The sequence below is a fragment of the Chelonia mydas genome, chromosome 1, assembly GCF_015237465.2.
Source record: "Chelonia mydas isolate rCheMyd1 chromosome 1, rCheMyd1.pri.v2, whole genome shotgun sequence".
Lineage (NCBI taxonomy): Eukaryota > Metazoa > Chordata > Testudines > Cheloniidae > Chelonia > Chelonia mydas.
The window spans coordinates 261,293,656-261,356,523 of NC_057849.1; the positions used below are offsets into that span (position 1 = coordinate 261,293,656).

Consider the following 62,868-nt stretch of genomic DNA (forward strand, 5'->3'; position numbering starts at 1 on the left):
CAGTGTCTGACTCTGAAAGAAGTCTGGGGAGAGTTTTTTTGAGTTAGGGGTACAAGCTGAAAAGGATGTTGTAGGTGCTCTGAGCAAAAGAAGCTGTTTTCCTGCTTGATTCCTTCTGTGTTCTGAGATGCAGCCATTTGTACATTCATTGTAAATAAACAAAACTGCATCTTCTGAGTGTCTAGTAGTTAAGAACTTGGTACAGATTGAGGAGACAAGATGGGAAGGGCTGTTGAGGTCACCCGGCAAGGAGTAACTAGTCCGGTGGAAGCCAGGCTGAGACCTTTATGCTTGTAGGCTAGCTACTGGTGTCAAGGCTGAGCCCATAGCTACACAGCGACAGGCATTCAAAGTTACAAGTCAGGTGGTGACAGAACCCCTTACTGGTCTGGGTGATTGCTGAAATGTCACAACAACTTCTCTCCCTTTAACCTGGGATTGGATGACATACACCTACTATTACTTTACTTACAGCCCTATCCACAGCATAACCCGTGTGTCTGTTGGAGGGGGGTGGGAGGGAGAGGGGAAGGGGAGAGAGGAAAGACCTCTTATATTTCCTAAATAACCAGTGGAGTTTCAGAATAGTAAATATTTGCTCATTACTTGTTGCAGACTGGTCAGATATTATGTTTTGCATTTTTATTAATTATTTTTAAATATTATTATTGTACTATATTACATTCAATCTAAAATTGAGTGTCTTCACCATTGTTTAGTAGCTGATTGTGGCCTAGTTTTCACCCAATATAATCACAAGTAAGAGCTAATTACCATTGCAGAATTGAAAGAAAAGCGATTTCCTCAATTTTTTGCAACTCTAAGGTAAATTATGAATAAATTAGCCTCCTCCCCCATCCCTGTCCGGAATTTTACATTTTATTAAAATATATATATATATATATATATATATTGGGTTTGAAACTGTTTGAATGCCCCTATCACTTTTAAAAAAACAAAACAGTGAATCATCTTGTAGTAATGTTGCAGAACAGATTAAAAATCTCATTCAGTTCTTGATGCAATACAGATATGACTAAATCACACAGTTAACATTGATTTTTCCTCACTACAGAAGCCATTTTCATATAATATATTAAAGCTAAAGAATAAAAAAAGCACTGATTGATTAGATTTTGATCTTTAATTCTCCATATGGTTTAGATTTTTATTGAAACATTGCTTCTGACTTTCTATGAGTTTTAACAGACTATAATGGAACAAACACCCTAATAGTTCTTCTATTTTAAATTAAAGTTGAGAACACTATCATTTAAAAAATGGCCACTGCTTTTAATGAACAGAAGTGACTTTCTTGGAATAAAATTAAGTTAAAGAGCAGTACAGTAAAATGAATTTGAACTTTACAAAATAATAATGACATCTTGTTTATCTTCTATTGAAATACCAAAAAAGGTACGTCACAACTACTTTTATATACAATTCCTGGAACATAAACATCCTTCCTGAGGTATTTGATCAGCTCTCTGTTGTTTTCTATAATGGATTTTTTCAACAGAATTAAGTGTTTTAGGGGGTAGAATATTTGGTTAAGAGAGCCAATTCTTAATCCTATTCAAAGCACAAGGATGAGCTTGTGTTACTTTCTTCTTTTTGAAATCATTTTACACTGACAACATTACTTCAAATAACTGGCTTTGTACCTTGATTTGGAGAAAACCTTCTAAAGAATGAGATATAATTGTACATGTGATTTTATTGACAGTGATATGGTTTAAATTTACAAGGAAAAACTAAAGTTTCTCTCTTCAGAGGTCTCTCCAACCCCAGGTCTCAGGATTTATTGGCATTTTTTTTAGCTCATCTTTAGTCTCTCCTACTGGAAACTCTACTGAATGAAAATGCCCTGTCTCCCCTTCACCCAGCTAAGAAATAGGGTGATTTGGTGATAGATATTTAGCAAAAAATACCCCTTTTTAACTCCGAAGAAACACAGAAAGAGGAGAAGAGACCTTTTTGCTTTCAGTTGGGCGGGCTCTTTAATGCGCCAATCACAGAGCAGCTCCTCTCTATAAATACCAGCCGTCTGCCTTTCTCTAGTCTTAGTTTTTTTTTTTCCCTTCTGATTTTAGAAAACACGAATCACTATGTCGGAAACGGCGCCTGTTGCAGCTCCTGCTGTCTCCGGATCTGGGGCAAAAACTTCTACTAAAAAACCGAAGAAGGCGGCAGGAGGCTCTAAAACCCGCAAGCCTCCAGGTCCCAGCGTGACCGAGCTGATCACCAAGGCGGTGTCCGCTTCCAAGGAGCGCAAAGGGGTCTCGTTGGCCGCTCTTAAGAAGGCTCTGGCCGCCGGAGGGTACGATGTGGAAAAAAGCAACAGCCGCATCAAGCTGGGGCTCAAGAGCCTGGTGAGCAAGGGCACCTTGGTGCAGACCAAGGGCACCGGCGCATCCGGCTCTTTTAAACTCAACAAGAATCCGGATGAGACTAAGGAAAAGGCGCCCAAGAAAAAGGCAGCGGCAAAGCCTAAGAAACCAGCTGCCAAGAAACCCAAAAAGGCTGCGGCCGTGAAAAAGAGCCCGAAAAAAGTCAAGAAGCCAGCAGCTGCCGCGGCCAAGAAATCAGCCAAGAGCCCGAAAAAGGTGAAAGCTGCCGCCAAGCCTAAGAAGGCAGCCAAAAGCCCGGCTAAGGCCAAAGCGGTGAAGCCCAAGGCGGCCAAGCCCAAGCCGACGAAGCCAAAAGCAACGAAGGCTAAGAAGGCAACGCTCAAGAAGAAATAAAAGGGTTAGAAAGAAATTTGTCATACAGAGAAATCCAACGGCTCTTTTAAGAGCCACCCACCCTTTCCCAGAGGAGCTGAAACACCAGGTTCACCTCAGTAACCTCGTGCTGCTTTTCATGAGGCGCACAACTTTAAGAAACGAAAGTAATACAAAAGAGGGAGACGTAAAATGATCGGTTTCGTACATTTTCCTTCTTTGCCCGCGACAAGAAACAACATGGTATCCATTCTTTAAAATGCGGGACGCTGGTCCATTTATATTTTAGAGGGGTGTATTAAAATCGATCTAGAGGATCGGCCCAAATTCATGATTACTAGCAGCCAAACAGGTTTTCGCCCCTACCCAGTCAGGAAAAAAAAAAAACCAACCCTGAGGGGAACGAGCTTTAACAATCATGCTTATTGTGTAAAAGGTGGGGGAGGGGAGGCATGTGGCCATTCCTCGCACATCAGCTTCGGTTCGGACAGGATTTATTGTCTAAGAGGAGGGGAGAGTGAGGACAGTGTGTGAGGGATCTAGACACTCACTCACTCACTCACTCACTCCTTCCCAGCTGACAGTGATGGGATCAGGATCAGGATCAATTCCTTTGGTGGGTTTGAAAAGCCCGCGCTCTGCAAGGATTGGCCTGTGGCAACTCGTCCCCGCTTCTTTTATTGGGGGTGGGGGAATCACTAGTTTCCCACGTAAATTGATACCTCCTCACACGGGGATTTTTGTTTATCTTCAAATGAGATTCGTCTGGTACTTACTTGGAAACCTTTATTCTCTGAAATCAGAGCACTACTAAGGAGGCGGGGGGGGGGGGGGAGGAGGCATTTTTGAGTTTGTTCTCGTTCCTTGATTAATACCCGTTCTGTTCATACTCTCCTCCATCGCCACGTCCGCTTTCTATCTTTGTTTCTCTCCCGGGCTGGGCTTTCAGTCTTTTAACCAATTCTCTAGAAATCACATCCTTACTAATGCTTCTCAGAATGACCTTCACCGGGATACATTAGGAATTCCCTAAGGGTTGGGAGGGACATTTATATCTAGTGTAAACCTCTGTCAGTTGGTCCAACTGATAACAACGGGTTGAGATTGATATCCAGTATGTGGACCTGCCGTTGGAGAAAAAGGAAACACATTTGTTCCAGAGGGTTTTACAGATATTTTCTTACAACACAAGAATGTTGAGATTCAGGAATCCTAGGCTTTATTCCAGACTCTAGAGGGGAGCGTTTTCTATAGTTACAGACACTTCTTCCCCTTTCCATCTTTAATGTGACCCCCTTCTATACAGACCCTTCTAACTTGTCCATGTTCTAGTCCTCCCCCTTCACCATCTCCTGTCTCCTGCTCCCTCACCAAGCTCCTCACCCCTCTGTATTCCAGGTAGAAGAGTGGTTCTCACACTTTTGTACTGGTGACCCCTTTCACATAGCAAGCCTCTGAGTGCGACCCCCCCCCCCTTATAAATTAAAAACACATTTAAATATATTTAACACCATTATAAATGCTGGAGGAAAAGCGGGGTTTGGGGTGGAGGCTGACAGCTCAAGGCCCCACAGGTAATAAGCTCACGACTCCCTGAAGGGTCCCAGCCCCCAGTTTGAGAACCCCTGAGTTAGAATATATACTCCTTCATCGTGCCTGCGTGCCAAAAATGGGGGCATGGAAACTACAGAAAAGACAGTCTCCCTGCTTTAATTTCCAGTGCCTGAAACCACAGTGATCCTTGGTAGATGCCAGGAGTTTTTGCAGGGGAAGTTCTGCTCAACGGTCTGAGCAGGGACAATAGTAAGGGAAGCCAAACTTCAGACAATTTAGTTGCCAAACGAAAAATGCTCTGCTGAACATGTAGGGACTGAGAGTTTTCAGAGGCTAACAACTTGGCCACACTGGGGTAGATGTTCATGGGGATAACAAAAAGGATATCCCTGACACTTTTGTGGCCAATCTGCTTAATGTTAAGTATGTACCTTAAAGCATGGAGGAGCTTGAGCATCTCAAGACAACAATTGTGAGAACATTTTAATGTGGGCAATACAATGTATTTTCCTCCAACCTTGATCAATGGCTGAACTTTTTCTTTGTGGCAATTATATTGATGTCAATGAGATTGCATTGGTGTAGACTATGAATGTGGTGATGTGCAATTGATGCACTCTGCCAGAATTAAACAAGGTTGGGGTTGACAAGCCCATTATTATACATCCTTTTAACTTTTTTTATTAAAGATATAGAATAGGAAAAAGCAGTTCAAACATAGAAATGTAAAGTATTAAACAAGGCTTTAATTTTAACAATATCCTTTGTTCCCTTTCCCTTTAGCTGGAGAGAGTTTTAGAAGGAAAACCCCTGTGATGGTATCAAAGATGGTAATAAATGTCCTTTTGGGGAGAAGAGAAGAAGCTTGTTGACATGGGCTGGAGCTGTTGTTGTTAAAGTGCAAATCCATTTCATCCAAGGTGGTGTATACAATTCAGCTGGAGCTGGTAGATGTCAATGTTATCTGTGTTCGTCTCTCTGGCCAGGTCTGGTAGACATCACAGTCTCAGGATGAGGATGATGAAGGGCAAGGGTCACAGGTGATGGTGGGGATGACAGCCATGATGCTGAAATTTGCTTCAGAAGCCTCTGTCTATTCCACACACAGCCAAATCTTTTTCTTTCAGGACCCAAAAAAGAGAATGATGAGTAGAATAGCCAATCCCCTCATAATTTTGCCCACCATTTAGGCCTAATATCTGACACACCAATTTTGGTTCATTAATTTATGGATCCACATTCTCTTCTTTACCAAGCAAGATCTTAAAACAGATCTTGAAATATACCAGTAGACCTTTTAATGTAAACTAATTCAGTCTTTCTGCCTCCTTTTCAGACCTTATGCCTTCAAAATTTGTTGTTATAGGTTATTGAGGCAACTTATTAACATTTACATACATTTTACAGAGAGCTCACAATTAGGTCAATTTCTTGGCCTAATTCTCAAAATACCCCCATCCTATTTTTAAAGGGGCAGCTCACCTTTCTACCATTACAAAGTTGATATATATACTTTTTTAAAAAAACAACAACAAGGAGTCTGGTGGCACCTTAAAGACTAACAGATTTATTTGGGCATAAGCTTTCGTGGGTAAAAAACCACTTCTTCTTGGATCGAAGAAGTGGTTTTTTACCCACAAAAGCTGATGCCCAAATAAATCAGTTAGTCTTTAAGGTGCCACCGACTCCTTGTTGTTTTTGTGGATACAGAATAACCTGGCTACCCCCGATATTTTTTTTAAAGGCAAACAATACAAATAAAATAAAAACATATTAAAACTGTATTCAGAATGACTAAATATAAATAATACAAACCCATTTGTGGAAGTAGCTATTCAATGGTCCTCACAATGCTCAGCCCCACAAGAAGATCTCCTTCTAATCTCTAATAATTAGAGAACAATTTAAGACCTGAAGTACAATGTTTTTATATCCTTTTCCCCCTACTCCGACTAAATATTATACCTCTGAAAATTCTTCTTATTAGTATAAATGTTCAATCTCTAACTTTTCCTTAATTCCTGACCATGTTTACATCGCATTTGAATACTTTCCATAGTCTGACCACCTGTTGAGTTGGACTATATATCTTTATATTCTTTGCTCTGTTCTGAATTTGAAACCTTTCAGTTTAATCAAAAGTCCAGTTATGTCTGTTTCATGAGACAGGGACAACAGAAGCTCCTGATCTGCCTTCTTTATCCAATTCATTATGTTTCTGTTCCTTAGCCTTGTGAAGTCTTATCCAGAGCTTCAAATGTACCAGATTTTGGTTTGAAGACCTGCCTCTTCTGCTATGCTGCTGAGTCTGGTGAAATGTCCCTGATCTCAGAGGCACTCCCATCCAAATACCCTGTAGTGCAGCCTGAGAGAAAGTGCACTGAACTGAGAGTCAGTTGTTCTGAATTCACTTCTACTGAATGCTGTTTATACTTCTGGGAGTCTTTATTTTCCTCATACCTACAAAATCTCTGATCTTTTTATGTAATGATTGCATACTATTTTTTTGCCACAGGACCTCTGCCTTACTCAGTGAAAAAAGTGGACAGAATTCAACTAATGAGTCAGGGTCGTGCAGTGCATGAGGCTGATCCATGTAGGACCTCAGTGTCATTTTTTGCAGAAGTTGAAATGTATATAGTGAATGAAAAAGTGGCTTGCAGGAAGAGAAAGGATGGTCTCAGGGTTAAGGTTTTTGACTGCGTCCCTGGGGAATTAGTGTCTATCCCTGTCTCTGGCAGATAACCTAAGTGTGTCTGGGCAAGTCACTTGATGTAACATTTTCCGCAGGTAGCCACTGATATTGTGCTTCTCCTTTGAATTAGTGCCTTACAGGAGACACCTGGGGCTTGACTTGCAGAAGGTCTGAGCATTCACAGCTGTAAACGAAGCCAATGGGAGCTCTGCTCTGAATATACCCAGTGTTTTATAAAATACTAAGGGTTAGAAAAAAGCAGCTTCCTGGAGACTGAGTCCTTCCATACTAAAGCTATTTGGTGAACTCCCAAAACAGGAGTACACATTGCTCAAAGGTCCTTAAAAGGTTTGTACTTCTGTGAACCCTAGAACGCCTATTTTCCTCATATCTGATCCTGGAAGACAGACAAGCATCATTCCCACCTTTCAGGTTGCAAAAGGCCCAGCAAGGCAAAGATGAGAATGGAAACCAGGTCTTAATTATCACAAAAGCAGTGTTTACCTTTTCTGCCACAAGTAGGGTGCATGTGTTAAGTTCATGGCCCAGGCTATGGTTCCTGCTAGCCTTGCCTGCTCTTTAACCGCTAAAGAATATTCCTCTCCCAAAGCTAGCAATGCAACCCAGGATTCTCTTTGGGGTTACCACAAGATGTGAATGGTGAAAAACAATAATAATAACTAATGACAATTGTGACTAATAAATACATGTTTCCCATTTGTTAGAACTCCTACTTTGCAAACATATCTATGTACAACTGAAGTTGGGCCGGCTTCTTGTAGCGTTCTCTCTTTGTTCAGGGAGAAATAACCTGGTATTCAGAGTACTAGTAATCCTCCTGTGAGACTGAGAGACATGAACAAAAGGTATCTATTTAAAAATAATCATCAGTAGTAAATAGGAAAAGTAACCAGAATGTTGTATCGTTTAAAACTCCTGCGGCTTAAAAAAAGAGAGGCCAACGTCCATCAGAGGACAGTAGAGGATAAGGAATGAGAAAGGGCAACAAGTTTTTCAACGGCTTTTGAGAACCCCCTTCAGACAGTGTTCACCCATGCTTTCCTAAGATATGAAGGTTCGTACTAAACTGGTACAGTGTAGCCTGTGCGTTGCCACGCGTGCAGGTATAAACGCCTTTTCTAAGTATTGCCCCCGAGCCCCCCTTTGCATATAAGCAATTCAGAAGCTGACCGCTTCCCAACATGAAACAATGATTTCTGCCTCTGAGGTAGAGGAATGAGTTCCTTTCTCTGGAATGGGAAAGCAGGCTGGTTTTGTGAGCGATTATTTCTGCAGTCGTTTTTACGCATTAGTCACACTGTGACTGTGTCACATGTACTGTGAAAGAAACAGTAAGAATGAGCATACCACCAAACGAACAAATTTAACGAATGGAAGAAAAAAATGCGGTGTCCCCCGCTTTATCTTCTGATGAAATAAATGTGCACGTTTCGTTCACATTAACCCTCCCTGTACAGACTTTGGAAAACACAGGGGAGAGACGATGCGTCCGGAAACCTGATTGGTCAGATTTTGATGCAGTCTGTAAATGTTTGAAAATCAGGGGATGGTTTAAAAAAAAAAAGAAAAAAAAAAGCCACAAATATGAAGATCTCTGGATGGAAGACCCTCCGGAAAGGAAGATCATAAGCTAAGGGCAAATACAAAGTTCAGCTGGGAAGTGGCTCTTATTTTGCACAATTCACAGAGACGGGCGACATTGCCAGAAACCGCGGGGTTGCATTACAATCCTAATTGCTGCAAGCAGGACTTTTTCATGGATTCTAAGGCCAGAAGGGATCATTGTGACCATCTAGTTTTGACAGTGTGTCTCGGTATTACAAACGAAGGACTTATCCTCGATCGGATCGAATCTATCTATTTTAGCTTCCTTCTTAAATTCAAATCTAGAGCAGCGTACCCCTGCCACCAACGGCGAGTGGGCTGGGAAGGAAGAGAAGAGGAGAGGAGGGACGGACAGCAAACTCAATAACCCGCCTCTTTTCCTCCGAAGCACGCCTCATGCAGGCATCGGCAACCGGAGGAGGGGGAGTTCGGTGGAAAACAGGGCCAAGGTTCCACCCCTTTTCTTGAGAGTTCTCAAACAGGTCGGCTCCCAGACCATATACGGAGAGTACAACGAGCCAAAGCAACTTGCTTGTTCTGGTTTTCTGAGAGCGGTGGTTCCACGGCGGTGGCATTATGTCTGGTCGCGGCAAAGGTGGTAAGGGCTTGGGAAAGGGGGGCGCTAAGCGCCATCGCAAGGTGCTCCGTGATAACATTCAAGGTATTACGAAGCCGGCTATTCGTCGTTTGGCGCGCCGTGGTGGCGTAAAGCGTATTTCTGGCTTGATCTATGAAGAAACCCGAGGAGTGCTGAAAGTGTTTTTAGAGAACGTGATCCGCGATGCTGTCACTTACACTGAACATGCCAAGCGAAAGACTGTGACTGCTATGGACGTAGTTTATGCTCTGAAACGCCAGGGTCGCACTCTCTACGGCTTCGGGGGCTAAGTTTCCATCCGGCTTTAAAGTTGAAACATCCTCAAAACCACAAAGGCTCTTTTAAGAGCCACCCACACTTTCACAACGAGAGCTTAATTACTAGTCTGGTTTTGAAATTGCAGAGTGTGTGTGTGTGTGTGCGCGCGCGCGATAAATTATGTGTATTTTGTTAAGTTTTCGGAGTGTTTTATTTTCTCACTTGATCTAAATCATAGATCACGTGGAAAGAGAAGGATTAATGCTCTTTCGCTGCAGAGGGGAGGGGGCTGACTAAACCCCGTGGTCAAAAGCTTTATGGCCGACCTTTATTCTCGGACAAAAGCTGTTTCGTCAGCTCTCCGGATAACGAGAGGCAGACCAGCGTGGGGTTCGCGGGAAGACCTTTCTGCTGCCTTACCCGCGTCGTGATAGTTCGAAAAACGTCACGAGAAACAATTGATGGGTATAGTGCAATAACGTCCACTCTGACTAAAAACACTAGTGTCCGTTTTGGTTCCTCCCGCGTTTGGGGAGGACAAAAGAGATTTCCCGCTTTGTTCCACAGGGCCCCCTATTTCATACACACTTTTTCATTTTGGTGGAGAAGATATGGGGGGCATGAGAAGATGTCAATCGAGAACATATTTAAGAAATACAATTGATAAGTGACCTTTGGTGTCCTCTGAAGCTTAAGGCAGGACTGAAGGAGAGTAAAGAGGTCCTTCCTTCATAAGGAGTCAAGCGCTTCTTAGCCCCAGAGGAAGAATCGTAGGATAGTACTGTCACCTTCTAAAAGCCGATAAATTAGCACACGAAGAGACTTTTCTATGTAGTCAACACATCCTGGGGTTTCAGTGTTACCTTCCGGGGATTCGTGCTCGTGCAAGTTGTTCATATGTGAGATACCGAACATCATTCCCGCTTCTTCGCAGTACTGTATCAGAGATTTGGCCCGTTTGGAAGTGAAATATAACGAGACGACGAGCCACGTCTTTAAAGTAGAGAGAGAGGTAGAAGGTGAGGGAGGGAGCGGCGGAGTTTCAGAGAGAGGGGGGAACCGCAAGAATCGGACTATGGGGACATCCAGAGAGCGCGAGTTTCGTGACCTGACCGTTAAAATCCAGTTTGGGCGAGACTTGTCCCGCCGACGCTGGGGGGTGGGGAAGGGCGGGTCGGATGTTTCGCTGCACAAGCGCGGGCTTTTCAAATGTTCAAATTGTCCAATGATAGCTGGCTCCATGTCAACAACGAATCAGAAAGGAGCACTGGGCTATATATACCGCCGGAGCCGGGGGGCTCTACCTTACTTTGTTCTTTTGCGCTGTTTGTTTCAGAGTTGTGATTGAGAGTTGCTGAGAATGGCCCGGACCAAGCAAACCGCCCGTAAATCCACCGGTGGCAAAGCCCCCCGTAAGCAGTTGGCCACTAAAGCTGCCCGGAAGAGCGCTCCTGCTACTGGGGGAGTGAAGAAACCCCATCGCTATCGACCCGGCACCGTGGCCCTGCGAGAGATCCGCCGCTACCAGAAATCTACCGAGCTGCTCATCCGCAAGCTGCCCTTCCAGCGCCTGGTTCGTGAAATCGCCCAGGACTTCAAGACCGACTTGCGCTTCCAGAGCTCGGCCGTTATGGCCCTGCAGGAGGCCAGCGAAGCCTACTTGGTGGGGCTCTTTGAGGACACCAATCTGTGTGCTATTCACGCCAAGAGAGTCACCATCATGCCCAAAGACATCCAGTTAGCCCGGCGTATCCGAGGCGAGAGAGCTTAAAAGTTTACATCCTCCACCTTTTGGCAACTAGGAAACCATTACGAAAGATCCAAAGGCTCTTTTAAGAGCCACCACATTCACATTCAAAAGGAGCTGCAACACACTCGTCATTTGTGCACCCTCAATCGTCATACATGCATAATCAGGTTTATGTAAAAAACAACAACAAAAAAAACGCTGAGAAAACCACATAACATTGTAGCCCTATCCCTGACGAAATTGCTGTTTCCCCGAAATACATCCTCCTGCACTTAACTCTTCCCGTGAGTTTGGTTTCTGCTATTTGTGTCTCACATCGTGCCGTCTGTTGCGTGAGCTCGTCTAAGGATGGTGCTTAGAATGCTTAGACTTTCCATATCCAGCCCTAGGCCTGAGACAGGTGTGCCTCTGCCTGTCTTCCACTGGTTTGCGTACATTGCACTGTGGTTTAGGCAGGAGATGACAGGATGCCTACCGTGAGGCAGTAGTGCGCATAACTAGAGGTAGAAATGTAGGTGCCTATGGGATTTTTCTCCTAACAGATTAAAGAACATAAAAGAATACAAACCTCGTGCGTAGGTCAGTGGCAGTGACATGTTCAAACAAACTTCGTTAAAACACTCACCGCCCCCAAACCGGAACAAATGCAAAAAACTCTTGTACATTTGATTAGTAATTTGAAATTTAAAGTGACATTTTCTCATTACAGGCAATACAGTTAGAATCGTAAGATTTCAAAGGATATTGATACACAAATTTCTGACTGTCAAAGGTGTTTTTTACATAAACCTGATTATGTATGTATGACGATTGAGGGTGCACAAATGACGAGTGTTGCAGCTCCTTTTGAATGTGAATGTGGTGGCTCTTAAAAGAGCCTTTGGATCTTTCGTAATGGTTTCCTAGTTGCCAAAAGGTGGAGGATGTAAACTTTTAAGCTCTCTCGCCTCGGATACGCCGGGCTAACTGGATGTCTTTGGGCATGATGGTGACTCTCTTGGCGTGAATAGCACACAGATTGGTGTCCTCAAAGAGCCCCACCAAGTAGGCTTCGCTGGCCTCCTGCAGGGCCATAACGGCCGAGCTCTGGAAGCGCAAGTCGGTCTTGAAGTCCTGGGCGATTTCACGAACCAGGCGCTGGAAGGGCAGCTTGCGGATGAGCAGCTCGGTAGATTTCTGGTAGCGGCGGATCTCTCGCAGGGCCACGGTGCCGGGTCGATAGCGATGGGGTTTCTTCACTCCCCCAGTAGCAGGAGCGCTCTTCCGGGCAGCTTTAGTGGCCAACTGCTTACGGGGGGCTTTGCCACCGGTGGATTTACGGGCGGTTTGCTTGGTCCGGGCCATTCTCAGCAACTCTCAATCACAACTCTGAAACAAACAGCGCAAAAGAACAAAGTAAGGTAGAGCCCCCCGGCTCCGGCGGTATATATAGCCCAGTGCTCCTTTCTGATTCGTTGTTGACATGGAGCCAGCTATCATTGGACAATTTGAACATTTGAAAAGCCCGCGCTTGTGCAGCGAAACATCCGACCCGCCCTTCCCCACCCCCCAGCGTCGGCGGGACAAGTCTCGCCCAAACTGGATTTTAACGGTCAGGTCACGAAACTCGCGCTCTCTGGATGTCCCCATAGTCCGATTCTTGCGGTTCCCCCCTCTCTCTGAAACTCCGCCGCTCCCTCCCTCACCTTCTACCTCTCTCTCTACTTTAAAGACGTGGCTCGTCGTCTCGTTATATTTCACTTCCAAACGGGCCAAATCTCTGATACAGTACTGCGAAGAAGCGGGAATGATGTTCGGTATCTCACATATGAACAACTTGCACGAGCACGAATCCCCGGAAGGTAACACTGAAACCCCAGGATGTGTTGACTACATAGAAAAGTCTCTTCGTGTGCTAATTTATCGGCTTTTAGAAGGTGACAGTACTATCCTACGATTCTTCCTCTGGGGCTAAGAAGCGCTTGACTCCTTATGAAGGAAGGACCTCTTTACTCTCCTTCAGTCCTGCCTTAAGCTTCAGAGGACACCAAAGGTCACTTATCAATTGTATTTCTTAAATATGTTCTCGATTGACATCTTCTCATGCCCCCCATATCTTCTCCACCAAAATGAAAAAGTGTGTATGAAATAGGGGGCCCTGTGGAACAAAGCGGGAAATCTCTTTTGTCCTCCCCAAACGCGGGAGGAACCAAAACGGACACTAGTGTTTTTAGTCAGAGTGGACGTTATTGCACTATACCCATCAATTGTTTCTCGTGACGTTTTTCGAACTATCACGACGCGGGTAAGGCAGCAGAAAGGTCTTCCCGCGAACCCCACGCTGGTCTGCCTCTCGTTATCCGGAGAGCTGACGAAACAGCTTTTGTCCGAGAATAAAGGTCGGCCATAAAGCTTTTGACCACGGGGTTTAGTCAGCCCCCTCCCCTCTGCAGCGAAAGAGCATTAATCCTTCTCTTTCCACGTGATCTATGATTTAGATCAAGTGAGAAAATAAAACACTCCGAAAACTTAACAAAATACACATAATTTATCGCGCGCGCGCACACACACACACACACTCTGCAATTTCAAAACCAGACTAGTAATTAAGCTCTCGTTGTGAAAGTGTGGGTGGCTCTTAAAAGAGCCTTTGTGGTTTTGAGGATGTTTCAACTTTAAAGCCGGATGGAAACTTAGCCCCCGAAGCCGTAGAGAGTGCGACCCTGGCGTTTCAGAGCATAAACTACGTCCATAGCAGTCACAGTCTTTCGCTTGGCATGTTCAGTGTAAGTGACAGCATCGCGGATCACGTTCTCTAAAAACACTTTCAGCACTCCTCGGGTTTCTTCATAGATCAAGCCAGAAATACGCTTTACGCCACCACGGCGCGCCAAACGACGAATAGCCGGCTTCGTAATACCTTGAATGTTATCACGGAGCACCTTGCGATGGCGCTTAGCGCCCCCCTTTCCCAAGCCCTTACCACCTTTGCCGCGACCAGACATAATGCCACCGCCGTGGAACCACCGCTCTCAGAAAACCAGAACAAGCAAGTTGCTTTGGCTCGTTGTACTCTCCGTATATGGTCTGGGAGCCGACCTGTTTGAGAACTCTCAAGAAAAGGGGTGGAACCTTGGCCCTGTTTTCCACCGAACTCCCCCTCCTCCGGTTGCCGATGCCTGCATGAGGCGTGCTTCGGAGGAAAAGAGGCGGGTTATTGAGTTTGCTGTCCGTCCCTCCTCTCCTCTTCTCTTCCTTCCCAGCCCACTCGCCGTTGGTGGCAGGGGTACGCTGCTCTAGATTTGAATTTAAGAAGGAAGCTAAAATAGATAGATTCGATCCGATCGAGGATAAGTCCTTCGTTTGTAATACCGAGACACACTGTCAAAACTAGATGGTCACAATGATCCCTTCTGGCCTTAGAATCCATGAAAAAGTCCTGCTTGCAGCAATTAGGATTGTAATGCAACCCCGCGGTTTCTGGCAATGTCGCCCGTCTCTGTGAATTGTGCAAAATAAGAGCCACTTCCCAGCTGAACTTTGTATTTGCCCTTAGCTTATGATCTTCCTTTCCGGAGGGTCTTCCATCCAGAGATCTTCATATTTGTGGCTTTTTTTTTTCTTTTTTTTTTTAAACCATCCCCTGATTTTCAAACATTTACAGACTGCATCAAAATCTGACCAATCAGGTTTCCGGACGCATCGTCTCTCCCCTGTGTTTTCCAAAGTCTGTACAGGGAGGGTTAATGTGAACGAAACGTGCACATTTATTTCATCAGAAGATAAAGCGGGGGACACCGCATTTTTTTCTTCCATTCGTTAAATTTGTTCGTTTGGTGGTATGCTCATTCTTACTGTTTCTTTCACAGTACATGTGACACAGTCACAGTGTGACTAATGCGTAAAAACGACTGCAGAAATAATCGCTCACAAAACCAGCCTGCTTTCCCATTCCAGAGAAAGGAACTCATTCCTCTACCTCAGAGGCAGAAATCATTGTTTCATGTTGGGAAGCGGTCAGCTTCTGAATTGCTTATATGCAAAGGGGGGCTCGGGGGCAATACTTAGAAAAGGCGTTTATACCTGCACGCGTGGCAACGCACAGGCTACACTGTACCAGTTTAGTACGAACCTTCATATCTTAGGAAAGCATGGGTGAACACTGTCTGAAGGGGGTTCTCAAAAGCCGTTGAAAAACTTGTTGCCCTTTCTCATTCCTTATCCTCTACTGTCCTCTGATGGACGTTGGCCTCTCTTTTTTTAAGCCGCAGGAGTTTTAAACGATACAACATTCTGGTTACTTTTCCTATTTACTACTGATGATTATTTTTAAATAGATACCTTTTGTTCATGTCTCTCAGTCTCACAGGAGGATTACTAGTACTCTGAATACCAGGTTATTTCTCCCTGAACAAAGAGAGAACGCTACAAGAAGCCGGCCCAACTTCAGTTGTACATAGATATGTTTGCAAAGTAGGAGTTCTAACAAATGGGAAACATGGAGGGTTCCCTTATTAATTATTTCAAATAATCCCAACACTGACCAGGACTGCATATTGTGCAACTGAAAGTCTGTGACTTGAAATAGGCAGCTAAATGTCATACCCTAAAAAACTTGATGCTAGTACCAGTTTGCCAGGTCTCAGAGTGGCAGGTAAGACCATGTGGTCTTCCTGTGGTTTTCCTAAAGTGAGGTTGTAAGTGAAAGTCAATACCAAAGACAGAAGATACATTTTCTATCTTTGCTCTTATTTTCTTTCCCTTTTGTGCACATTTTTCTTGTTTTGTCTTTGTCATAACCATACATCCAAGGGTAGCCTAGAATTCCTTCTTACCTGTAAGGGGTTAAGAAGCTCAAATAACCTGGTTGGCACCTGACCAAAAGGACCAATGGGGAGAGAAGATACTTTCAAATCTTGGGGGAGGGGCTTTGTTCGTGTGTGTTCTCTTGGGAAGCAGAGAAGCATCAGGTCAGAAAACTCCTTCTCCTATAAACCACCCTAAAATGAGTCTCAATATTGCAAAAAGAGTAAGTAAGGCAAGGCGCATTAGATTATCTTTTGTTTTAGCTTGTGCATTTTCCCTTTGCTAGAGGGAGGTGTATTCCTGTATTTTGTAACTTTGAAACTAAGCCTAGAGGGAGTTCTGCTGTGTTTTTGAATCTTTTGTTACCCTGTAAAGTTATCTTCCATCCTGATTTTACAGAGGTGATTCTTTTACCTTTTTAAAAAACCTGATTGATTTTTTTTCAAAGTCCTAAGACCCAGGGGGGTTGATTTGTGCTCACTTTGTAAACATTTGGTTAGCATGTTAACATGTTGTTAACATGTTGTTAAAATGAAAGCCTTACTTATTAATATTTTACTTTTCAAATACTTTAACTTTTTCTTCCTTTTCTGTGTCTTTAATAAAAGGATTTTTAATGGTGTTTGCCATGGTGCTAAGCATTTCTGAGTACCAAACCTGGTTTGAAACTGTTTAATGTTGGACAGTGACTGGGTCTTTGTAGCAGTGTATGCATGCACTCCCTGTCCCCTGTTGCAGCAGGCGATGGGGGTGCTGACACCGGGTAACCGTCTACCCGACTGTTTCAGACCTCGCCATGATAAGGCACAGTGGTCAGATTCAACACAGCTACCCTTGGAGTCAAGGCTGTGTGACCTAGTAGCCAGAGTCAAAGAAGCGGACCACCACCAAAGGGTGGGTAGCAGCAGGGGTGATAGGGGGACCCGGTCCCTCCCTCTCCACTGGGTCCAGGCCCAAAGTCCTGTCAGCGGTGAGTGTGATCACCACCCAGTGAGCGGGGATCCTACTGCAAAACGCTGATTCTCTTAAGGTGTGAGGCACCACTCACTACACCCCTCTAGGCCACTTCCTACAGTAAATCTCGAAGCCAGGGTCTGTTCATCATTGGGATCTCTGAGCTCCTTGGTACAGGTAGCTGGTTGGGACTCCGACTCCTGTCGACTGGCTGGAGGCAACCAGTCTCCAGTCTGGGCCTCAGGCTCTCTGATTCCTGCAATCAAGGGCTGAAGTGGCTCCTGGGCTGGAGCCTCCACCAAGTGGCCTCCACCAAGTGTCCTTCCACCCTGGTGAGCTGGGCTTCTCTCCTTTATACTAGTGCAGCATTTGGAGCATGCCCCATCTGGTCTAAGGGGCGGCACTTCTGTGTGGGATTAGTGTGGGATTAACCCTTTACTGCCTAGTGCGGGGTATGCACGCCCCATCACAGTCTTGTTAAGACATTGGACTCTTTGGGTCCATATATTCCATCTAAATTAATACAACAGGGCATCCTCTGCGTATAACATCAACATGGAACCAAGTTATATGCCTGGGGTATCTGGATGAGACTGTATAGATATTGCCAGGGCCTCAAGAGCCAAATCAAAAAGTAATAGAGACAACAGTCACACTTGCCTGGTTCCTCTGAAAAGGCTGAAAATATTCAAGATCACTTTGCTGGTTGTGAGGTGAGAGGTTGGGGAAGAATATAACAGTTGGATGTAGGAACTAAACATACCTCCAGCTTACCCTCTCAAAAGCATTTTCTGCAACTAAGGCTAAAACAGCTTGTGGTTCAGTGTCACCATATTTTACTGCTATCGTATGATACGATTAACTTTGTCAAAGGTTATCAGAGCCAAGAAGGTCTCTGACAAACCCAATTGATTTGGATTTATGATAGAGCCCAAAACCTTCTCCAGTCTCGTTCCCAGAACTTTTGCCACTACAGTATTCTGATACCACTATTAACAAGGGATATTGGCCTGCAGTTGGAACATAGTGTGACATCTCACCATCTCTTCCTGGTTTAGGAATAACTAATATTAGGGCTTCCCTCAGCATATGAAGGAAGGATGCCTTCTAGAAGTGACTCATTAAACATTTCAATTATCTTGCCAGACAGAAGTTCAAAGAAATGTCTATAGAACTCAGTGGGGAAGCTATCTGGGGCTGAGATTTTCCCCACTTTCATATTCTTAATCACCTCACTTAAGTCATCCTCAGTTAGGGGAGCATCAGGTTTTCCACACTGGCCTGCAGTAATTTGTGATAATGTAATATTTTTTAAAAAATCGATCCAAATAATCTGCGGAGGGGTTTGTACAGATCTTTGTAGAAATTAAAGAACTATTTATTATTCTCATTGGGTGATGTACGTAATTTACCATGTTTGTCACAAAAGACCATGATTCTACACACAGAGGCCTTTTGTCTTAGTTGATATGCCAGCAACTTGCTTGCTTTTTCATTCCATTTCCAGAAATATTACTCAGTCAAAATAGGGTGAGTTCAGCCTGTGCCAAGTGCAGCTCATTGAGTTCATATCTATAATTGATCAGGAATCACAACAAATTTGGAGATGGGGCTATGGCATAAGATGAATCAAGCTCTTTTACTTTTTTTTCTTCAGGGCAATCAAATTTTCTTCATATTTCCTCTTCTTGGCAGTCATGAAACTAATAATTCTATCTCTCAAATAGGCCTTGAGAGTCTCCTACAACATCCTGCTAGAAGATGTTGAGGGTTTGTTTGTCTCCAGGAAAAGGCCAATTCCTTTTTCAATGTATATATTTTTAATGGTGATCTAATAAAAGAGAAGAATTAAATCTCCATCTACATGTCTGTTTCTTATGCAGTTCTGTTCCTATTTGAAGAGGGGCACAATCAGAGACAGCAACTGTATCAATGGAGGAATCAATTATATAACTAAGCAAGTCCCTGGAGAGCAAAAAGAAATCTATGTGGGAATAGAATACTTGTACTGGAGAAAAGTATGAATAGCCCCTACCCTTTCAATGTATGTGCTGTCAGATATCAAATAGTCCCAGATCTTTAATATGTGTAAGGGGACTTTACTAAAATTAAGTGGTTTTTTTTTTTTGGTTGACTAGCTCCCAGTACCAAATGGAAGGGGAAGGATGGATTGAGAAATCAGGTCCCTGAGACTAACAGTCCCCAGGAGCAATGGGGAGAGGCCAATGCTCCAGGTCAGCCTGATTGACAAGGCGGGCAGGTTAATGAGGGAGTCAGGAGACCGGGGTGGGGGGGAGGCTGTCCCATCCTCCCTGTGAGCTGGAATTGCGGGGAACAGAGTGGGGCCAAGCTAAGGAGAGAGCAGGGGCCCGAGCTGAGCTGGGGAGCAGGGCCATGCCAGCCAGAGAGAACCAGAGCAGCACGCAGGGAGCAGATCCGTCCTGGGAGCAGGGCCACAGCAACAAAAGCCAGAGAAGCAGCCCAGGGAGCAGGTCAGTGCTAGGAGGAGAGCTGCAGTAATCAGAGCCAGAGGGGCCAGAGAAGCAGCCCAGGGAGCTGCACTGAGGCAGAGTGGAGTTGGGGCTGGAGCAGTCTGAGCCGGGTGCGGTGAGCAGCTGGGGAGAGTGGGAAGGACCTTGGCAGTGGGCCCAGCACAGGAAGACACCCCCAGCCAAGAGGCCTTGCAGGCCAGACTTGGAGGGGGATCGTAACCCCAACAGGGGGCTGACACTGGGAAGAAGAGTCCTGCCACCTAGAGCCTGAAGGCGTGTGGTCACCACCAGAGTGAGTGTCCGACCCGCAGCATCCCTGCAGCACAGCCAGGGCCTGAGAAGGGGGCCTGGTACATGTGAGGAATAGACTGTGAACTTCCCTTACATTCCAGAGACACTGTTTGTGATGTCCCCATGCCACAGAGCGGGGTTATGTGTTTTACTTTAACCTTTCCCATTTTTCCTTATTTTTTAAATTGATTGCTGTTTAATAAATTGTATCTGCTTTGAATTGTATTAAATGATCAGTGGGTCAGGGAAGCATCTGGTGCGGAGAGAGAACCCTGGAGTGGGGACACCCTAGCCCCGTCCTAAGTGTCTACTACAAGGCTGGGGGTCGAGCCCTCCCAGGAATCCTGGGCCCAGCCTTGTTGGAGTTACAAGGACTCTGCCACACAGGAGAGTGGAAGGGGATCCCTCGAGGTCAGGCAGGCCTCTGGGTAAAGGGAGTGAGAGCGAAGACTCAGATCCTTTCGCTAGCCCATTTCGCTGGGGTAATTTATAAGCCAGAAAAGTTCCCCATAATAGCAGGACCATTTTCCCCGCTTACATATGCAATTCCAGGGCCATTCTACTTTTGGTTGGTTTATGACCCTATAGGCAGATGTATCCACTTAAAGCACTTAATTAAAATCCCCAACAATTACAGTAGTAGGGAGATGGGGTGCTCCATATAAAGAAGTTAAAAAAGTATATTAGCAATGACTAGCTCAGATCTGTTTCTGGCGACTTTAAGGATTAAAGATCTGCACTGATCATCTGAAATTGACTCAGACACTGTTATTGCCAGTACTTTATGGAAGAAGATTGCTACCTCTCTGGATCTGCATGAGTAGTAACAAAACATTGCTTTTCCTACCCAGTCACGTTCTAATTTAGCAGCCTCATCTGTGATCAAGTGTGTCTTCTGCAAAAGAACTATATTGATCTTTGCTCTCTTTAATAATGAGAATGCTTTTATCCCCCTTATCCTTTGGATTTGCATGGTGAATCCCTTTACATTCCAGGAAATAAAATTGAAATTCAGGATCATTTGGCTGGTTAAGAGATATTTTCATTATTATTATTTTAATGTGTGATCTTATGAGGGTGACGGAAAGTTTGCATCATTTTCTCTATTGAATTCCATCCTACTCCCCACACAGAATTCCAATGGGTGGCGAGGAGGGGGACAATATGGATGAAATGCTTCATACATATATTTCACAGTTGTTGGATTACCTTGTCTGATGCTTGCCACTGTTGTAGGAGCACCAGTGATCTGTATGCTCTGTATGACTATGCTACATATAATTTGTATGCTCAAAAGATCTGTTACATTCCCCCGCCCCCCGCTATTGTCTCCTCTCCCTCTTTGAATACCTGTGAAGTGACTTTCCCCCTCCCCCTCCCTCCTGGAATGCTTGTGGGATGAATGGGCTGGTTGAACAGCTGGAAGATCAGAAGAGCTCCCCAAGTAGACAAGGTGTCTGGAACTCTAATTAGGCAGCACTCACACACCCAGTGCATGCACACTGCATGGACATTGCCCAAGGTGCAGTGTGACCAATCGGACGCGGCCAAGTCATCTCTAGTTGCAGGCCATGAGGAGCAGGTCCTTAAAAGGGGAAGGGGCCATGTGCTCAGGAGTGCACTCACAAGCTTGTACCTCCTCTGAAGGCCCTTCACCCGGACCGCCTGGCCAGTGGTTCGTCGCGTTGCATTCCATCGTGCCTCGGGAAGACTTACCTTCATCGCACCATCCATCGCTGCGCAGTGGGACACTTAACTTGAAGGATTCTGACATCTCCAGTGCTGTGCCTGTCCTGGGAGTGTGAGCATGCGAGTGTGAAAGTGACTCCCCTCCCACACACACACTTCTTTTGAGCTTAGCTATCAGTATAATAAATGTGCTTCTTTCTGCCAAACTCTCATGGGTCATTTGTCCTCCCCCTAAGCTCACTAGCTGGCCCAATTTCAGGTAACAGCCACTTGCCAGACTTCCAGGGAATAAAGTAGGTGCAGGAGAATTATGGGGAGGCATGAGCATAAGGTGCCATCAACTGCAGAAGCTTGATGTAAATCACAATCGTCTAGGGTATAATTTTCCTGAGTGTTGCTTGTCCAAAGGGCACTGGGAAGGGGTAAAAAGAATGGGTATCATAAGGAGCTATAAAAGAGGGAACCAGAGAGGGAGAGGGAAGAGCACAAAAATAGAGGTTAAAACAAAAACATAAAATGCATAACATATACGTAACAACTTGACTTGTTGCCAAGTACCACTGGCTGTCCAACTCTATCCCAAGTGGTGTCCCCCCATTCCCCACTTAAAAAGCAAAACACAATGAAAAATCAGGAATTATCAAACACTATATATGGAAAGGTAGTAAAAAATAGGGGTGACATCATAATAGGGATTTATTATAGACCACTAAATCAGGAACAGGAGGTAGATGAGGCATTTCTAGAACAAATAACAGAAATATCCAAAACACAAGACCTGGCAGTAATGTGGAAATTTAACTATCCAGACATTTGGTGGGAAAGTAATACAACAAAATGTCCAACAAGTTCTTGGAAAATAATGGGTGTGATGTTAAGCCCCCTTATTCTTCATAGAAAAATTGTTATGAATATGGCATAACTGAGATGTATTTTATGTAAGAGGGGTCATATGAAGTATCGTTGGAGAGATTATGATTTACTGAATATGATTATCCTATATGTATGCATGTATCATTGCTGTATCTGAAGTTAGGAATATAAGCTCTGAGACAAATCAGCCTGTAAAAGGAATCCCTGGAGATTTAAGCTGCAAGCAGTGCAGTTTATCTTCAAGAAACTCTTCAACCAGCTTGAAAGAACATTTAGGGTGAGAAATTATTATCTGTAGCCAGTATTCTTTAGTGTATTAAGCTTAGTTTCTGTGTTTTGTTTTATTTGCTCCGTAACCTGCTTTGTTCTGTTTGCAATCTCTTATAGTCACTTAACATTTACCTTTTGTAGTTAATAAACTTGTTCTTTGTTTATTCCAAAACCCAGTTTGTGCAATTCATAACTTGGGGGTGGGGGTGGGAGAAGAGAGAAAGCTGCACATTTCTTCCTTCACATTGAGAGAGGAGATGAATATTATGAGCTTATGCTGTATACATTTTTATACAGCGCAAGACAATATCATTTGGGGTTTACACACCAGAGGGGGTTGCATCAAAGAGCTGGGCAATTCCCCAGTTGAGTCCTCCTACACAGAGCTGATTGCAGATGCTGTGTGATTCTACAGCTGGACATGTCCCTCCCTGTGTTGTGCTGGAAGGGGACTGGAGAGCCGGACACAGCAGCACAGTGTGGGGGGAGGGGACCCAGGTTGGTGGACAGGTGGGCTCAGTGGGACCCCAGCACATCAGGTGGCACCCCAGAAGGGGGGTCCACCTGTCACACTGGGGACAAAAAACGGTTACCCACTTCTCATAACTATTGTTCTTCGAGATGTGTTGTTCATGTCCATTCCAATCAGGTATATGTGCGCACACGTGCACGTTGTCTGGAAGATTTTTCCACTAGCAGCATCCATCGGGTTGGTCTGTGCGCCCCCTGGAGTCGCGCCCTCATGGCGCCTAATATATAGCCCTGCCGACCCCCCCCCCCCCCCACCCCCTCAGTTCCTTCTTGCTGGCTACTCCGACAGAGGGGTAGGAAGGTCGGTATTGGAATAGACATGAACAAGACATCTCAAAGAACAGTTACAAGAAGTGAGTAACCGTTTTTTCTTCTTCGCATGCTTGCTCATGTCCATTCCAATCAGGTGTCTCTCAAGCCAAATTCAGGAGGTGGGGTCAGAGCTGTCCACTGATTGGAGTACTGTTCTTCCTAAGGCCGCATCGTCTCTGGCCTGTCGGGTGATTGCATAGTTCACGGCGAAAGTGTGTATGGATGACCACGTCGCCGCCCTGCAGATTTCCTGGGTGGGAACTTGAGCCAGGAATGCCGTCTATGAATCCTGTGCTCTGGTAGAGTGCGCTGTGATCGGAGGCGCAGGAACTCCTGCTAGATTGTAGCACTCACTGATACAGGCCACGATCCATGATGAAATGTGCTGGGCTGAAACCAGCTGTGCTTGGCAGTAGATGGCAAGGATGCCGGCGTCTGCCACAGGGTCCTGGTGGTGTCCACAATGGTCTTTATAAGAGACAAGGCTATATGTGAAGGTTCCAAGGGTGCCAGGATGCGTCTCCTCTACCATCTCCTCAGCCTTGATGCCCAGACCCTGGGCGGCCCTGCACAGCAACTGCTGCAGGAGTCTGTTGTCCTCTAACGCAGGGGCTATGGCTGTCCCCGCCAATGCTTCGTCCGGTAACGAGGAGGAAGACGTGTGTGCTCGTAGTGGAAGCTCTCTACCATCTACCCCCGAGGGGGTCAGATGACTCCTGGGGCAGCATCGGAGGAAGTGGTGCCGCTGACGGCGCCGGGGCTATGGATGTCAGAACGGACGGTGGCGACAGCGTCAGTCCTACAGGAGGGAGCTGTGTCAGCACGCTCACAGGAGCCACCAGAAGCAGGGGGCCTGGTGCTGACATTGACACTGGGGCCGCAGGTGCCTGCATCGAGGTTGATGTCGACAACGTTGCAGGTGTGGTAGATGGGTGTGTTGACGTCGTGAAAAAAGGTGCCAAGATCGGAGTTAAGCACGGTGCTGGAGGCAGAGGCATTGGGACCGTAGCCGCCGAGGGCAGATGCGCAGCAGAAAGTGGCATGATGGTGGCAAAAGCCATGGAAGATGTTGCTGAGCGTGGACCCTGGGTTCCTGCCTGACCCTGGTGAAAAGCCCAGGGGGTCTAGAAGAGCCACTGAGGTGGGTTCTGCCACTGCGGAGGCCACACCTGGGACTCTCTTCTGTCTCTACCGGACCTCAATGTGCGACTTCTGCTCCTACCAGAGCGATAGGAGTCGGACTCTGACTCCAAGGTCTCACACACTGAAGACCACGGAGGAGTCAGTCCTCGGTGCCTCAAACGTTGAGAGCTCGGGGAGCAGGTAGGCTCTTTGTCGGAGCGGGTAGGCGCCAAGGGGCATGACGAGGGGGAGCGTCTCAACATCATAGCTGGCTTCCCCTTCGAATGCATCAGAGGACGCAAGTCTGCAGGCACTGAGGGTTCCTCCCTGGCAGGCGACAATGGTGCTGTCAGGTGGAGGAGGTCCCGAGCAGCCTGGTACGCTTCCAGCATGGATGGGAGCTGCAGCTGCTGTGTAGGTGTCGGTGTTCGAGGCAGGGCCGGACTCAACTGCCGCACCCGGGCAGTAGTCGATACGGCCCCGGAAGGAGATCCCAAGGAGTGGCCCACCTGGGGTAGCACATCTCGTGGCTCAGCCAGAGGAGAACAGTTGTCCGGCTTTTTCTTCTTCTGAGGCATCAGTGAGTGGGAACGATGCCTACTGTCAGACGGGCCCCTTGAAGAGCCGTGACAGTGCCGGGCGTCTCGGGAAGAGTCCTTTCTTGGTGCCGAGGCTCTTCGTGTAGAGGACGACGCAGTAGAGGGTCGGGTCTCCCAAGCCCGGGTTGAAGTGGGGGCGTAGTGCTGCCTCCATGAGTATCACCTTGAGCTGCTCTTCCCTTTCCTTAAGAGGTCTCGGATGGAACTCGCGGCAGATCTTACAGAGATCTTTCTGATGGGTCTGCCCCAGGCACCATAGACATGACGAGTGCGGGTCACACTTGGGCATGCGCTTGGCGCAGGCCACACAGTTTTTGAAACCCGGGGAGCGTGACATACACGGTTCCAGGAACCGGAGTGGGCGGGGAGGGGGGGAAACACCCCCCAACAAACACTATACTAAAGTCTAATCACTCTGTCAACACTAACAACTAACTACATACAATTGGACAGAGAGTGAACTTGCTGTGAAAGAGCTAAGGGAAGTTCCAGCCACCGTCACTGGCGGTAAGAAGGAACTGAAGGGGTGGCAGGTCGGCAGGTGTGACTCCAGGGGGTGCCCAGACTGACCCGATGGATGCTGCTAGGAGAACAATCTTTCGGCCAACGTGCACATGCATGCGCACACACCTGATTGGAATGGACATGAACATGAACAAGCACTCAAAGAAAAACTTTTTGTTTTAGAAAGTGGAGGAAGTAACCAGAGAGACAGCCCTTTTAGCAGCAGAATAAGGCCAAAGGACTTCAAAAAAGTAGACTCTAACAAACACAGAGAACTGGTAGGCAAGCTACCATGGGAAGTAAATCTAGGGGAAAAGGGAGTTCAGGAGAGCTGGCAGTTTCTCAAGGAGACAATATAAAAGATCCAACTGTGAACTATCCCAATGTGAAGTAAAGATAGACAAAATAGTAAGGAGCCAATATGGCTCCATCAGGAGCTCTTTAATAACCTGAAAATCAGAAAGGAATCCTTGCAAAAGTGGACACATGGACAAATTACTCAGGAGGAATACAAAAGAATAACACAAGCAGGTAGGAAAAAAACTCAAAACTGCTCAGGCACAAATTGAATTAGACCTAGCCAGGGACATAAAAGGCAACAAGAAGAGGTTCTTTAAATACATCAGCAGCAAGAGAAAGATGTCGGACAGTGTAGTCCTTTACTCAGCAGGACAGGAAAGCTAATAAGTGGTTACATCAAGAAAGCTGAGATGTTTAATACCCCTTTTCCTTCAGGTTTCAGAGTAGCAGCCATGTTAGTCTGTATTCGCAAAAAGAAAAGGAGTACTTGTGGCACCTTAGAGACTAACCCATTTATTTGAGCATAAGCTTTCGTGAAGCTCACTTCATCGGATGCATAAAGTGGAAAATACAGTGAGGAGATTTATATACACACAGACCATGCAAAAATGGATGTTTACCATACACACTGTAAGGAGAGTGATCACTTAAGATGAGCTATTACCAGCAGGAGAGTGGGGTGGGGGGAGAGAAAACCTTTTGATGTGATAATCAAGGTGGGCCATTTCCAGCACATTTCCAAGAGTTAACAAGAACGTCTAAGGAACGGGGGGGGGGGGGGGGGGGGACCGCGGGTTGGGGGGCTGTCTGTAGGCAAGGACTGGCCTGTCTCCCAAGATTTGTGAGAGTGTTGGGTCATCCTTCAGGATAGGTTGTAGATCCTTGATAATGCTTGGAGGGGTTTTAGCTGGGGGCTGAAGGTGACGGCTAGTGGCATTCTGTTATTTTCTTTGTTGGGCCTGTCCTGTAGTAGGTGACTTCTGGGTACTCTTCTGGCTCTGTTAATCTGTTTTTTCACTTCAGCACGTGGGTATTGTAGTTGTAAGAATGCTTGATAGAGATCTTGTAGGTGTTTGTCTCTGTCTGAGGGGTTGGAGCAAATGCGGTTGTATCGTAGAGCTTGGCTGTAGACAATGGATCATGTGGTGTGGTCTGGGTGAAAGCTGGAGGCATGTAGGTAGGAATAGCGGTCAGTAGGTTTCCGGTATAGGGTGGTCTTCCCTAAAACAGTTAATGCTGACCAGATATTCAACACAATTAATAGTCACAACAAGGGAGAAGGAATATAAGCCAAAATAGAGAAAAAACAGGTTAAAGAACATTTAGATAAGTTAAATGTATTCAAGTCATTAGGGCCTCATGAAATTCATCCTAGAGTACTTCATCAACTAGCTGAAGAAATCTCAGAACCTTCAGTAATTATATTCAAAAGCTCATGGAGGATGGGTGTGGTTTCAGAAGACCATAGAAGGGCAAACTTAGTACAGTAAAAGCTGTGTTATCTGGCACGTTACCAACTGGAAAGCTCTAGAAACCAGCATTTCTGATATCCATTAAAAGTCTCGTTGGCGTGGGTCCACGTGGTTCCTGAGAAGCAGCAACATGTCCCTTCTGCTCCTAGGTGGAGAAACAACCATGGGAGCTCTGTGCACTGCTCCCACCCCGCCCTGAGCACTGGCTCCACAGCTCCCATTGGCCAGGAACTGTGGCCAGTGGGAGCTGCGGGGACGGTGCCTGCAGGCAGAGGCAGCGTGTGGAGACTTCTGGCCATGCCTCCACTGCGGAGCAGCAGAGACACGTCGCCACTTCTGGGGAGCTCCCGAGTTGAGCACCGCCTGGATACAGTACCCCAAAACCCCTCCCATGCCCCAACCCCCTGCCCCAAGCCCCCTCCCATACCCAAACTCCCTCCAAGAGCCTGAGCCCTGCACCCCCTCCTGCGTCCCAACCCCCATCCCTGAGCCCCTTCCCACATCCAAACTCTGTCCCTCCATATAACTCTTAGTTAACCAGAATTTTTGACTAACCGGCACCCCCTATTCTCCCAACATGCCGGCTAACAAAACTTTTACTGTACCTGTCTTTAAAAAGGGGAACAAAGAATACCCACGGAATTATAGCTGAGTCATCCTAACTTTGATACCAGGAAAGATAGTGGAACACATTATTAAACGACCAGTTTGTAAGCACCTGGTGGAGAATAGTCTTATAAGGAATAGCTAGTGTGGATTTGTCAAGAACAAATCATGCCAAACCAACTCAGTTTCCTTGTTTGACAGGAATGATGGCCTAATGGATAGAGGGCAAGCGGTAGATGTGATCTATCTTGATGTTAGTAAGGCTTTTGACACAGTTCCACATGACATTCTCATAAGCAAACTAGGCAAATGTGGGGTGGATGAATTTACTATAAGGTGAATACACAACTGGTTGAAAGACCGTAATCAAAGAGAAGTTATCAATGGTTCTGTGTTAAACTGTGAGGGTGTATCTAGCGGGGTCCCACAGGGGTTAATACTTGGTTTGTTACTATTCAGTGTTTGACTTGAATGACTTGGATAATAGAATGGAGAATATGTGCATACAATTTGCAGATGACACCAAGCTTGAAGGGCTTGCAAGCACTTTGGAGAACAGGATTAGAATTCAAAATCACCTTGAGAAACTGGAGACTTGGTCTGAAGTCAACAAGATGAAATGCAATAAAGTTAATTGCAAAATACTATACTTAGTAAGGAAAAATCAAATGCACCACTATAAAATGGAGAATAACTGGCTAGGTGGTAGTCCTGCTGAAAATGATCTGGGGGCTACAGTGGATCACAAATTGAATATGAGTCAACAATGTGATGTAGTTGATACAAAGGCTAATATCCTTCTAGGTGGTATTAAGAGGAGTGTTTTATATAAGACATGGGAGATAATAGTCCTGCTCCTCTTTGCAAAGGCGAGGCCTCATCTGAAGTTGCATTCTGGGCACCACGCATTAGGACAGATGGGAACAAATTGGAGAGATTCCAGAGGGGAGGAGGGGGGGCGAGAAAAAAGGGTTTAGAAGTCCTGACCTATGAGGAAAGGTTAAAAACAAACAAACAAAAAAAGCTGGCATGTTTCTCCTTGCGAAAAGGAGACTGATAGGTGATCTGATCACAGTCTTCAAATATATTAAGGGCTGTTATACAGAGAACTGTGATCAATTGTTATCCAGTTCCACTGGACATAGAACAAGAAGTAATGGGCTTAATCTGCAGCAAGGGAAATTTAGACTAGATATTAGGGAAAACTTTACAATTATAAGGGTAATTAAACCCTGGAATAGGTTTCCAAGGATGGTTAAGGGCATCAGTGCCAACTGGCAAATAGTTCACTGTCATGTAACAGCAACTTCTATCAGGACTGACAAAGTCACTACACTTAACGCATTGCTAATGTTGTGTAATATATAAAATAAAAAACTTATAATCACTGAGAGATGTATGTGCAGACATCTGTCAAGAAGTTTTATGCATGTACTGAAAATATGTTTATCCTATGTAACCAAGCAAGGTTGATAAACAATTTTCCCCCAGTCAAAGGAATATTGATTTCACTGTCTGCCTAGATCTATGATGCAGAGTAAACAGGATAAGACAAACACAATGGGAGTTCATTTGTACCTGAAGTCAATGGGGAAAGCAAATTAATAAGTGGATGAGAAAAGCAACATGGTACCAGCATGCTGGAGAACAAACAGCAGGAACACAATTTAAAGGTTCGCTTGACCATAAGAAGGAGGCAAAATATATTTTCAGTATCCATTACTGTGGGGGGAAAAAGGAGAGTGCTTTCTGCATCCATTAAAGCTGGATCCTGGGGCTGGGGACTGGTGATACTGAGAGGTTGCTTTTGGTGAGAAGCTTAACTTAGACAAAGATTTTAGCCAGCAAAAGTTATATTTCCACTATCCTTATTCAGTAACAATTCTTTATCTTTGTTAATGAACTTATTTTTGTTTTATTATAAGTAGATCTCTTTGATGTAATATTAAGCAAGGTATGAATTCTTAGTTTAGTCAGACAAACTGGTGTGTATACGGTCTTTTTGGAGATAGCAAACTTAATTACTTCTGTGAGTGTCCAGTGACATGGGGTGGATACTCCAGGGGAACCCTCTTCCAGGGGGCTCTGGAACTGAGGTATGCCAAGTGTTGCCTGCAAGACAAAATAAAGGCTAACAGAGCTTTGGAGGAGATTGTTTGGGTGGCTAAGTGATTGTGAGTGTTAGAGAATAGCTACACAGTTTAACCCCAGCAAGTCTAGGTAACAAGGTGACCCATAGTTCTGGACATGCCAAGAAAGTATCACACATCACTGGAAGTTTTTAAGAAGTAGGTTGGACAAACACCTGTCAAGGATGGTTTAGGTTTACTTGGTCCTGCCTCATTAGCAGGGGCTGGACTTGATGACTTCTTGAGGTCCCTTCCTATGATTCTGTAAACAAAACTATAATTCTATAGACAAAAATAAACCAACTGTAAATTGCAGAGGAGATGGATCCGGAAGACCCACCATCCAGGCTGGAAGCTTCATCAATGACCATTATTTAAATTACATTTTTTAACAAGTGTCCTATAATTCCCAGACCACAAAGAAGCAACAACATCATAAGGAGGTGAAAGGTAGTACACACTCCACAAACATGATATTTTTAACCAGGTCTGACAAGGGTATGCCTTTGTGTTTTCCTCAACAACCTTGACATGGGACTGAGCTGGAAACTTCAAAAAACATTTCAGCCCTCGCATCTTGGCAAGTTCCCAAACTCTTCTAAAGGCTAATCTCTATTCAACCACATCTCTAAAAAAAACTTGAAAAAAATATTATCTTATTTTGTGGCCTCCCGCAAAACTGTTTTCCCCACATATGCTAGCTGCATTTTTTTTCTTTAACAGTAAATCAAAGTAATTTGACAATCAAAGCATGAGGTTTGACATTTGAGACCATCATAGGAGCCAGGGACCTATGTGCTCTTTCTAAATCAAATTTAAAATCATCTGGCAGGCTGAGCACTTCTGTAAGGAGCCAGGAAACAAATTCTAGGGGGTTGCCTTTCTAGACAAATTCTAGGGGGCTACTACAGGTACTTCTATAATTCTCAAATAATTGTGGAGAGAGCTCCTCTCCAGGTCTGCCCACTTTAAATTTCAGAAAAGGTAAATATGTTAGGCTTCTCTGCACCTAGGCAGAAAGGTTTTTTATCTGATTTTTTATCAATGATATTTTCTCTTCTGCTTCATTCATCCATCCTGTCAGTGCTTGCAGAGAGGAGTTAATTGAATTAACTGTCAGTTGTAATGTGGCCTTGATGTGGCTTTGTCTTTCGGCTACTTGCAGAGCCCACAGTAGACAAATATTTGACTGCTGACATGCTAGAGATTTTGGGGTACTTATTCTTTTGTAGGGGAACTCAGTTTAAGGACCCTGGACTCCAGATGGAAATGGATACTAGTGGATGGCTCTAGAGATCAAGGAATCTGTTCCCTAGGCCTGGACTTGCTACCCACATGGCTGTGTTCTAACCAACTCCAGAATTGTGAACCTGAGGTCCTTATTATATTACTCTTTCCAGTATTTTTGTTCTCTTACCTCTTATCTATCTGTCTTACTCTTTTCTGCTTCATAAGTGTCCAGTTTAGCAAGCCACAAGAAAGGTACCCACGTCACATTACTTTGGAACAAGAGTGGTGAGCTGGAATGATGCCTTAGCAGCTGAATTCCAGTGAAAGTTTCTCATGACCTGTACTGTCCATTAAAGTTGCATGTTGTGTGATATGTCTGTGTCTCTTCAGCAACTAAACTGCAAGCAGAAGAGAAAGAAGATCCCCTGATGTCCCACCCAAGTTCTGTTGTTGTTTTGTCTGTAGCTTTGCCTAGTTGTATCTTGAAACAACAACAAATCTAAGAAACTCTGAAGCAGAGTTTCTTCCCTTTTTAAAAATACCTCTATATAAATGAATGAATGAATAAACTGAATTTAATTTAATTTTAAAAGTACTGAAATAAATGTGTATAAACTGCAGCTTTTCTCTTCATCTCAAGACAGCCTACAGCAAAGACCAACTTCACATTACTCCGAATAAAATAGCAAGACTCAGACACACTATAATGCCTAGAAAATGGGCTCCAATCCAGGTTGGAGCCCTTCGGTGTTACTAGAATACAACAACAATAGTGGCACTGGGAAATATGGGGCTTGAGTTGGGAGGGTTCTTATGGGAAGAGTCATGGTGCTCCGAGGAGCCACAGCTCTGATTCCAACTTTCCACAATGTGGGGAAGAGGGTATCTAGAAGGGAGTGTATGGTTTACAGGTGTGTGGAGAAGGGCCTCTGTTAACTTAAAATTGTATGATATGAGATATTGTTTTAGGATAGGTGTTATTAAGCAAAATTGGATGATGAGTATGTTGCTGAATGAAGACAAAAAACAAAAGCTATACATAAGCTGCTGGGTGCACAGAGGAATGAAGCTTGGATCCTAGATGGAGGATCTACCCAGACTGCCCATTTAGAAATGTGCAGGGGTTGAATTTGAAAGCTCAACAGTTGGCTCCTGTGAGTAGAAGGAGTAGAATCACAGAGGAGGTCAGAGAGCTAGGCTGTGATCAGGAAACTGCTGAGCTTTAAGGTTAAGATTTTGTCATGGTAATTTTTAGTAAAAGTCATGGACAGGTTCCAGGCAATAAACAAAAATTCACGGGAGCCTGTGACCCATCTGAGACTTTTACTAAAAATAACTGGGTGGGTGAGGGCTTGGGCAGGAGAAATGATAGCGGGAGCCCCATTGGGGGTGGGTGGGCCGAGAAGGGAGTGACAGCCAGAGCCCCACCGCCACAAGGGAAGGAGGGGCACAGCCCCAGCAGCAGCCACAGGGCAGGGGAGGGGCACACCCCAGCTCCAGTTCTGGATCCAGCTGCGGGTAAAGTCACAGAATCTGTGACTAAATCGTATCCTTTCAAGATTAGCCTTTCCCTCTGGCAGTAAGTACAGTAGACACTTGTTTGCAGCAATACCTTGCAAGAGCAACCGCTGCTTACGAGCAACGCTTTCCCTACAGCGAATTGTCCACTCAGTAACAGCAACAGAGCCACCGCATTAGAGGAACATTGGTGATGTCACATTCAGGGGTGGAGATGGGGGGGCATTTAGGAGTGTTGCCTCCCCCCTGAAACTGAATATTTCCACTCTCCTCCCAGCCTGGCCCTTCAGCACAGTTCCAGGGCACGCAGCCCCATCCACTTGCCCTACCTGAGAGAAGCTGCATAGAGAGCATGTGTAGGGAGAAAGTCTGGAAGAGAGGGGGTTGGGGGAACCTGGGGTTGCAGCAGATGTGCAGCTGGAAGGGTTCCTCCTCCCTTCCTCAGCATCTGGCTTGCAGGCAGTGATGGCGGGTTGCTATTTTGCAGTGGGGTGTTTTGGGGACTCCCCCATACACTGAGCTGTCCCCTCCAACTTGGTTGCTGGCAGCAGGGTGTAGGTGTACTATTTTGTAGTGTGGGGTTGGGAGATCCCTTCCCCCCTTCCGTCTCTGCTAGAAGCCACCCAGCTCCCCCATTGGAGGCTGAAGACAGTGCTCTCCCCAGCCATCCATCCCTATCCAGGGGGAAGCATGAAGCTGCCAGTGGGAGCATCCTCAGCCTGCCCCCAGCAGTTGTGTTCATTCAGCCATTTTGCTGACTGGCGTCTCCCTTGCCAAACCCAGGGTTCCCCTGTCCCATTCCCACCAAACTTGGGGTTCCATCACCTCACACCCACACACAACATGGTTGCCCCATCCCTTCTGAAACTCCCTTAACTCTCCGTACTCCCTATAACAGCAACAGCTGCTTAGATGCAACATAACAAAAGGGCACTGAAATGTTGCTGCTAAAGAGCACCTGCTGTAGAATGGTTACCAAATGCCAGTGGCATGCCACAACATTTTAGTAAGGCATGCAATTCTACATTTGCAAGTAAGGCATCACCTCGCACACATGGTGTGTGCATGGTCACACTATGTGTATGCTCTACAAAAATGGCATCCTCCATGAGTGTTTGGGGCTCAGATGGAATTGTCCCACAGGCATAGATAGTTAGGAAGTCATAGTCAAGGCTTTCATGGGCAAACAAGGCATGCGTTTCATACTTTGACTGCATGCCACTGATAAACTCTGTTGTTATGTTTATGTTGTGTTTACCCTGGTTAAACAAGAGTTTATTGGTGTCATAAATATAAAGGGAAGGGTAAACACCTTTAAATCCCCCCTAGCCAGAGGAAAAACCCTTTCAAAGCTGGAGGGGGTGGGGGGAGAAACAAAGGTTCTCTCTGTCTGTGTGATGCTTTTGCCAGGAACAGAAAAGGAATGGAGTCTTAGAATTTAGTAAGTAATCTAGCTAGATAGGCGTTAGATTCTGCTTTGTTTAAATGGCTGATAAAATAAGTTGTGCTGAATGAAATGTATATTCCTGTTTTTGTGTCTTTTTGTAACTTTAAGGTTTTGCCTAGAGGGATTCTCTATGTTTCGAATCTGATTACCCTATAAGGTATTTACCATCCTGATTTTACAGAGGGGATTCTTTTACTTTTTCTTCCATTAAAATTCTTCTTTTAAGAACCTGATTGTTTTTTCATTGTTCTTAAGATCCGAGGGTATGGGTCTGTATTCACCTATGCAAATTTGTGAGGATTTTTATCAAGCCTTCCCCAGGAAAGGAGGTATAGGGTTTGGGAGGAAAGATGTTTCCAAGCTGGCTCTTTCCCTGTTATATATTTGTTAGACACTTGGTGGTGGCAGCGTTAAAGTCCAAGGGCAAAAGGTAAAATAGTTTGTACCTTGTGGAAGTTTTAACCTAAGCTGGTAAAAATAAGCTTAGGGGTTTTTTCATTCAGGTCCCCACATCTGTACCCTTGTAGGGAGCCAGGGTGGCTCCCCTCCGAACCAGAGGGTAAAGAGCCACCCTCTCAGCCTGAGGGGGCGGGGCCGGACCAAGCTTCCGCCAATCCCCGGAAGGGGAAGGGTGGGACAGGAAGTACAAAGGGCGGGGCCCTCTGCCCAGTGAAGAGAGCACCAGAGAGGGAGACAGACACAAGCTGCTCCCTCGCGATCCTGCTGCTGACCCAGGTGAAGCCCTGGGCAAGGAGGAGCCTGACCGGGAGGAAGGCCTGTGGCAACCAGGACTGCCAGCCGCTGAATACCCAGAGGACCTGGAGGGGCCTGACTGCAGCCCGGGCCAGCGTGAGTCCGATACCGAGGGGGAGCGGGAGTGGCCCGCGGCAGAATACTCGGACAAGATGGAGGGACCGGAGCTGCCCGCAGCGGAATACTCGGATGAGATGGAGGGACCGGAGTGACCCGCCTGAGAGACCGGGTAGGAAGTAGCCAAAGGGCCGAACTGCACCGTGCGGTGGGTGTGTTTGGTCAGCAGGCGCGGACGGCCCTGCTGACCCAGCGGCGGGACTTTCACCTCCCGCCATTGTCAGGGCCCTGGGCTGGAACGCAGTGGAGTTGGGTGGGCCTGCGTTCCTCTACCCCGGCGCTCTCCTGCCTGAGGGGCGCGCTACTGACTCGTGCCGGCGCACCTTCCCCGCTAATTCCCCAACGCCCGGAAGGTGTGGCTGAGGCCTGCCAGTGAGACCATAGCGCTCCATCACCCCTAGGGGCTCGGAGGACCGACCGAAATCTGTCACAACCCTAGAGTTCAGAGTGGGGAAGGAACCGTGACAAGTGGTTTTTCAAACCAAGAAGTTGGAGGCATAGTCAATAAATAGGCTTTGAAGAGATCTACAGGGCATTCAAAACAGAGTTAAGAAAAACAGCCAGAATTGCCTGATATTTACAGGCAAGTGTCCTGTGAGGAAGCTGAAGATGTTGAAACCAATCTAGAGGAATGTCCCCATACCCACATCTGTCATCAGGGTTTGTTGTGAGCCCCTTAAAAAACAATAACCAACTAGGATGTGTGGGTATAAACAAACAAGGTATTTATTAAACCATGAACAGTTCTAAACAAGGTAAACCAGAGGTAAACCAAATGAATAGGAACACAGGTAAAGCAAGGACCCCCACAACAGGTGATATAAAGGTAAGTAAAGGACTGGCAGTATGCTGACTGTGACTGAGAGTAAGTTCCCTCCCCTAGGATGGGACCCAGGTAAGAGGATGGAGGATCAATGGACCACTGCCATGTCTTGCAGCTCTGAGGACCCTCATGACAACAGGACAGCTCCGGACTCCGTCCAGGTAGGTGGAACCCACAGGTAAGGAGGGACATCAGGATCAGGCAATGACAGCTCTGCCCCAGCAATGACTTGGCTTGTACTCCCCCTGCAACATCGTGGGGGTGTGTTTGTCCTCAGTGAAAGATTGGCCGCTGGTGCCACACTCTTTGCATGCAAGTGAGAATTACCCTCCCACAACCACCTGGAAGAGTGCGGTGCTCAGCGTACTCTTCTGAGGCAACCTAGAGTATTGAGGTGTCTGCTGTGGTTTCCAACAGTTGCAGCAGCAGCACTTTCAGACTCTGCCACTCAGAAGGGCAGCCCCTTCCCTCAGACGTGCCAGCCCTTATATGCCCTGCTGTTACTGGGCAGATCACAAGTCACATGGTTTGCTTGGTTTCCCGCCTTTCCGTAGAAAGGCAGGAAACTACACCTGAGGAGGGGGAAGAAGGGCATCCAAGATGGATTCCAGGTTGTTGTTTAGGCATTTCAAGATGGCACACCTATGATGTTGAGCACTGAAGTTTTTCCCCTACAAAGGGGTACCAGGGCTACACTAGTGACCAGAGACACCAGTTGAACAAAGTGTATGCCCAGGAGGGGAAGTCCAGGAAGCAACCAGAACTTTTCTAAGGAGCACCCAGGTAGAGACACCTCTCTAGTAGGGTGCCTGTAATGGGATGGAGAAGAAGGTGGGGGTGCAGGGTGACCCAGATGCATGGCTCTGAGCCAGGCTCGCAGAGGGCAGAGACAGCCACAGGCAGGTTTGCAGGGCTTCAGGCCAAGAAGGAAGCACAGGCACATGCTGACCACTAGCCCAGCTCAGGGCACAGCCAGGAGTGTGCATGGGGAGGTACCATGCAGGCCCACGGGATCCCAGAAGCCCTGTTTACTGTTAGGATATAGATATTCAGGCCTGTCTGTAAAGGCCTATACTCTAAGAATTTAGGTGTATTCTTCTCACTTGGCTAGTTATAGAGGTACAAAAGAGAATCAAAATCACTGTCTGCCGGTGTAAGAGCCTTCTCTTACTGTGACAGTCTGAGGCCCTGTTCTTAGGCTAAGGTCTTTGGCTAAGCAACAGAGGCAGCCATAATCTGGGAAGCAAAAGGTCACATCCTCACATTCCAAACTAGTCACATTGAAAGAAGGTGCTATTGGGCTGTTAGGAATACAATCCTGTCCTGATAGTGCCTATCACCTCCAGAGAAAGGGAAGTGCCTAGAAAACGTAAAAGGAAACTTAGTTTGATAGCATCCTGTCTGGCAAGAACTCACTTATCAATAGCTGGGATGTGAAATCCTCACTTCTGTATTGTTTTGTCATTATAGTTTCCACTTTGCTATTGTTTGTCTGTATAATCTCTGTCTGGTTCTGTGATTGTTTCTGTCTGCAGTATAATTAATTTTGCTGGGTGTAAACTAATTAAGGTGGTGGGATATAATTGGGTACATAATCATGTTACAATATGTTAGGATTGGTTAGTTAAATTTCAGGAACATGATTGTTTAAGGTATAGCAAAGCAGAACTCAAGTTTTACTATATAGTCTGCAGAAAATCAAGGAAGTAGGTGTGTGGGGGGTGGGCATGCAGGTGGGGGAAATGGGAACAGGGAATGGGGGTAAGGAAATTTGAATCATGTTTGGCTAAGGGCAGGAATGGGAACAGGGACACAGGTGTAAGGCTCTGTGGTGTCCGAGCTGGGAAGGAGGATACTAAGGAAGGAAACTGGAATCATGCTTGCTGGAAGTTCACCCCAATAAACATAGAATTGTTTGCACCTTTGGACTTCGGGGGTATTGTTGCTCTCTGTTCATGCGAGAAGGACCAGGGAAGTGAGTGGGTGAAGGAATAAGCCCCCTAACATTTACCATGAAAATCCCTGGCATCTGGGCTGCAGCCCCTTTTCCACTGCTGTCCCACCCGGGGCAAAGGGTCCCGGGAACTGCTGGGATCTCCCTTCCCAGACTGCAGCTCCAGGACTCTGGCAGGGAAGGTATGTGGGAGCCCCCCATCTGTTACCTCCTGTACAGGCAATAGGTCCACTGCTGCAGGGCCACCCCATGTTGCTGTACCAGGCATGGGTGAAACAGTAGGCAGTGGCTGCTGGGTCTCTGCTCTGAGATGGCCAAGTGAGGGGGGGGGGAGGTGGCAGGGGAGAGCCCCCTGGGCCCTCCCACCTCTGTTGTGTCCCTGGACAGGTTGTGATATATAAGGGGTAGCGGTGGGTGCAGAGATAAAGATCAGATGGAGCAGAGCATTTGGGAGCATGGAGGTGTCTGGATTTAGGCAAAAGGGTGTGGAGCTGTGTGTCAGGATGTTGCCCAAGGAAGCTGTGTTATATGGAATGTGTGTGTCAAATATAAAGGGAAGGGTAAACCCCTTTAAATCTCTCCTGGCCAGAGGAAAAAACCCTTTCACCTGTAAAGGGTTAAGAAGCTAAGACAACCTCGCTGGCACCTTACCAAAATGACCAATGAGGAGACAAGATACTTTCAAAGCTGGAGGTGTTGGGCTGGGGGAACAAAGGGTTCTCTCTGTCTGTGCGTGTGTTGGTTTTTGCCGGGACCAGAGCAGGAATGCAGGTCAGAACTCCTGTAAAAAGTCAGTAAGCAATCTAGTTAGATATGCATTAGATTCTGTTTTGTTTAAATGGCTGATAAAATAAGTTGTGCTGAATGGAATGTATATTCCTGTTTTTGTGTCTTTTTGTAACTTAAGGTTTAGCCTAGAGGGATTCTCTATGTTTTGAATCTGATTACCCTGTAAGGTATTTACCTCCTGATTTTACAGAGGTGATTCTTTTACTTCCATTAAAATTCTTCTTTTAAGAACCTGATTGCTTTTTCATTGTTCTTAAGATCCAAGGGTTTGGGTCTGTGTTCACCTATGCAAATTGGTGAGGATTTTTATCAAGCCTTTCCCAAAAAAGGGGGTGTAGGGCTTGGGGGGATTTTTTGGGAGGAAAGCGGTTTCCAAGCGGGCTCTTTCCCTGTTATATATTTGTTAGACGCTTGGTGGTGGCAGCAATAAAGTCCAGGGACAAAAGGTAATAGTTTGTACCTTGGGGAAGTTTTAACCTAAGCTGGTAAAAATAAGCTCAGGGGGGTTTTCATGCAGGTCCCCACATCTGTACCCTAGAGTTCAGAGTGGGGAAGAAACCTTGACAGTGTGGGAGGGTGGTGTTTGGGACTCTGGCAGGGTCGTATGTATGGGGGGCTCTCATACCCATAGCACTGAGTAGCATGAAGTTTACATGTGTTAAGTAAAGCATAAATAGTGCTTCCCAGGATCAATTGGATCTTTGCATGTATTCTTTGGTATTTTTTCCCAGAGCAAAGAAGGAGAGGACAAACACTGAAATACAAGTCAACATGTTACGCTTTTTAAAAACTCAATATTTTGGTGCATCTAGGCCTAGAGTTGGATGCCTTGGAGAATTTTATCTTTATAGGGAAGCTGAGTGAACCAGACTGATAATACCAGGCAAACACTTCAGTATTTTAGATCCACTTGGTTCTGCTGAACCTTTTCATTGGCTGAAATCTTAATATTTTCCAGAAGGCTGGAAGGTGGCAGGATCTTATTTTAAACAGAAACAGAATGTAAAGGGGAGGGGATTTGAGGGGGAAGAGGGGAGGGAGAGAGGAAACATGACAGAATAGAGTTAGAGAAACTATTTTTTTTCCAGTTACCTACTGTGACCGGAGTCCTGGGGGGCCATCTGAGGTCACTCAATTAGGGTGAACTGCAAAGAATGGGGCAGACAATCCCCAAAGCTGGTGGATATTTTCAATGCTTAGATTTACCAAGCCAGCACAAAACAGCTTCTTTATTACCTCATTGGTTGCCCAGAAGCCAACAACGCAGTTCCCTTAAAGTAACCCAGCCTCAGGCCTCCACCTAGTTACCGAAGTCAGATATGAGGAGAATTAATGAAAATCTTATTTAATCATATAAAAGAAAAGGTTCTACCAATCCCAAAGATTGGACATAATGCATCCCAGCTTAAGGAATATTCCAGATCTTACCCAAATACACGCTTTCAGCCAATTATTATTAATGAAACTAAAATTTATTTAAAAAGAAAAGAGAGAGATCAAAGATTAAAGATCAATATACACACAGATATAAGTTCAATTCTTGAGGTTCAGATACATAGCTGAGATGGTGAGCTTTGTAGCTGCAAAGAGTTATTTTAGAATTTAGTCCATAGGTTATAGTCCAATGTCCAATATCATATTCAGAGTGTCTCCAGCTGACCTGAGACCTCAATCTTGCAACTCAAACTTCCCCTGATGACGCTTAAGCAGATATGAGATTAAAAGGATTGGGACCCAAGGATCTTTTATACAATTTCAAACCTTCTTTGACAAGTGGGAGTCCCTCAGGGAACAATAGGTAATTAGGGCGACTTAAGTAGGTCAGTCACCAGTACTTAGCTATATGAATTAAAAGAAGGCATTTGCCTGTTTCTCCAGCATTCACAGATGATTTGCTATACATTTCAAAGAGAGATGAATACAGCATAGCCCATATTTACAATTCATTTAAATGCTAGGATGTTCTTTTGATCTCTGATTTATCAGCATACAGCATAGACAGGGACTGTTGACTGCATTGTTGGCCACTACCCATAGATATGTAAATACACAAAAACATAAACATTATCTCCCCATACTGTCTTTAAGGGTTGACTTTGAGTCATTCATCCTGCAGGATGTTTAACCCTTGCTGCTCATGTGTCACAATATCCAATACCAACTTTCCTTTCTCCTCGCACATTCTGACTCCTTTATGGAGATCCTATACACAAAGAGTAATCAAGCCTTGTCCTAACAGAACCTATATCCTGCTACTCAAACAATATTTCCAAGACATCTTCCTTCATCACAAACACCTGTTATTAACGAGAAAAAAAAAACAAACAAACAAAAAATAGCCATGGTGTAGTCCACTCAGTTCAGAATATGAGAGACGTTAATCTTAAATTTCCACACATGTTCCAACTCCCAAGCAAGTAAAAGGAAATTAATGGCAATGGGAGTAAACAATGGCCTGTGTCTACTCCCACCATCACAAAAAACATGTATTGCTGTCTGGGGTGCAAGAATGACAAAATTGAAGCTCAGATTAAAGGGTGGCCCTTCTCTCTCCATTCTTTTCTGTGGCACTACACAAATTAGGGAGGAAAGTGAGTGAAAAATCACTTTTTCCCCCTTGTTTGTTTTTGTTTTGTTTGTCCATTTTTGTTTACTCATCATTGGGTTGGTTTTTTTTTTGTAATCTTTTCCGATTGGCTGCTGGAAACAAACTTAAAGGTGTAATGTAAGCCAGTTTGACAATTCCATGCTGGGCAGGAATTTATCGGTATTGCTAGCTGTTTCCTAGGGGCTTGCACTACGAATAAAGCTCCATCGCTGTGCCTCAGGGGGCCTTAAAATCTAGTTCCATACAAATCATCTGTTCCAGATTTCTTCAACTTACTTCAGACTGACCTAAAACAAATTGTTGGAGACCTTTGTCCCCAGAATTCTGAGCACAAACAACTGGCCCAGGAAATAGATTATATATATTTTTCTTGATTAATAATTAATAATTTTAATATAGTTGTCTTCAACATCCATCTTCCCCATTTATCTCCCTCATCCATATCTCACATGTTTTGCTTTTACAACCAATCCTCTAAAACACATCCTTACAGGCTCTTTTCTGGGTGATATTTGCCTTGATCATGAATTACAGAGCTCACATTTATCCCAGTCACTGATCAGTTTTTTTAGGGCTGTTTATTAATTGCAGTTAACTCACATGATTAACTCAAAAAAATTAACTGCAATTTAAAAAAATTGTGATTAATCACACTGTTGAACAACAGAATACCAATTGAAATGTATTAAATATTTTTGGATGTTTTTCTACATTTTCAGATATTTTGATTTCTATTACAACACAGAATACAAAGTGTACACTGCTCACTTTATATTTTTATTACAAATATTTGGACTGTAAAAATGATAAACAAAGAAATAGTATTTTTCAATTCACCTCATACAAGTACTGTAGTGCAATCTCTTTATCGTGAAAGTTTAACTTACAAATGTAGATTTTTTTGTTACACAACTACACTCAAAAACAAAACAATGTAAAACTTTAGAGCCTATAAGTCCACTCAGTCCTACTTCTTCTTCAGCCAGTCGCTAAGACAAGCAAGTTTTTTTTCATTTACAGGAGATACTGCTGCCTGCTTCTTATTTACAATGTCACCTGAAATTGAGAACAGGCATTCTCATGGCACTTTTGTAGTCAGTGTTGCAAGGTATTTATATGCCAGATATACACCTCTACCCCGATATAATGTGGTCCTTGGGAGCCAAAAAAATCTTACCGTGTTATAGGTGAAACCATGTTATATCAAACTTGCCAGGTAGGGAAGGCTGTGTCTCCCCAAACAGCCTGGCCCCGCCCTCATCCAACCCCCACCTACTTCCCACCCCCTGACTGACCCCTCAGAACCCCTGACCCATCCAACCCCCCACTCCTTGTCCCCTGACTGCCCCCTCCAGAGATCCTCCCGTCCCTAATCACCCCCAGGACCCAACCCCCTACCCAACTCCCCTGCTCCCTGTCCCCTGACTGCCCCGACCCCTATCCACACCCCCACCCCCTGACAGGCCCCCCTGGGACTCCCACGCCTTATCCAATGCCCCTGTTCCCTGTCCCCTGACAGCCCCACCCCCAGAACCTCTGAACCATCCAACCCCCCCACTCCCTGTCCCCTGACTGCCCCCTGAGACCCTCTGCCCCTTATCATAGAATCATAGAATCATAGAATCATAGAATCATAGAATATCAGGGTTGGAAGGGACCCCAGAAGGTCATCTAGTCCAACCCCCTGCTCAAAGCAGGACCAAGTCCCAGTTAAATCATCCCAGCCAGGGCTTTGTCAAGCCTGACCTTAAAAACCTGTAAGGAAGGAGATTCTACCACCTCCCTAGGTAACGCATTCCAGTGTTTCACCACCCTCTTAGTGAAAAAGTTTTTCCTAATATCCAATCTAAACCTCCCCCATTGCAACTTGAGACCATTACTCCTCGTTCTGTCATCTGCTACCATTGAGAACAGTCTAGAGCCATCCTCTTTGGAACCCCCTTTCAGGTAGTTGAAAGCAGCTATCAAATCCCCCCTCATTCTTCTCTTCTGCAGACTAAACAATCCCAGCTCCCTCAGCCTCTCCTCATAAGTCATGTGCTCTAGACCCCTAATCATTTTTGTTGCCCTTCGCTGGACTCTTTCCAATTTATCCACATCCTTCTTGTAGTGTGGGGCCCAAAACTGGACACAGTACTCCAGATGAGGCCTCACCAGTGTCGAATAGAGGGGAACGATCACATCCCTCGATCTGCTCGCTATGCCCCTACTTATACATCCCAAAATGCCATTGGCCTTCTTGGCAACAAGGGCACACTGCTGACTCATATCCAGCTTCTTGTCCACTGTCACCCCTAGGTCCTTTTCCGCAGAACTGCTGCCTAGCCATTCGGTCCCTAGTCTGTAGCGGTGCATTGGATTCTTCCATCCTAAGTGCAGGACCCTGCACTTATCCTTATTGAACCTCATCAGATTTCTTTTGGCCCAATCCTCCAATTTGTCTAGGTCCTTCTGTATCCTATCCCTCCCCTCCAGCGTATCTACCACTCCTCCCAGTTTAGTATCATCCGCAAATTTGCTCAGAGTGCAATCCACACCATCCTCCAGATCATTTATGAAGATATTGAACAAAACGGGCCCCAGGACCGACCCCTGGGGCACTCCACTTGACACCGGCTGCCAACTAGACATGGAGCCATTGATCACTACCCGTTGTGCCCGACAATCTAGCCAGCTTTCTACCCACCTTATAGTGCATTCATCCAGCCCATACGTCCTTAACTTGCTGACAAGAATGCTGTGGGAGACGGTGTCAAAAGCTTTGCTAAAGTCAAGAAACAATACATCCACTGCTTTCCCTTCATCCACAGAACCAGTAATCTCATCATAAAAGGCGATTAGATTAGTCAGGCATGACCTTCCCTTGGTGAATCCATGCTGACTGTTCCTGATCACTTTCCTCTCCTCTAAGTGCTTCAGGATTGATTCTTTGAGGACCTGCTCCATGATTTTTCCAGGGACTGAGGTGAGGCTGACTGGCCTGTAGTTCCCAGGATCCTCCTTCTTCCCTTTTTTAAAGATGGGCACTACATTAGCCTTTTTCCAGTCATCCGGGACTTCCCCCGTTCGCCACGAGTTTTCAAAGATAATGGCCAAGGGCTCTGCAATCACAGCCGCCAATTCCTTCAGCACTCTCGGATGCAATTCGTCCGGCCCCATGGACTTGTGCACGTCCAGCTTTTCTAAATAGTCCCTAACCACCTCTATCTCTACAGAGGGCTGGCCATCTCTTCCCCATTTTGTGATGCCCAGCACAGCAGTCTGGGAGCTGACCTTGTTAGTGAAAACAGAGGCAAAAAAAGCATTGAGTACATTAGCTTTTTCCACATCCTCTGTCACTAGGTTGCCTCCCTCATTCAGTAAGGGGCCCACACTTTCCTTGGCTTTCTTCTTGTTGCCAACATACCTGAAGAAACCCTTCTTGTTACTCTTGACATCTCTTGCTAGCTGCAGCTCCAGGTGCGATTTGGCCCTCCTGATATCTTTCCTACATGCCCGAGCAATATTTTTATACTCTTCCCTGGTCATACGTCCAACCTTCCACTCCTTGTAAGCTTCTTTTTTATGTTTAAGATCCGCTAGGATTTCACCATTAAGCCAAGCTGGTCCCCTGCCATATTTACTATTCTTTCGACTCATCGGGATGGTTTGTCCCTGTAACCTCAACAGGGATTCCTTGAAATACAGCCAGCTCTCCTGGACTCCCTTCCCCTTCATGTTAGTCCCCCAGGGGATCCTGGCCATCTGTTCCCTGAGGGAGTCAAAGTCTGCTTTCCTGAAGTCCAGGGTCCGTATCCTGCTGCTTACCTTTCTTCCCTGCGTCAGGATCCTGAACTCAACCAACTCATGGTCACTGCCTCCCAGATTCCCATCCACTTTTGCTTCCCCCACTAATTCTACCCGGTTTGTGAGCAGCAGGTCAAGAAAAGCGCCCCCCCTAGTTGGCTCCCCTAGCACTTGCACCAGGAAATTGTCCCCTACGCTTTCCAAAAACTTCCTGGATTGTCTATGCACCGCTGTATTGCTCTCCCAGCAGATATCAGGAAAATTAAAGTCACCCATGAGAATCAGGGCATGCGATCTAGTAGCTTCCGTGAGTTGCCGGAAGAAAGCCTCATCCACCTCATCCCCCTGGTCCGGTGGTCTATAGCAGACTCCCACCACTACATCACTCTTGTTGCACACACTTCTAAACTTAATCCAGAGACACTCAGGTTTTTCCACAGTTTCGTACCGGAGCTCTGAGCAGTCATACTGCTCCCTTACATACAGTGCTACTCCCCCACCTTTTCTGCCCTGCCTGTCCTTCCTGAACAGTTTATAACCATCCATGACTGTACTCCAGTCATGTGAGTTATCCCACCAAGTCTCTGTATATCCAACCCCTTGGCCCCAGCCTGGCACCCTTAACATGCTGCTCAGAGCAGCATGTTAGAGCCAGACATGCTGATGCGCTGATCTGCCGGACCACACAGCCCCACCCCCCAGAGCGCTGCTTTACCACGTTATATCCAAATTCACGTTATATCGGGTCACATATCAGGGTAGAGGTGTACTATACATTCGTATGCCCCTTCAAGATTCGGCCACCATTCCAGAGGACATACTTCCATGCTGATGATGCTCGTTTAAAAATATATATATATATATATATATTGTGGCAAATTGCCAGCACTACTATGATGGGTCTCGCACTTTCTCTTCTTGGAGGGGTTCAGGGCACCATTTCTTGACCCTGAACTGGGGTATTAACTGCCCCACTAGTGTCCTAGAGGAGGGGAGAGGAGAGGGACCTGGGCCCGCCCTCTACTCCGGGTCCCAGCCCAGGGGCCCTAGGGATAGCAGTAAACCGCTTGAACTAGCGGTTCCTGCCCCTGGGCTACTTCCCTCGCCTGCCCTTCAACTTGTGGGGCTTCCTGCCCTCCCTCTGCACAAACCAGGTGTCCCTTTACCTAGGTCTTGGTCTTCTTAGCCCACTGCAGCACTTCTCCAAACTCTCCTCTGCTTCCCTCCAAACTGCTCTCTGCTCCAACACCAATCCCCTCTGCTTCAACTCCTCCTCTTGTCTGATTGAAGCAGGGGGGGTTTATCATGTGACTGGCTTCAGGTGCTTTAATTGGCTTCAGGTGCTTTAATTAGTTTATAGCAAACTTGCTTCCCTCTGCAGGGAATAAGGCTCCCTTCTGGCATTCTCCTGCTGCCCTCTGGACTGGGCTTTCCTTACTTTTTGCCCCTGCTTTCAGCTTCCCCCCTGACTGGGCCAGACGCTCTTCTCCCCACTTTTTTTGTTTTTGTTTTTCTGCTGTTGCTCGAGTGCTGGTCGGCTGCCGGCTGGCTGTCAGCGCCCCCGCCCGCCCTCGGACACTGCTACCACTCCAGCTGAAACCCCCTGCAGTGGGGGGGCCGCTTACCCACTCCCTGGAGGAGGGGAGTGGAGGGACCCAGCCCCCAGACTCAGCCGCTTGCTGTTTGTTTGTGGACCCGTATCTGGCCGAGAGAGACTCTTATCATTTGTTCCAGCATCTCTGGAATGCTACAGCTGCAAAGAAAGCCCGGAAAAGAAAAGGAAAAAGCTGTCTACTGGAGGAACACTGCCCGGGGAATCTACAAATTGCTGTGGAGGGGGCCTTAAGACTGAGTAACTTTCAAACTGTGCTCTTGTGTGGGGGGAGGCCTTGACTGTGTCTTGACTGTGTTTGTAGGGACACAGGGGGTGTGGCACGGAGCTGCCCCCCGATCCATCTGTGTCCTCCCAACCCCCACACTACTATCTTCACCACTGTCCCCCTCCACCATCTTTGCTGGCTGTTTAACATCTGCCTCTGGACTCAGCTGCTCGCCCTGATTCCACCGTGTGGGCCAGAAGCACCAGCCAACCAAACAGGACTCTTTGGACAAGCGTACAGTGGTTCATGTGCCCCCTCCCCTGAATTGTCCACCCCACAGCTTGTCCCTTCTTACCTGACCCCAATTCCTGTTAACCACCTGCCACCGCCCCCGCTGGGGCATCGGCAATAGAGGGCACTGGGGTGACCTCCGCCGCTGCCATGCCCATCGCCTCCCCAGACTCTAGGGGAGCCCCCCCCAGCCGACGGGAAAGGTCAGGGCAAGAAGAAGGGGAAGGGCCCCACTAAAACCACCAGGCCCTCCATGGCAGGGGCCACCCCCACTGCTGCAGCCCCGCCACCGACCACGGCGTCCTTCCCCGCTGCCTCCTCCACCAGCTCTGTGGGTGTCCCTCCCTCAGCCCCCAGGACGTATGCCCGGGCGGCGGCAGCCCCCCCGCCTGCTGCCTCGTCATCTCTCCCACCCACCGCCTCCGCCACCATCAATAGCGGCCGGGGCCCCTTTCCCACCAGGACAAGGAAGCATGGTGTCCGATGCCTCCTGGTGCCCGCCTCGCCCCACATGGAGACCTACGTGCAGGCGTTGGCGAGGGTGGTGGGGCCCTCAGCCATTGCGGCAGCCTCCAAAATGTACGGGAAGGTCGTCTTCTTCTTCACATCAGAGGCTGCCGCCCAGGAAGCAGTGGAAAGGGGCCTGGCTGTGGAGGGGGTGTTTGTCCCCCAAGACCCGCTAGAGAACCTGGGCATCTGCCTGGTCCTGACCTCTGTCCTTCCTTTTCTCCCCAATGCTGCCCTGTTACCCGCCCTTTCCATCCTGGGGAAACCTGTTTCTGTTATCAGCCCTCTCCCGTTGGGCTGCAAGGACCCCACCCTCCGTCACATCTTTTCCTTCCACCGGCAAGTGCAGCTTCTGCTGCCGTCGGCGGCGTGTGACAGAGAGGCGCTCGAGGGGTCCTTCCTAGTCCCCCACCAGGGGGCCCGTTACCGGGTGTACTTCTTCATGGGGGAAGCCCGGTGCTACCTCTGCCGGGCGTCGGGGCATGTCCAGAGGGACTGCCCCTTAGCCCGCCAAGGAGGGGAACCTGGGATCCCCGAGACCCAGCAGGACATTGGCCCCGTCATTGCCGACGCCCCTGGATGCCCGATACCTGAACCCGTCCCCCCTCCTATTCGGACCACTGCTACTCCTGCTCAGGCCCAAGGGGCACCTCCCCTACAACGCCCAGACGAGCGGGAGAGCCCCGCCGTTGCTGGTGACAATCTGGCGGGGCCCATGGAGGAGGTGTAGCAGAGATACCACCAGGCATGGGAGAGAGCCTGCCCCAGGGAGAATCCTCCCTCCCTTATGCTGCCCCACCGTTCCCCCCCCAAGTCCCTGAGCCATCGCCTCTACCCCCTGACACGACCCCTGCTAACCAGCCCCCAGATGATGCCATGGAGGGCCAGGCCCTAGTCCAGGGGAAGCGAGGCAAGCGGAAGGCTTGAGCTCCGCCTCATCCACCCGAAACAGAGGCCCCCCGGAAGACCAGGAAGGGGGGCACCGATGCTGAACCTTCCGCTTTGCCCAGGAGTGCATCCCATCCACTGGTGTCAACTGGGAAAGACATGGCAGCACCGGAAGGTAGTGTCTCCCCTCCATGGGAGACCATCCCCTCTGAGACCCTCGAGGAAGCCCCTTCTGTCCTGACACTACCCGAAGCCCCCGTGAACCCCGAGGCAACCGTCGTGGCGGGTGCCAGCAGGGAGAACTCCAGGGTGGTGGAAAGTGTCCTCTCCTCCATGTTTCAGGAGATCAAGGCCCTAGATCTGACCCCGGTCACCCAGGGGGAGGATGACCTTTTGCCAGCAAACCTCGATCTGGGCGATCTCACTCCACCCCTCTATTCCCCATGCTCCCTCCCCCTAACTGCTGCTTCTGCTCCCACCTCCGAGGAGCCCCTGGACTCCTCCATCAACCCAGCCACTGATGGCACCCCGCTGACGACCACCAAGCCTGCTCAGGTGACAGCCGGCGCCACGTGGCTAGGACAGGAGTCGCCAGGGGCACCCCCCGTTGGTGCGGAGCAATCGACTTCCTTCCCGGGCGGGGGCCCTATAGAAGATAATCCACCTCCTGATGCTGTGGCCGCTAAATCCACCATAGAGCCTGTGCCCGCTATCACTGAGAGCTCCCTCCCCACCCCTTTAACCCTCGAGCCTGATCAGGAGGCGCCATCATCCAGCTGCTTGCCTCCTGAAACCCAGAACCTCGCCTCTGCCCCTGCCCCGGCCCTTACCTCTATCCAGTTTACCTCCTGCAATGTTATTGCCACCCCCGGGGCTGTCTCCTTCCCTTTTCCAACTGATGACCCCCAGGGAGTGGCCTTTGTGTTCTCCTACCCTGACCCATTAGGGGCTGCTATTTCCCCTCCACCGCCCCCTATTGCCCCAGGGTTTGGGGCAGGCCTAGAAGTTCCAGCCCATCAGGCACCCCATCGAGGTTCCGCACCCTGTTGCCCATTTTAGTGGGCCACAGGGCTGCACCAAGGGCCCCGCTGGGGAACAATCGGGAAACCGTAACCCCACCCCGCCATGAGATGTGAGGAGCGCTGTAGAAGTTTTTAGAAGATGCCCGTGGCTCCCGCAACAAGGTACAGCTTGCTCTCCAGCGATGGGGGGACTTTTTTCAGATCCTCCAGGCCACAAGGGCCCTCATGGGGGAAGGTAAAGGGACGGGGAAGCGGGATGCCGCGGCCTACTGGTGGGTCCACGTCTTCCGTGAACAATTACTCACCTACGGGATGGGTCAAGGACTGTTGCGCAGCCTGCTGGGGGATGTGAGCGTCCCTGCCAGTGAGGATCCTCCCCATGACACCTCTCACCATCGCAACGTTGAACGCCCGGGGTTGTAGGATGGCTCGCCGCAGGTCCCAGGTGCTCTCCTTCCTTCGGGAGGGAGGGTACTCTGTGGTTGTCCTGCAGGAGACCCATACGGATCCGACCGCCGAAGACAGCTGGGGGGGGACAGGGTCTACTTTAGCCATTCCATGGTTCAACAGGCTGGAGTGGCGACCCTGTTCTCCCCCGACCTACGCCCCGAGGTGCTAGGGGTTGCCGAGGCCATGCCGGGTCCCCTGCTGCATCTCCGGTTCCGTATGGAGGGGCTCGTGGTTAACCTCGTTAATGTCTATGCCCCGACATCGGGTCCGGAGCGGCTGCAATTCTATCAGCAGGCGTCCGCCTTCCTCAGCACCTTAGATTCTTACGAGTGCCTGGTCCTGGGAGGGGATTTTAATACCACCCTCGAGGAGCGGGACCACTCGGGGACCAAGCAGAGCCCGGCCGCTGCGAACACCCTCCAGGAGATAGTCGAACACCACTCCCTAGTGGACATCTGGCGTGACCACCACCCGGATGACACTTCCACGTTCACCTTTGTCCGGGTGGAGGCCCATCGGTCGCGCCACTCCCGGTTGGACCGCATTTATTTATCACGCTTCCATCTCTCACGAGCCCACTCCTCCAGCATTCGGCTGTCCCCATTTTCTGACCATCACCTAGCCACCATGACAGCCTCCCTCTGTGCAGAGAGGCCGGGGCCAGCCTATTGGCATTTTAACAACAGCCTGTTGGAGGATGAGGGCTTCGTGACGTCCTTCCGGGAATTCTGGCTGGCCTGGCGAGGGCAGCGGCATGCCTTTCCCTTGGCGCGGCGATGGTGGGACCTGGGGAAGGTGCGCGCCCGGCTTTTCTGCCGCGACTACACCCGGGGCACCAGCCGATGGAGAAATGCAGCGATAGAGCAGTTGGAACGGGAGGTCTTAGAGCTGGAGAGGCGTCTGGCCACCAGCCCCGAGGACCCGCTCCTCTGTGGAGCGTGCCGGGAGAAGCAGAAGGAGCTCCGGGCCCTCGAGGACCATCGGGCCCGGGGCGCCTTTGTTTGATCCCACATCCGCCTCCTTCGGGAGATGGATCATGGCTCCCGCTTCTTCTGTGCCCTGGAGAAAACGAGAGGGGCCAAGAAACATGTCACCTACCTCCTGGCAGAAGATGGCAACCCCTCACGGAACCAGTGGAGATGTGCGGGGGGGCCGGAGCCTTCTATGCAAGTCTTTTCTCCCCGGATCCGACCGTCCCTAGAGCTTGCAGAGTGCTCTGGGAGGAGCTCCCTACGGTCAGCGCGAGTGACCGAGACCGGCTAGAGTTGCCTCTCACTCTGGCCAAGTTCTCGGAAGCCCTCCGTCGTATGCCCACTAATAAGTCTCCAGGCATCACAGGCTGACCGTGGAGTTCTACTGCGTGTTTTGGGACGTCCTCGGCCCAGACCTAGTCACCATCTGGGCCGAGTCTGTGCAGAGCGGGGTCCTCCCTTCTCGTGCAGGCGAGCTGTGCTCGCCTTATTGCCGAAGGAGGGGGACCTCTGCGATTTACGAAATTGGCGTCCCGTCTCGCTCCTCAGCACAGACTACAAAATCGTAGCGAAAGCAATCTCGCTGCGGCTAAGGTCTGTGCTGGCGGACGTGATCCACCCAGACCAGACCTACACCGTCCCGGATCGCAGTATCTTTGATAACAACCTATTTCTGGTTCGGGACCTTTTGGAACTCGGGCGTAGAGACGGTCTGTCGTTCGCCCTCCTGTCCCTAGATCAGGAGAAGGCGTTCAATAGGGTGGACCACAGGTACCTCCTGAGCACTCTGCAGGCATTTGGCTTCAGACCCCAGTTTATGGGTTTTCTCCGGGTGCTGTACGCTTCCGCAGAGTGTCTGGTTAAGCTCAACTGGACCCTGACCGAACCGGTCAGCTTTGGGCTAGGAGTACGGCAGGGGTGCCCCCTCTCGGGCCAGCTGTATGCTCTGGTGATCGAGCCCTTCCTCTGTCTCCTCCACAGGAGGTTGACAGGGTTGGTGCTGCGGGAGCCGGAGCTGCGGCTGGTCCTGTCGGCGTACGCTGATGATGTGCGTCTCGTGGTCCAGGACCCGGGCGACTTGGCGCAGGTGGAGGCTTGCCAGGCCATCTATTCAGCAGCCTCCTCCGCCCGGGTCAACTGGGTCAAGAGCTCTGGCTTGGAGGTAGGAGAATGGTGGCAGGCGAGCTCCCTCCCACCCGCGCTTCAGACCATCTGGTGGAGCATGGGTCCACTGCTCTATCTCGGGATTTACCTTTCTGCCATGCATCCCTCTCCGCCGGAGAACTGGCACGATTTAGAGGGCGGGGTGATAGAGTGGCTCCGGAAATGGATGGGACTACTCCAATGTCTCTCCCTCCAAGGGAGAGCACTGGTGCTTAATCAACTAGTCCTGTCCATGCTCTGGTACCGGCTCAACACCCTGGTCCCGGCCCCGGGTTTCCTGACCAACCTCCGGACATCGATTCTGGGGTTCTTTTGGTCAGGAATGCACTGGGCCCCTGTAGGGGCTCTTCATCTACCCCTGGAGGAAGGAGGACAGGGCCTGAAGTGTCTGCACACTCACGTCTGCGTCTTCCGCCTCCAGGCCCTACAGAGGCTCCTCTATGGTGCAGGCAGTTCGGCGTGGAGCATATTGGTGCACGCCATCCTGCGCCGCAGCCGAGGGCTCAGATATGACCAGCAGCTCTTTTATCTCCATCCGGGAGGTCTTCCGCGAGACCTCTCCGGGCTGCCGGTCTTCAGTCAGGACCTCCTCCGGACTTGGAAACTGTTTTTAATGACCAGGTCCGTGGCAGCCACCGAGGGGGCAGATCTTCTCGCGGAGCTCCTGCTATACAACCCCGAGCTCCGTGTGCAGGTGGCGGAGTCCCGCTCGGTGCGCCAGAGCTTGATCCTGGCAGAAGTCATGAGAGTCGGAAACCTCCTGGACTATGACCGGGGAGACTGGCTGGATCCCCTGACGCTCACTCGGCGCATGGGGCTCTCCAGACCTCGTACCCCCCCAGCGCATACTTCAGGAGGTGAAGGCCGCTTTGCCGCCCGCTGCTTGAGCTTACCTCAACCGGGTCCTGCTCGAGGGCACACCCCACCCACCCTCTACCCCAGGCCTGCCGGACCTTTTAATTGGACCCCTGCCCCGTAGACCCAATCGACCCCCTCACCCCTTTACTGTGAGCTGGCCGCACGAGCTGCAGCCGGTCTGCTTCCAAACCGCGCCAAGGAAACATCTATACATGCTCGTGCTCCACACCCTTCATGTCCTCACCCTAGTGTCCTGCCCCGACACAAAGTGGCGAGACCTTCTGCCACCTTTGGAGGGTGAGCAGCCCCAGTGGGCCAGCCTATATTCCACCTTGGTTCCGAGGCCTCTCGGGGACATCAGTTGGAGGCTCTTTCAAGGAGCTGTGAGCACGGGCACATACTTGGCGCGGTTCACCTCCATCCCAGATACTTGTCCCTTTTGTGATGTGAAGGAAACCCTGGCACACGTATATTTGGAGTGCGTCAGGCTGCAGCCCCTGTTCCGGCTCCTCACAAATCTTCTATTATGTTTTTGGTTGCATTTTTCCCCTCACCTTTTTATTTATGCACTTCCCATCCGTGGCCTCACAAAGTCACGGGAACTCCTAGTTAACCTCCTCCTGGCCCTGGCTATAACGGCCATCTATAAAACCAGAGAGAGGAGGTTGGCCGATGGAGTTTCCTGTGATTGTGGGGCCATTTTCCGATCCTCAGTCCATTCATGTATCCTGGCAGAGTTCCTCTGGGCAGCGTCCACCGACTCCCTCGATGGTTTTGAGGAGCGGTGGGTGCTGTCTGAGGTTCTCTGCTCGGTGTCCCCATCCGGTTCCCTTTGTTTGACCCTTTGATTGGGGGAGAGAGTAAGGGACCCCAGCCCCAACCATTGCTGCTGCGGACACCACCACCTTAGAGGGGTCCTTTCACACGTGGATGCACGTGCCCCCCCCCCCCCCCCCCAGATTGTCCACCCCACAGCCTGCCCCTCTTGTTGGGTGCTTTCAAAGGAGGGAATTGTTGGTGACACTGGGCATGGCGCCAGGTAACTCGAGGGGATGGCAGACCTTGAGAGTCGATGAAGCCCCCTCGCTCTGGGCCACCAGGTAACTCGGAAGGGTGGAAGACCACGTGAGTTGAGGAAGCCCCCCGCCCTGTGCCCAGGCAAGCTTGAACACTTCCCTCCCCTGAAGCTAATGAGAAAACAATTGTGATTGGTTGCTGTGTTACACATTGCATATGCTGTTGTTTTTGTTTTGTAAATGTGTTATGCAAATAAAAACACCTCTTTTTTGCTTCAAAAAACAAAACAAAACACTCTCCTGCTACCCTCTGGCCATGCTGTATCACAATATATATATTAATTACATTTGTGATTGAACTCTTTGGGTGAGAATTGTATGTCGACTGTTCTGTTGTGCCTGCATTCTGTCATATATTTCATGTTATAGCAGTCTCGGATGATGACCCAGCGCATGTTGGTTTTAAGAACACTTTCACTGCAGTTTTGACAAAACACAAAGAAGGTACCAATGTGAGATTTCTAAAAATAGGTTTAAGAATCTGAAGTGCCTTCCAAAATCTGAGCGGGACAAGGTGTGGAGCATGCTTTCAGAAGTCTTATGTAAGCGGGGGAATGGTTCTCCTATTGTGGGGAACTTTTCTGGCTTCTGCATTACCCTGGTGAAGTGGGCTAGCGAAAGGATCTGAGTCCTCACTCCCACTTCCTTTACCCAGAGGCCTCCCCACCCTTGAGGACTCCCCTTCCACACTCCTGTCTGGCAGAGTCCTCGTAACCTCGACAAGGCTGGACCCAGGATTCCTGGGGGCTCGACCCCCAACCTTGCTGTGGTCACCTAGGAGAGGGGCTAGGGTGTCCCCACTCTGGGGTGCTCTCTCTGCACTGGACACTTCCCTGACCCACTGACCATTACATACAAGTTAAAGCAAATACAAGTTCAGGGGTAGGCAACCTATGGCACGTATGCCAAAAGCGGCATGCGAGCTGATTTTCAGTGGTACTCACGCTGCCCGGGTCCTGGCCACCGGTCCAGGGGGCTCTGCATTTTAATTTAATTTTAAATGAAGCTTCTTAAACATTTTAAAAACCTTATTTACTTTACATACAACTATAGTTTAGTTATATATTAAAGACTTATAGAAAGAGACCTTCTAAAAATGTTAAAATGTATTACTAGCACACGAAACCTTAAATTAGAGTGAATAAATGAAGACTTGGCACACCACTTCTGAAAGGTTGCCGACCCCTGTACAAGTTATTTAATCAACAATTAATTTAAAAAAGAATAAGGAAAAATGGGAAAGGTTAAAGGAAAACACATCAACCCGCTCTGTGGCAGGGAACATCACAAACAGTGTCTCTGGAATGTCAGGACAGTTCACAGTCTGTCCTTGTAAGTCCCAGGCCTCCTTCTCAGGCCCTGGCTGTGCTGCAGGGATGCTGTGGGTTCGACACTTGCTCTGATGGTGTCCACACACCTCCGGGCTTTGGGTGGTGGGACCCTTCTTCCCAGCGTCAGCCCCCCATTGGGTTAAGATCACCCTCCCAGTCTGGCCTGCAAGGACCCTTGGCTGGGGGTGTCTTTCTGCATTGGGCCCTTTGCCCAGGGTCTCCCCTTGGCTGGCCCCAGTTGCTCACTGCCTCCAGCTCCCCTGTTCTAGTTCTGGCTCCACTCTGCCTCAGCACTGATGCTGCTGCTCTGCCTCCAGCCCCCTGGGCTGCTTCTCTGGATCTGTGGCTGCAGCCGTGCTCCCAGCACAGGATCTGCTCTCCCTGGGCTATGTCTCTGGCTCCTCTGGCTGGCACCGTTCTGTTCCCTAGCTCAGCTTGGGCCCCTGCTCACTCCTTAGCTCGGCCCCGCTCTGTCTGAGGCCTGGTCTACACTATGAGTTTAGATCGAATTTAGCAGCGTTATCTCAATTTAACCCTGCACCCATCCACATGACAAAGCCCTTTTTTTCGACTTAAAGGGCTTTTAAAATCAATTTCTTTACTCCACCTCCGACGAGGAGATTAGTGCTGAAATCGGCCTTGCCAGGTTAAATTTGGGGTACTGTGGATGCAATTCGATGGTCTTGGCCTCCGGGAGCTATCTCAGAGTGCTCAGTTGTGACCGCTCTGGACAGCGCTTTCAATTCAGATACACTGGCCAGGTATAAAGGAAAAGGCCAGCAAACTTTTGAATCTCATTTCGTGTTTGGCCAGGGTGGCAAGCTCACCTTCACAGGTCACCATGCAGAGCTCATCATCACAGGAGACCATGCAGTCCCAGAATTCCCGAAGAGCTCCAGCATGGACCGAACAGGAGGTATGGGATCTGATCGCTGTATGGGGAGATGAATCAGTGCTGGCAGAACTCCGTTCGAAAGGACGAAATGCCAAAATATTTGAAAAAATTTCCAATGGCACGAAGGACAGAGCTATAACAGGGACCCACAGCAGTGCCGCGTGAAAATTAAGGAGCTCAGGCACACCTACCAAAAAACCAGAGAGGCAAACGGCCACTCCGGTTCAGAGCCCCAGACATGCCGCTTCTATGATGAGCTGCATGCCATTCTAGGGGGTGCAGCCACCACTACCCCAACACTGTGCTTTGACTCCATCCAAGGAGTGGGAGGCAACACGGAAGCGGGTTTTGGGGGCGAGAAAGAGGAGGAGGAGGTGGAGGTTGTAGATAGCTCATAGCAAGGAAGCGGAGAAACCAGTTTCCCCAACAGCCAGGATCTGTTTATCACCCTGGACCTGGACCCAGTATCCCCCGAATCCACCCAAGGCAGGCTCCTGGACCCTGAAGGAGGAGAAGGGACGTCTGGTGAGCGTACCTTTGTAAATATTATACATGGTTTAAAAGCAAGCGTGTTTAATGATTAATTTGCCCTGGCATTCGCAGCCAGTACAGCTACTGGAAAAGTCTGTTAACGTGTCTGGGGATGGAGCGGAAATCCTCCAGGGACATCTCCATAGAGCTCTCCCGGATGTACTCCCAAAGCCTTTGCAAAAGGTTTCTGGGGAGGGCAGCCTTACTCCGTCCTCCACGGTAGGACACTTTACCACACCAGGCCAGTAACACGTAGTTGGGAATCATTGCAGAACAAAGCATTGCAGCGTATGGTTCCAGTGTTTGCTGGCATTCAAACAACATCCGTTCTTTATCTCTCTGTGTTACCCTCAGGAGAGTAATATCATTCATGGTCACCTGGTTGAAATAGGGTGGTTTTAGTAACCGGACATTCAGAGGTGCCCATTCCTGCTGGGCTGTTTGCCTGTGGCTGAACAGAAATCTTCCCAGCTGTTAGCCACGCGGTGGGGGGAGGGATGAAGCCATCATCCCAGAAAATTGGGTGTGTGAGGCAGGGGTGTGTGTGTGTCGGGGGGGGGTTAGTAGGGTTTCTGCTGCACATGAACCCGGAAACCGCAGCCCCTGCTTTTAAATTGCCAACTCATTTTTAATGGCCAACCCAACGGCTACTTCGTATGGGAAATAAGGGCACTGCTGTTTGAAACCATCCCCACATGTTATGAAGGTTAAAGAAGCCAAAAGACTGTGGCTTACCATGGCAGCCTGCAAGCCGAATTCTGCTGCCCGGCCCTGCGTGAGTGATCTCTCACACCAAACCAGCATACCCTCAATAAGAGGCAAAATGCGACCTTGTAATGAAAGCACATGTGCTATGTAATGTTAACAGCAAGGTTTACCGTGAAGGAGTGTACCCATTGTTCTATAATTTTTTTTTTTTTAACTACCAATCTCCCTTTTTTTTCCCTCCATCAGCTGCATATGTTTCTCCTTCCCAGAGGCTAGTGAAGATTAGAAGGCAAAAAAACCACACTCATGATGAAATGTTCTCTGACCTCATGCTGTCCTCCCATGCAGACAGAGCACAGCAAAATACATGGAGGCAGACAATCTCAGAGTGCAGGAAAACACAGTATGACCATGAGGAGAGGTGGCAGGCTGAAGATGGTAGGTGGCGTCAGCTTGCTGAAAGAAGGCAGGAGTCAATGCTCAGGCTGCTGGAGGATCAAACTCATATGCTCCAGCATATGGCTGAGCTGCAGAAAAGGCAGCAGGAGCACAGACTGCCGCTACAGCCCCTGTGTAACCAACTGCCCTCCTCCCCAAGTTCCATAGCCTCCACACCCAGATGCACAAGAATGCGGTGGGGGGGCCTCCGGCCACCCAGTCACTCCACCCCAGAGGATTGCTCACGCAATAGATGGCTGGCATTCAAGAAGTTTTAAAGTTTTAAACTTTTAAAGTGCTGTGTGGCCTTGTCCTTCCCTCCTCCACCACCCCTCCTGGGCTACCTTGGCAGTTATCCCCCTATTTGTGTGATGAATAAACAAAGAATGCATGAATGTGAAGCAACAATGACTTTATTGCTTCCGCAGGTGGTGATCGAAGAGGGGAGGGGAGAGTGCTTAGATTACAGGAAAGTAGAGTGAAACCAGGGTGGGGGGGTGGGGTACAATCAAGGAGAAACAAACAGAACTTTCACACCGTAGCCTGGCCATTCGTGAAACTGGTTTACAAAGCTTCTCTGATGCGCACCGCGCCCTCCTGTACTCTTCTAACGGCCCTGGTGTCTGGCTGCGCGTAATCAGTGGCCAGGCGATTTGCCTCAACCTCCCACCCCTCCATAAACGTCTCCCCCTTACTCTCACAGATATTGCGGAGCACACAGCGAGCAGTAATAACAATGGGAATATTGGTTTCGCTGAGGTCTAACCGAGTCAGTAAACTGCTCCAGCGGGCTTTTAAATGCCCAAATGCACATTCTACCACCATTCTGCACTTGCTCAGCCTGTAGTTGAACAGCTCCTGACTACTGTCCAGGGTGCCTGTGTATGGCTTCATGAGCCATGGCATTAAGGGGTAGGCTGGGTCCTCAACGATAACTATAGGCATTTCAACATCCCCAATGGTTAATTTCTGGTCTGGAAAGTAAGTCCCTTGCTGCAGCTGTTGAAGCAGACCAGAGTTCCTGAAGATGCGAGCGTCATATACCTTTCCAGGCCATCCCACTTTGATGTTTGTAAAACGTCCCTTGTGATCCACCAGTGCTTGCAGCACCATTGAAAAGTACCCCTTGCGGTTTATGTACTCGCTGCCTTGGTGCTCCGGTGGCAAGATAGGGATATGGGTTCCGTCTATGGCCCCACCACAGTTAGGGAATCCCATTGCAGCAAAGCCATCCACTATGACCTGCACATTTCCCAGGGTCACTACCGTTGATATCAGCAGCTCAGTGATAGCACTGGCTATTTGCATCACAGCAGCCCCCACAGTAGATTTGCCCATTCCAAATTGATTCCCGACTGACCGGTAGCTGTCTGGCATTGCAAGCTTCCACAGAGCTATCGCCACACACTTCTCAACTGTGAGGGCTGCTCTCATCTTGGTATTCTTGTGCTTTAGGGCAGGGGAAAGCAAGTCACAAAGTTCCATGAAAATGCCCTTACGAATGCGAAAGTTTCTCAGCCACTGGGAATCATCCCAGACCTGCAACCCTGTGCAGTCCCACCACCCTGTGCTTGTTTCCCAGGCCCAGAATTGGCGTTCCACGCCATGAACCACGCCATGAACCCAATTGACACCATGATGTGCACAATGCAGGGGCCTGTACTTTGTGAGAAGTCTATGTCCATGTCCTCATCACTCTCATCACTGCGCTGCAGTCGCCTCCTCTTCTCCTGGTTTCGCTTTTCTTGCAGGTTATGGTTCTGCATATCCTTCTCGATAATGCGCGCGGTGTTTATAGTGCTCATAATTGCTGCGGTGATCTGAGCGGGCTCCATGTTCCCAGTGCTATGGCGTCTGCGCTGAAAAAAGGCGCGAAACGATTGTCTGCTGTTGCTCTGACAGAGGGAGGGGCGACTGACAACATGGCTTACAGGGAATTAAAAGCAACAAAGGGGGTGGTTTTGCATCAAGGAGAAACAGAATGGCCCCCTCAAGGATAGAACTCAAAACCCTGGGTTTAGCAGGCCGTTGATTTCACGGAGGGAGGGAGGAGAAAATGAATAGAAAACAAATCTGGTCTATTTCTTGTTTTGATCCACTTCATCTATCTTTATACATCTTGCTGGCAGCAGACGGTGCAGTACGACTGCTGGCCATCGTCATCTCCTGGGTGCTCGGCAGAAGATGGTCCAGTATCACTGCTGGCCATCGTCGTCTCCTGGCTGCTCATTCAAAGACGGTGCAGTAGGACTGCTGGCAAGACTGAATCGCCATGAGATGAAACTTAAAAGGGAAATGACCTGGCTGAGTCACTCCCATGTTTGCTTAGGCACCCCTGACCGACCACACAGAGGTCGGCTAAAAGAGCACCCTGGAGTATGGCAACGATGGCTACCAGTCATACTGCACTGTCTGCTGCCAAAAGGCAATGAGCTGTTGCTGTGTAGCAATGCAGTACCGCGTCTGCCAGCACCCAGGAGACATACGGTGACGGTGAGCTGAGTAGGCTCCATGTTTGCCATGGTATGGTGTCTGTACGGGTAACCCAGGAAAAAAGGCACGAAATGATTGTCTGCCATTGCTTTCACAGAGGGAGGGAGGGAAGGGGGTGCCTGACCATATGTACCCAGAACCACCCGCCACAATGTTTTAGCCCCATCAGGCACTGGGATTTCTACCCAGAATTCAAATGGGCGGCGGAGACTGCGGGAACTGTGGGATAGCTACCCACAGTGCAATGCTCCGGAAGTCGATGGTTGCCTCGGTACTGTGGACGCACTCTGCAGACTAAATGCCGACTAAATGCACTTAGAGCATTTGTGTGGGGACACACACAATCAACTGTATAAAAACGCTTTCTACAAAACCGACTTCTATAAATTCGACCTAATTTTGTAGTGTAGACGTAGCCTGACCCAGATAATTCCAGCTCACAGGGAAGAGGGGACTCATCCTGGCCTCCTGACTCCCTGATTAGCCTACCGCCCTATCAATCAGGCTGACCTGGAGCATTGGCCTCTCCCCATTGTTCCTGGGGACTGTCAGTCTCAGGGTCCTGATTTCCCATTGACCCTTCCCCTTTTGGTACTGTGAGCGAGCCGACCAAAACACCCCCACTGAATGTTAGTAAGGGGACAATAGTCCCCTTACACTTAAAAGAGCAACACTCAGATGCGGAAACTACAGAACCCAAACCACCAAAAAAAGTCAACCTTCTCCTGGTGGCATCTGACTGAGATGATGAAAATGAACATGCATCATCTGTCCGTTCTGCTTTGGATCATTATCGAACAGAACCCATCATCAGCATGGACGCATGTTCTCTGGAATAGTGGTTGAAGCATGAAGGGACATGTGAATCTTTAGCGCATCCGGCATGTAAATATCTTGTGATGCCGGCTACAATAGTGCCATGAGAACACCGGTTCTCACTTTCAGGTGACTTTGTAAACAAGAAGCTGGCAGCACTATCTCCTGCAAATGTAAACAAACTTGTTTGAGCGATTGGCTGAAGTAGGACTAGTCTGTACAGTAGTCTGTACAGTTTTACATTGTTTTATTTTTGAGTGCAGTTCTTTTGTACATAATTCTACATTTGTAAGTTCAACTTTCATGATAAAGAGATTGCACTACAGTACTTGTATTAGGAGAATTGAAAAATACTATTTCTTTTTTTTTTTACAGTGCAAATATTTGTAATAAAAATAAATATAAAGTGAGCACTTAACACTTCGTATTCTGTGTTGTAAATGAAATCACTATATTTTAAAATGTAGAAAACATCCAAAAATATTTAAATAAACAGTATTCTCTTATTGTTTAACAGTGTGATTAATCACCATTAAATTTTTTAATTGCACGATTAATCTCCATTAATTTTTTTAATCGCTTGACAGCCCTAATTTTTTACATTCAAATAGAGCAGAATAAAACCAGGATTACATATGAAACAAAGAAGGTGAAGGTTTCACTATTTATCTTTACAGCTTCCATTTACTCTTTCTATCAATGTTCTCTTTATAGTAAAATGATTTTGTTGCTTATACATTTTTTTAAAAAATAACAAAGGTGTTGTTTTAGGAAGTGACTAAAACAGATAAATTACATTTCTCACTTTAAATTGGCATTTTTATTTCTAATTATTTTAGAATAGTTTTAGAGCCCTATCCATAGTATAATGTGAATGTGGTGAGGCGAACCTTACTTTTCTAAAACAAACAGTGGAGATTCTGCATAGTAGACATTTGCTTGTCACCAGTTACAATCTGGTCAAATATTATTCTGTATCTTTAAATTTGTTTATCGAATTACCACATTTTCAGATTTCTGCTCAGGAGCTGTTTGTGGCCTAGTTCTCACTGATTAAAATCAAGATAATCCAAAGCAACTTCTGGCTACTGTTATCAAACAGAAAGAGAAGTTGCAATTTCTCACATTTGGTTGTGCCTGTATCGTAGGATAGTGATAATTCAGCCATTGTTTTTTGAATTTATTTTACTCTGCCAAGAGTCTTTGAATTAATTTAGAGGTTCTGTTACTTCTTGAGAAAAATGACTGACCAAACAAACACAAAACTAAATCACATTGAATTACTGCCACAGAAAAGATTAAAGTTCTCTCAAGCATTTTTTTTCTCTTGAAAAGGGTGGCATATATAACATGAAGACAAAATATAACACAGATACAATAGAGATAAAAGTAGATAACTTGAAAAATTAATTATTCAGTTTATAAAAGCTAGTTTTGCATAGTAGTAAATT

General features: G+C 47.7%; 4 protein-coding genes across 5 annotated transcripts; 3 read left to right on the plus strand and 1 right to left on the minus strand.

The window, feature by feature from the left end:
- Positions 1–2,082: 2,082 nt before the first annotated feature.
- On the plus strand, positions 2,083–4,930 carry LOC102935163 (histone H1). Its single transcript, XM_037883545.2, has one exon. It carries the CDS (start codon positions 2,109–2,111, stop codon positions 2,742–2,744), a length of 636 nt encoding a protein of 211 aa, XP_037739473.1. The 5' UTR covers positions 2,083–2,108; the 3' UTR covers positions 2,745–4,930.
- A 4,188-nt stretch (positions 4,931–9,118) lies between these two features.
- Positions 9,119–9,650, plus strand: LOC122465426 (histone H4). The gene has a single exon (XM_043544935.1). The coding sequence runs from the start codon at positions 9,175–9,177 to the stop codon at positions 9,484–9,486; it is 312 nt and encodes a 103-aa protein (XP_043400870.1). The 5' UTR covers positions 9,119–9,174; the 3' UTR covers positions 9,487–9,650.
- Positions 9,651–9,791: 141 nt separating this feature from the next.
- LOC102945196 (histone H3) lies at positions 9,792–11,549 on the plus strand. 2 transcript variants are annotated; one of them, XM_043544862.1, is made up of 2 exons: positions 9,792–10,473; positions 10,791–11,549. In XM_043544862.1, the coding sequence occupies exon 2, from the start codon at positions 10,815–10,817 to the stop codon at positions 11,223–11,225; it is 411 nt and encodes a 136-aa protein (XP_043400797.1). In that variant the 5' UTR covers positions 9,792–10,473; positions 10,791–10,814; the 3' UTR covers positions 11,226–11,549. The 2 variants fall into 2 exon arrangements, with proteins under 2 accessions (XP_043400797.1, XP_043400799.1); XM_043544864.1 differs by having other exon boundaries at positions 9,792–9,919.
- Positions 11,550–11,868: 319 nt separating this feature from the next.
- On the minus strand, positions 11,869–14,249 carry LOC102935609 (histone H3). Its single transcript, XM_043546962.1, has 2 exons — positions 13,882–14,249; positions 11,869–12,559 (listed from the first exon to the last, which is right to left on the minus strand). Exons 1-2 carry the CDS (start codon positions 14,186–14,188, stop codon positions 12,138–12,140), a joined length of 729 nt encoding a protein of 242 aa, XP_043402897.1. The 5' UTR covers positions 14,189–14,249; the 3' UTR covers positions 11,869–12,137.
- Between the last annotated feature and the right edge of the window lie 48,619 nt (positions 14,250–62,868).

Bases quoted from the DNA above. Each gene is read 5' to 3' on its own strand.
- LOC102935163 (XM_037883545.2), top strand. From the start codon at position 2,109: ATGTCGGAAACGGCGCCTGTTGCAGCTCCTGCTGTCTCCGGATCTGGG.
- LOC122465426 (XM_043544935.1), top strand. From the start codon at position 9,175: ATGTCTGGTCGCGGCAAAGGTGGTAAGGGCTTGGGAAAGGGGGGCGCT.
- LOC102945196 (XM_043544862.1), top strand. From the start codon at position 10,815: ATGGCCCGGACCAAGCAAACCGCCCGTAAATCCACCGGTGGCAAAGCC.
- LOC102935609 (XM_043546962.1), bottom strand. From the start codon at position 14,188: ATGTCTGGTCGCGGCAAAGGTGGTAAGGGCTTGGGAAAGGGGGGCGCT. The intron at 12,560-13,881 runs GCTAAGTTTCCA...GTTGTGATTGAG, and splicing joins CACTCTCTACGGCTTCGGGG to AGTTGCTGAGAATGGCCCGG.